The 71,806-nt window shown below is 43.9% G+C and overlaps 1 protein-coding gene and 1 pseudogene across 1 annotated transcript; both read left to right on the top strand.

Annotated features, from left to right (window-relative positions):
• Nucleotides 1-23,328: 23,328 nt before the first annotated feature.
• On the top strand, nucleotides 23,329-29,886 carry KLF10 (Kruppel like factor 10). Its single transcript, XM_036830504.1, has 4 exons — nucleotides 23,329-23,509; nucleotides 26,715-26,948; nucleotides 27,055-27,967; nucleotides 28,274-29,886. Exons 1-4 carry the CDS (start codon nucleotides 23,474-23,476, stop codon nucleotides 28,531-28,533), a joined length of 1,443 nt encoding a protein of 480 aa, XP_036686399.1. The 5' UTR covers nucleotides 23,329-23,473; the 3' UTR covers nucleotides 28,534-29,886.
• A 19,257-nt stretch (nucleotides 29,887-49,143) lies between these two features.
• Nucleotides 49,144-49,520, top strand: LOC118883712 (annotated as a pseudogene).
• Nucleotides 49,521-71,806: the final 22,286 nt, after the last annotated feature.

Consider the following 71,806-nt stretch of genomic DNA (forward strand, 5'->3'; position numbering starts at 1 on the left):
GACTCTGCCCTGTGTGGGTCCCTCCTCCAGGGATCTGCCACCACGCATCTGAGGGAGGGTCTGGGGCTGCTGTCAGGAGGAGCTGGATGTGGAGTGGATGAGAGCGAGGACAAGTGGGACCTGGCACCTCTGTGTCTGCCCGTCACCGAACTTAACCCTGACCGCCTTCCGAGAGTAATGGCCGCCACCTCACGGTCGTCTTCCAGATCTTTTACGAGCTCCTCCTTTGTCCAACTCTAACTCAGGGTTATGGGGAAGAGGAGCTGGGAGAGGTAGTTTCATTTTAGCCAAGTTGCCAGGGTACAAACCACCACGCTTGAAGGAAAGGGTGGGGGAGGGGTGTGCAGAATAAAGACACAAACACTGCAGAGTCCTTAGTTCAAAACACCTGAGGTTCTGAGATGTGTGTGTAGCAGAATTGCTTAGGGAGGTGTTGAAAGACAGATTCCCAAGCTCCAACTGTCAAGATTCTGAGGTCGCATCTGGGCACCTGTTTTAACAAGCTCTATAGATGATACTGATGCACATAAAGCTTGAAAACCACTGTCACCAACCTTACAAGCAAATAAATAGGTTATTAATCATTTCAACTCTAATGGCCTGCTGTTGAAAGCCCTCAATAACCTACCATTTAGGGACCCTGGGACCGTGATCCAGATGTTGACACTACCCCAAAGTCCCTCCTCAGCTGGACTTTGATAGGTTCTCCATCTGCATGCCTGAACTCTTTAAAAAGCAGATGAGATCTACTCCTGAACTCTTCTCTGAGGGAGCTGGGTGTGGTGGATTGGCAGAGGAATCTCACTCTGATACTGCCAAGGTGTTGATGGATTGGGAAAGCTGACGTATGCTCCACCCTGTAAACTGGGTTTACTGGTAACTCACACAATGGATTTATTTCATTCAGATGATTACCATTAAACAGTATGCACCTGACAGCCCAAAGTGTGTGGGCATCTGTGCAGGGCACTATGTGAAGCAAGAGAAAATGGTGGGTACCTGCCTTAGAGGTCAGGGAAGACCAGATTTACAGACCCTCCCACGTTCGTTATTTGCCCTGGGGCTCTCAGACTCTCCCCCCAGCCACCTACATACACACCGCTTCCACTGGCTCCATGGAAACTTTTGACCCAAAGCTATGGGAAATGCCAGCCTCTAGCTCCTTGGGGAGGTAAGGCAGGCAACCCGATAAATCTCCAGGGATGATGGGGCAGGGCCTGGAGTGGCCCAGCTAAGGTGCAAGGCTGAGCTGAGAGATCTCCCTGCAGAGCTCCATAGGGTCAGAGTCAAGGTCAGCATGTACCTCTCCAGACCCTCCCTTTCCCACACCTGTGTCTTCTGACTTTGTGAACAGAATCACAAAGAAACTGAAGCACCTTCAAAATGCCCCTTTCCCCTGTCTTCTCTTCCTAGTATTAGTCAGCAGTACTGACTGAACAAATCGGTGGGCTGGGGATCCTCACACGTTAAACCTGCCTTGACAACCCAGGGACCTTGATGCAGAATCCTGAGTTTTCACCCTCAAAGAACCTGACTCAAAAGGTGAGACCGGGAAGCTGCATTTTAAATGGTGCCACGAGGAAGTCCCATGCAGATGGTCAAGGACAAGATTCTGGAAAACATTGTCTAGGCAGAATGCTTGTGGAGGTGGGGTGGGAAGAGGAAGGGGCAGACCAGAATAAGACTTCACAGTCTAGGTGGGAAGGCAGATGGCACACAAATGAAAGAGACTTAAGGACAGGCAACATGCAGAGCCCCACAAAGACCCTGGGAGAAGGGAGAATTTACTTAGGTGCATTGATCTCTGTCTGTTTTGTTCATGGCTGTATCCCCAGCACCTAGCAGGGCTGGGACTAGGGTGAGACAAGCGAGGCACCTAGGGCACAAAATTTAAGGAGGCGCTCACTCTCAGGGGACAGCCCTGCCCTTGCTGCTCCTAGAGGGAGCTCCTGCTTAAATTCTGCATCCTAGATATCTCGCCAGCTCACCCTCCTCATAGCCCTGAAACCTACAGTTATGCCTAGCGCATAGTAGGCACTCTGTAAATATTTGTTGGGTGAGTGAATGAATCTCTTTAACAGACATTTACTGAGTGCAAATCATAACACTAGGTGTGGGCACTGGGGGTAGGGGCGGGTCCAGGAGAAAATGACAGCCTAGAAATGAATTGGACACAGATCGAGCTCTGAAGGAATTTATAAAACTTGATCTAGTAAGATGAGCAGGCTGGGAAATAAAAAATGCAAGGGAGTGAAGGCTGCTGGAAAGGGAAGGGTCAGGGGCAGGGGTGAGGGGGTCTAATTGATCTCTGCTGGACGACGTGCTCTGTGAGAGCTGAGACCCTGCCTCTTCTGACATACCCCCGTTCCTGGCACAGGGTGGGCACTTAATATACATTCGTCAAATGACTGAATGGCAAGCAACAGCCTGAAAGGCCCAGAGACATGCCCCAGTGTGTTGTGCACCTTTATAGTTGAGTCTAAGTCCAAAAAAAGCAGGCGCCTGGAATTCGCTGAGGTTAATAACAGAGGCTCCCTAACTATCCAGCCCAGCAGATCCCACACTTGGTTGATTATCAAAACCATCTGAGGCGTGTTTGGAAAATACTGACTCCCAGGCCCTACCCTAGAGGCGCCAAATCAGGGTCTTTATGGCGGGGCTCAGGAATCTGTATCTGAAACTCCGCAGTGCAGTTCATGAGCACCTGGCCTGGGGACCATCGCTCTAATCAGGAGACCAGACCCCAGCTTCTCGAGAGCACTTGGTGGGCTCAGCCTCCGGGAGTGGCCACAGCCCTCCCACATACCCCCAAGTTTGTATTGTTGTAACATACACATGACATAAAATTTACCATCTTGACCATGTCAGTGGTATTAGTACATTCATAACATTGTGCAACCATCATCACCATCCGACTCCAGAACTCTTTTCAGCTTGCAGAACTGAAACTCCCGCCCTGCTCCCACAGCTGGCGTACCTGGGAAGTTTAGATGTGTCCCACAGGGGGATGGGACATGTGACTGTGGGAAGGTCTGAAGCTGTGGGCCCGCAGGGGCAACCTCAGCAGGCCTTGATTCCCTTCACTAGAAGAGGGCGCCATGCTTCACGTTGCTCTTTCAGGCCGATTCCTTCCCCCAGATAATGATGAGGAATCAGCTGGGCAAAGAAAACCCTGGAACTCCCAAACTCAGAAGCATCGTTCAACTTAAAAAACAAGGGAACTGATGGGAATTCCCTGGTGGTCCAGAGGTTAGGACTCCGCAGTTTTACTGACGAGCGCGCGCCTTCAATCCCTGGTCGGGGAACTAGGATCCTGCAAGCCACGTGGTATGGCCAAAAAAGCAACAACAAAAAAACAAGGTAACTGAAAGATTACCTCCTCCTTTCTAACACTGTCCACCTGCCTCCCTCATCTTTGCCCAGGGAGATGAAATGAGGCTGCTTCTTCAACTGCATCCAGCTTCTTACACTCCTGAAAGGCAGGAGTTGGCCAGAAGGTGGCTACTGAAACGCAAGGGCCATCTCATAGAGCACCTCTGCTTTAAAAAGAGGTCAGTTGTCAAAATGAACCAATTCAGAAGCATAGCCCCGGGAGGATCTCAAGCTGTAAGCAGTGGTAGGAAGGATGCCTGGGTCAGGCCCTGGAAGTGGATTAACAACTTGTGACCTTTTTTTTCCCCCATCGGCCTTGTGGTTTGCGGGATCTTAGTTCCCCGACCAAGGATCGAACCTGCGCCCTCGAACCTGCTGGACCGCCAGGGAATTCCCCCTTGTGACCTTTCTTTATCACATTCTTGTTAGTGGGTTTAGGCCTCCTTTACACAGTTGTCTGGGGGAAAAAATACCCTTTGTTTTGGAGGATTATGCAAACACTTTTATAAGTGATTTACTGGCCTGTGTTTAACCTTTATTTAATTGGTCCTGATTTACTTTACTAATTGATGCTCAATTCCAGGAAAAGCTCTGGCTCAAGGTTTACAGCCTGCTGAAAAAGTGATTAAGATGTGTAAACACACAGCAGGAAGATTCTCCTCACAGTTCAGGTGATAAGGGGCTTCAAATATATGAATGGCATCCACACAGAAAAGGAATTAGATTTGGTTGGGGTGGAACTCCACAATGGCAGAACTGGGATTAGTGGGGTGGAAGCTATAGGAAGAAGTATCCACGTGGTATGAGGAAAAAACTTTTGAACAATTATAATTATTTTAAAATAAAAATAAAAATGAAGTGCCCCAGGAGGTGGTGAGCAGCTGAACACTGGAACCACTGAATCAGGGGGTGGAGGGGTCACCTGTCAGGATGCTGGGAAGGGTTTGAGCTGATGTCAAAGGAGATCCAACTCAGGTCTAGGATTCTGTGATGAATGTTGGGGCTAGAAAGTTATATACACAGAGTTACTCCCTGTCCAGGGCCAGGGAAATGATTTTCAGACAGGACTAAGGAGAAAGGATTTCCACATGGGAAGATTTGTTACAGAAAACATTATTTCAATGGGTAGTTAACAAAATAGAGCATGTGAACTTATTTACAAAATGGAGATGGTGTTATTCACGTCGGTCACAGGGCTGCTGTAAATACTGAGACAATATGGGGATGTGCTTGGAACAGAGCCTTAGCTCAGTAAGTGTTCGAGATTATTAATAGATTATTTACAGTGCATAAAAGTTAGCTGGTCAATTTCTTTCTGAGGACACAGTCATTAGATGGCTACTGAAATAACTAGGAATCTATAAAAATTGACTGTGGTATATTGCCCATGGTAGAGTAGGAGGAGATAGGTTTTGGGGTTTAGAAACTAAAACTTGGTTAATATACCCACTTCTCCAATCACAGGAGATAGTAACTATCTGTAATGCCATATTCAAATACAGAATACAGTAAGTTGCGTTACCTAGCATACAGTTTACAGTGTACATTTACCTCTTTTGCATATAGATGGGGACATATGGCATAAGTATTTATACGCGTGTTTATAATTACTCTAATTCCTTGAAGTTAGGAAGTTAAGCAGTGAAAATATTCTTATAAAGTTATAAAATTGGTCCCTACTAAAACATCACTTCTCAGCTAATACTACTGCCCCCTACTTCTTCTGTGATAGGGCTTTAAAAGTCCAAGTAAAGTGAAAGATGTTATCATTTATAATTTTGTCAGAAAATGTATGCTGAGAAAAATAACATATAATTCATTCTCTAAGAATTAGTGCACGTTTGGGACTTCCCTGGTAGCGCAGGGGTTAAGGCTCCGCACTCCCAATGCAGGAGGCCTGGGTTCGATCCCTGGTCAGGGAACTAGATCCCACATGCATGCCACAACTAAGGAGCCTGCCTGCCGCAACTAAGACCCGGCACAACCAAATTAATTAATTTATTAATTAAAAAAAAGAATGATGCTTGTAAAAAAAAGAATTAGTGCACATTTGCAGTGATAACCTAGACTTATTAAACCTAAGAAAACATATTTTAATATCATTTAGTTTCATTTTTCAATATGAAGTTCCAATCAAACTTTTCTCCCCACTGATTACAAAACTGTGATTCTCTAAGTGAATTCATATTAAATGTTCTTGCCTGGTAGTAATTATCCTCAGATGTGGGAAGAGAAAGAGAGGGAGCGTGAGCAAGCACCAGCGACCTTTCTCAACTGTTGCCTAATTCTCTAGCTAAGTAGCAATGCGAGACAAACAGATCTACTGTCCTTTCTTCAAAGTCTTGTGAAATAGAAGGAGAATGACATTTCCTTTACTAGAGGAGGCCCTAGAAAGCTACCCGGGTTCTTTTACCAGACTTTTGCTGGAAGAGTTTGTGCGATGAGTTTGAAGTAGACAGCAACATTCAGATCAGATACTTCAAGACACTTCAGAGTTCAAACCTCACCGTGACTTTCGATTGCCACTTGAATGCACTCTTAGAATTTCAGAGCTAGAAAACCATTTTAGAAAATGGTCCCTGGGGATCAAACTTGTGTTGCTTTTGGTCAAATACACTTGGAAGCAATCCTCTCATTTAATAGGTAAGAAAACTGAAGAGAAAGTGGATAAGTGATTTTCCCTAGACAACACTGGAGATTAGTGGCTTGATTGGAACCAAGACCCAAGTCTCCTGGAATCACCTGAGGATCTTCAAAAACTGATACTCCCTGATCCTACTGATGTCTCGGCCCCACCTCCAGAGTTGCTGACTTAATTGGTCCTGGGTGCAGCTGAACTGGGCATTTTGAAGAGCTCCCCAGGTGATTCTAACATGCAAGAGATTCACTGATCTTTCCTAATTTTTGCTCCTACAAAGGGACCTATATCACTTTCCACTACAGTCCTTCTTCCTATCCGTCCACTTTTTCTTCACAGTTAATCCTAGTGTTGCCATATCCCAACAATTATTAAAGCCCACTGCCTGAAAAGGTGAGGCTGTGTGACCTCCAATGGGCAGAAGAGGGTGGGAGGGCTGGGGACAGTGCGGGGGTGATTCGGAATGTGTACGAAACCACAGAACAGCGGGCATGTAGTCCACCCGGCCTTCTTATACTGAACAGATGGTGAATTTCAAAGCCGAATGTACCAGGGAACCAATGCCATACACCCAAATTTAAGTTTAAATATTCTCCATATGCTCGGGTTTTGAATTCTCTCCTGGAGCAGCAGGCAGCAGAAGCTAACCACCCCGAGTCCTAGCAGACAGCAAATGTCTCTTGGAACTGAAAACTGCCAACTGCTGAGGTGATGGGAGCATGAAGCCAGGCCCTGGACCAATCCATTTCACCACCTGCTTGCTTGTCCCTCAGCTGTGAGAGGGTCTTTTCATTGCATTTAGTTGGGTGTGTAACAATGAGTGTTGGACCCTGTCCTAGAAGGGCAGTGGTGAAAAATTAAACTTAGAAATTACTCTTTCCTTTTGAGAAAAGTGATCACTAAAAGGAGAAAAACCTGTTCCAGAAGCCCGTGCCCTTGTGCTGGGCTTGTGTCCTCAGTGATCAAAACGACAAAGAACTTCCCCACCCCACCTTCGGGGCCACCAACTTCAGGCCCTCAGATCTCGCAAGAAGTTCTGACCCCGCCTCCTGGAGAATGCACCAATCAGGACTGGCCGCTGTAGTCCCGGCTATGCTGGAGGATTCCCGGGATGCTCTGTTATGCTGCCGACTTCCTCAGCGGGGAGCTTCGTGTTCTCACCACTTGGGAAACGGAAATGCTGGCTTTCCCATAAACAACCAACCCGGCAAATACCTGACCCTTCTGGTCATGTGCATGCCAGATCTGGCTGCACAGAAGGTAGCTTCCATCTTTCTGAAGGATACGAGGCTCCAGTGATGAATACCCACTCCTTTCTTGTGAAGGCTTTCACCCCAGTGTTTCATACGATACTGCTTTCCTTTTCAAACCATGGGAACCCAAGAGTTCACTTTAACTATGTCCAAACTCTCTTTTTAGTTTTATCCAATCATTTCTGGAACATACATTACACCGTTTCTTGAAGGGAAGGAAAATAGAGATGGTACTTTATACCTTTGGACACAAGAACTGGAGCAGCTCTCTCCTTGTTATCATGTATTAATTTTGTGGCATATTCTAGGACCATAATACAAAGCACTTTGAAACTACTACCAGTTAAAGTTTTGAATTAGATGTAAAATAGTTAGAGGCCAGGTTGCTCCACCGTTTGGCTTAGGGGGCTGGGGAATCCATTTCTAAAACATTATTAGAGAGGGGCGTCTTATGTGATTTAATTCTGGGCAGTGGACACAGGCAAATAAGGTTCCCACACTCTATGAGCTCACAGTCTAATGAAGAATAGAAATACTTGAATTAAAGATGACCATCCTGTGTTGTATGTCCTACAGGAGAGAGATGCACAATTAAGTGACTTCCTTAGATTCTCTATCAAATCAGTAGTGTCACCAAAGCTGGGGAAGCAAACCCCTGATCTAACATATTCTAACGCACCTTTGGACAATGATGTCCACATTACCTTGGAGCCCAGGTTCTGTCTGCTAGGGACCTACTGAAAGTGAGTGTAGCAAGAAACCAAGATGAGAAGACGCTGACTGCAGCCAAAAAGACTTCAAAGAGAGAATGTCCATGATCTGTGGTGAGGCAACAGTGAGGAAGATGGCACCCGAAATGGGGAGTTACATGTGGGGTAGGTCACATAGGGCTGGATTGTGAAGGCCGTTATAGAGGAAAGTTTTAGGGGGTTGTTTTGCTTTTATCTTTTTTTCACCCCAGGTGAAGAAATTTGAATTAAAAACTCAGTTTTTTAAGCACTTCATCATTAATCCATGTAAGGTTCTCTTATTTTGCTTTTTACCTCCAAACCCTAATTATATTCCTTTTGCCCCCATAGTACCTACTCTCATATTTAATATATCTTTAGATGTGCATGCATACCTTCTTCAAAAGGCGTATTACTTTTATGTGAATGTGTCTTTACAGAAATGATAATGTGCTATAAATCCTGTTCTGTTTCCTATGTTTTCCCCTCAACAGTAGGTTTCTAAGATCCATCAGTGTTGCTATGTACATCTGGTTGACATTTCTTAACTGCTATTTAGTTTTTTAAGTGTACATCTGCCAGATTTACTAATAATCCCTTTCTCTAATGATAAGCACCTAGGCTGTCTCCAACATCCAGCTACCCCAAGAAATCCCATGATGAACATCCTTATGGACCTGTGGGGGAATTTCCTTGGAGTATATATTCCAGAATTTGTCCACAGGTCATAGGGCATGTGCATGCTTAATCTCAACAGCTGCCAGATTGCTCTTCTGAGTGATGGTACCAGTTGACACTCCCTCCAAAGTGCCCTAGTGTTCCATCTTCCACATTCTCAGCTGCACCGTTATCACCCTTCTGATATTGGTCATTCTTAGGCATTCTAAGACAGAAGCTTAGAGTAGATACAATAGGTCATAGGGAGCTATCTAAAGCTCTTCACCTGTGAGTACCATGAGAAAGGGGGTGCTTTAGAAGAATTGTGCAGGGATGAATGATCTGACTTGCAAAACCAAAAGATGCAACATGTATTCTCTGGGAAGTTTGGGAGATGTTTAGCATTACAAGTGCAAAACGTTTTCTACATATACTTCTTTCTTTGTACAAATATCCTATTTGGTGTTTGTTCCCACTCCCATGATTGGTTAGTTTGTGCTGATCTGGCCTGAAACATGATTTGACTTGGTCATGGCCATTGTTCACCATGGCTGGTAGTGGAAGGCAGGGAGGGGAGGTGGGGCTGCAGGACCAGAGTATCTTGCTGAGCAGAAGCCTGGCCTCACTTGATGAGCTGTGCCTCCCTCCCTATCTTCAGCTGTCATCCTCCTTGTGTGAGAGAATTAGATGGAATATTAAAGTGACACTAAGTGATAACAAGGAACATTTGTAGAGTACTTGCTACTCAAAGTGTGGTCCTCAGACCAACAGCTTAGGTATCACCTGGGATGCTGCTTGTTAGAAATGCAGAATCTTGGTGCCCACCCCAGACCTGCAGAATTAGAATCTGCCTTTAGCAAGGTCGCCAAGGGATTCTATGCACATTAGAGTTTGACAAGCACTGCTTCAGTCTTTGCCAAACATTTTTTACATAGACTGTCATATTTACACTCTTCCCAACGCCCTGATTTCCTTGGGTATCAGTTATTTAACTCCCATGTTACAGGTGAGAAAACTAGGCTGGGCAGGTTAAAGTGACTATTCCAAGAATACCCAGAAGAGCCAGTGCAGCCAGATTTTCAGACTCTGCAACTGCCTCTCAAGGTCATGCTTTACTTACATCCCCTTCTCCCCATGCCCCATGTTTCTTCATTCCAAAAGAAAGACACCCAGGAAGAGCTCATTTCAGAGCCAAACAAAAATGGATTGGTGGTGAGGCTGCCCAGTCTGGTGGCCCTCTGGGATGCAAATTGCACTTACTGCTATTCAGACTCAATCCTCCTGCTTCACTGCAACTTAGTTAAGAGGGGCAGTCAGATCTTCACTGAGTGTGAGGTGGGTGGAGATACTAGTGGGTCCCTCCCTTGATTGAAGTGTACCAGGGTCCATTTTTCCTTCTTAAAAGCAGGTTAAGCAGGGGTGCTTAATCTGGGGTTCCCCAGGCCCCCAAGACATTTGTGAATAGAGTTCAGGAGTCTTCAGCCTTAGCATTTTCTTAACCATAACTACGTATAGAAAACAAACCACAGTAGCATCAGCAGGACCTGCGACTTTGTCACTAATAGAAATCACAGATATTTCTATACCGAGTTGCAACTATTACACATTTCAAAATCATGTTTATGTTCATCACAACTTCAATATTACTTCAGTTATTAGACCCACTCTAGATCTTGTTTTTGAATGTGTTCATGAACGTGCACTATATTGCTAAATTACAATTTTTTAAATATTTTGATAACTATATCAGTATAATGGTTTCCTTTGTAATCTGACAAATTGCATTTTATGAGCTTAAAAACATTATTCTGAGAAGGAGCTCATAGGCTTCATTAAACTGTAAAAGGACCATGTCAGATTCTGCAAGCTTTATCACATTGTCCAGTCTGTTTTTGGTCAGTTAGGTCACCCCTAGATTTGTTTTATATCTGTTACAGGTAGCAACATAGCACTTAAAACCAAAAGGGCCTATGTGCTTGTCTTCAGGGGTGAAATGAAGGATTTTCTGAGAAGACTGCACACCATTGCAGTCAGGCTTGGTGGGATTGGGGGTTGAAGAACCCCAAGGGAGAACATTTATGACCCTTGCCCTTCTTCTAGAAGATCTTCTCAACATTCAGAAGATTTCAATTAAAATTGCTGTTGCCACATACCGGACAGAGAGACCATTAACCATAGCTTTCTCTATTATTTACCCTGCTTCAGGTGTCTGTTATAATCTCGATTATAATCCACAAAGAAGCTGGAAGATGTTCGGCCTTTGAAAAGGAACATCCCTCCTTTTATTTTTATTTTTTACATCTTTATTGGAGTATAATTGCTTTACAATGGTGTGTTAGTTTCTGCTTATAACAAAGTGAATCAGCTATACGTATACATATATCCCCATATCCCCTCCCTCTTGTGTCTGCCTCCCACCCTCCCTATCCCACCCCTCTAGGTGGTCACAAAGCACCGAGCTGATCTCCCTGTGCTATGCGGCTGCTTCCCACTAGCTATCTATTTTACATTTGGTAGTGTATATATGTCCATGCCACTCTCTCACTTCATCCCAGTTTACCCTTCCCCCTCCCCGTGTCCTCAAGTCCATTCTCTACGTCTGCTTGACGTCTCTACGTCTTTATTCCTGTCCTGCCCCTAGGTTCTTCAGAACATTTTTTTTTTTATTTTTTAGATTCCATATATATGTGTTAGCATACAGTATTTTTCTCTTTCTGACTTACTTCACTCTGTATGACAGACTCTAGGTCCATCCACCTCACTACAAATAACTCAATTCCGTTTCTTTTTATGGCGAGTAATATTCCATTGTATATATGAGCCACATCTTCTTTATCCATTCATCTGTCTATGGACACTTAGGTTGCTTCCATGTCCTGTCTATTGTAAATAGAGCTGCAATGAACATTGTGGTACATGACTCTTTTTGAATTACGGTTTTGTCAGGGTATATGCCCAGTAGTGGGATTGCTGGGTCATATGGTAGTTCTATTTTTAGTTTTTTAAGGAGCCTGCGTACTGTTCTCCATAGTATCTATTTACATTCCCACCAACAGTACAAGAGGGTTCCCTTTTCTCCACACCCTCTCCAGCATTTATTTGTTTGTTTGTTTGTTTTTGGAAGTGTTGGGCCTTCGTTGCTGTGCACAGGCTTTCTCTAGTTGTGGCGAGCAGGGGCTACTCTTCATTGCGGTGTGTGGGCTTCTCATTGCAGTGGGTTCTCTGGTTGCAGAACACAGGCTCTGGGCATGTGGGCTTCAGTAGTTGTGGTACATAGGCTCAATAATTGTAGCTCGCGGGCTCTAGAGTACAGGCTCAGTAGTTGTGACACACAGGCTTAGTTGCTCCACGGCATGTGGGATCTTCCCGGACCAGGGCTTGAACCCGTGTCCCCTGCATTGGCAGGTGGATTCTTAACCACTGCGCCACCAGGGAAGTCCTCCAGCATTTATTGTTTGTAGATTTTTTGATGATGGCCATTCTGACTGCTGTGAGGTGATACCTCATTGTAGTTTTGACTTGCATTTCTCTAATGATTAGTGATGTTGAGCATTCTTTCATGTGTTTGTTGGCAATCTGTATATCTTCTTTGGAGAAATGTTTATTTAGCTCTTCTGCCCATTTTTGGATTGGGTTGTTTGTTTTTTTGATATTGCGCTGCATGAGCTGCTTGTAAATTTTGGAGATTAATCCTTTGTCAGTTGCTTCATTTGCAAATATTTTCTCCCATTCTGAGGGTTGTCTTTTCGTCTTGTTTATGGTTTCCTTTGCTGTGCAAAAGCTTTTAAGTTTCATTAGGTCCCATTTGTTTATTTTTGGTTTTATTTCCATTTCTCTAGGAGGTGGGTCAAAAAGGATCTTGCTGTGATTTATGTCATAGTGTTCTGCCTATGTTTTCCTCTAAGAGTTTTATAGTGTCCAGTCTTACATTTAGGTCTTTAATCCATTTTGAGTTTATTTTTGTGTATGGTGTTAGGGAGTGTTCTAATTTCATTCTTTTACATGTAGCTGTTCAGTATTCACAGCACCACTTATTGAAAAGGCTGTCTTTTCTCCATTGTATATTCTTGCCTCCTTCATCAAAAATAAGGTGACCATATGTACGTGGGTTTATCTCTGGGCTTTCTATCCTATTCCATTGATCTATATTTCTGTTTTTGTGCCAGTACCATACTGACTTGATTACTGTAGCTTAGTAGTATAGTCTGAAGTCAGGGAGCCTGATTCTTCCAGCTCCGTTTTTCTTTCTCAAGATTGCTTTGGCTATTCAGGGTGTTTTGTGTGAAAATTGTGAAATTTTTTGTTCTAGTTCTGTGAAAAATGCCAGTGGTAGTTTGATAGGGATTGCACTGAATCTGTAGACTGCTTTGGGTAGTAGAGTCATTTTCACAATGTTGGTTTTTCCAATCCAAGAACATGATATATCTCTCCATCTGTTTGTATCATCTTTAATTTTTTTCATCAGTGTCTTATAGTTTTCTGCATACAGGTCTTTTGTGTCCTTAGGTAGGTTTATTCCTAGGTATTTTATTCTTTTTGTTGCAGTGGTAAATGGGAGTGTTTCCTTAATTTCTCTTTCAGATTTTTCATCATTAGTGTATAGGAATGCAAGAGATTTTTGTGCATTAATTTTGTATCCTGCTGCTTCACCAAATTCATTGATTAGCTCTAGTAGTCTTCTGGTAAAGTCTTTAGGTTTCTCTATGTATAGTATCATGTCATCTGCAAACAGTGACAGCTTTACTTCTTCTTTTCTGATTTGGATTCCTTTTATTTCTTTTTCTTCTCTGATTGCTGTGGCTAAAACTTCCAAAACTATGTTGAATAATAGTGGTGAGAGTGGGCAACCTTGTCTTGTTCCTGATCTTAGTGGAAATTGTTTCAGTTTTTCACCACTGAGAACGATGTTGCTGTGGGTTTGTCATATATGGTCTTTATTATCTTGAAGTAAGTTCCCTCTATGCCTACTTTCTAGGGGGGGGGGTGGGTTATCATAAATGGGTGTTGAATTTTGTTGAAAGCTTTTTCTGCATCTATTGAGATGACCATATGGCTTTTATCCTTCAATCTGTTAATATGGTGTATCACATTGATTGATTTGTGTATATTGAAGAATCCTTGCATTCCTGGGATAAACCCCACTTGATCATGGTGTATGATCCTTTTAATGTGCTGTTGGATTCTGTTTGCTAGTATTTTGTTGAGGATTTTTGCATCTATGTTCATCAGTGATATTGGCCTGTAGGTTTCTGTCTTTGTGACATCTTTGTCTGGTTTTGGTATCAGGGTGATGGTGGCCTCGTAGAATGATTTTGGGAGTGTTCCTCCCTCTGCTATATTTTGGAAGAGTTTGAGAAGGATAGGTATTAGCTCTTCTCTAAATGTTTGATAGCATTCGCCTGTGAAGCCATCTGGTCCTGGGCTTTTGTTTGTTGGAAGATTTTTAATCACAGTCTCAGTTTCAGTGCTTGTGATTGGTCTGTTTATATTTTCTATTTCTTCTTGGTTCAGTCTTGGAAGGTTGTGCTTTTCTAAGAATTTGTCCATTTCTTCCAGGTTGTCCATTTTATTGGCATATAGTTGCTTGTAGTAATCTCTCAATATCCTTTGTATTTCTGCAGTGTCAGTTGTTACTTCTCCTTTTTCATTTCTAATTCTATTGATTTGAGCCTTCTCCCTTTTTTTCTTGATGAGTCTGGCTAATAGTTTATCAATTTTGTTTATCTTCTCAAAGAACCAGCTTTTAGTTTTATTGATCTTTGCTACTGTTTCCTTCATTTCTTTTTCATTTATTTCTGATCTGATATTTATGATTTCTTCCCTGCTGCTAACTTTGGGGTTTTTTTGTTCTTCTTTCTCTAATTGATTTAGGTGTAAGGTTAGGTTGTTTATTTGAGTTGTTTCTTGTTTCTTGAGGTAGGATTGTATTGCTATAAACTTCCCTCTTAGAACTGCTTTTGCTGCATCCCATAGGTTTTGGGTTGTCCTGTTTTCACTGTCATTTGTTTCTAGGTATTTTTTGATTTCCTCTTTGATTTCTTCAGTCATCTCTTGGTTATTAAGTAGTGTATTGTTTAGCCTCCATGTGTTTGTATTTTTTACAGATTTTTTCCTGTAATTGATATCTAGTCTCATAGTGTTGTGGTCGGAAAAGATACTTGATACGATTTCAATTTTCTTAAATTTACCAAGGCTTGATTTGTGACCCAAGATATGATCTATCCTGGAGAATGTTCCATGAGCACTTGAGAAGAAAGTGTATTCTGTTGTTTTTGGATGGAATGTCCTATAAATGTCAATTAAGTCCATCTTGTTTAATGTATCATTTAAAGCTTGTGTTTCCTTATTTATTTTCATTTTGGATGATCTGTCCATTGGTGAAAGTGGGGTGTTAAAGTCCCATATACTATGGTTGTGTTACTGTCAATTTCTCCTCTTATGGCTGTTAGCATTTGCCTTATGTATTGAGGTGCTCCTATGTTGGGTGCATAAATATTTACAATTGTTATATCGTCTTCTTGGATTGATCCCTTGATCATTATGTAGTGTCCTTCTTTGTCTCTTGTAATAGTCTTTGTTTTAAAGTCATTTTGTCTGACATGAAGATTGCTACTCCAGCTTTCTTTTGATTTCCATTTGCATGGAATATCTTTTTCCATCCCCTCACTTTCAGTCTGTATGTGTCCCTAGGTCTGAAGTGGGTCTAATGTAGACAGCATATATACGAGTCTTGTTTTTGTATCCATTCAGCCAGTCTATGTCTTTTGGTTGAAGCATTTAATCTATTTACATTTAAGGTAGTTATCGATATGTATTTTCCTATTACCATTTTCTTAATTGTTTTGGGTTCGTTATTGTAGATCTTTTCCTTCTCTTGTGTTTCCTGCCTAGAGAAGTTCCTTTAGCATTTGTTGTAAAGCTGGTTTGGTGGTGCTGAATTCTCTTAGCTTTTGCTTGTCTGTAAAGGTTTTAATTTCTCCATCGAATCTGAATGAGATCCTTGCTGGGTAGAGTAATCTTGGTTGTAGGTTTTTCCTTTTCATCACTTTAAATATGTCCTGCCACTCCCTTCTGGCTTGCAGAGTTTCTGCTGAAAGATCAGCTGTTAACCATATGGGGATTCCCTTGTATGTTATTTGTTGTTTTTCCCTTGCTGCTTTTAATATTTTTTCTTTGTATTTAATTTTTGATAGTTTGATTAATATGTGTCTTGGCATGTTTCTCCTTGGATTTATCCTGTATGGGACTCTCTGTGCTTCCTGGACTTGACTATTTCCTTTCCCATATTAGGGAAGTTTTCAACTATAATCTCTTCAAATATTTTCTCAGTCCCTTTCTTTTTCTCTTCTTCTTCTGGGACCCCTATAATTCGAGCGTCAGTGTGTTTAATGTTGTCCCAGAGGTCTCTGAGACTGTCCTCAATTCTTTTCATTCTTTTTTCTTTATTCTGCTCTGCAGTAGGTATTTCCACTATTTTATCTTCCAGGTCACTTATCCGTTCTTCTGCCTCAGTTATTCTGCTATTGATTACTTCTAGAGAATTTTTATTTTCATTTATTGTGTTGTTCATCATTGTTTTTTGCTCTTTAGTTCTTCTAGGTCCTTGTTAAACGTTTCTTGTATTTTCTCCATTCTATTTCCAAGATTTTGGATCATCTTTACTATCATTACTGTGAATTCTTTTTCAGGTAGACTGCCTCTTTCCTCTTCATTTGTTTGGTCTGGTGGGTTTTTACCTTGCTCCTTCATCCGCTGTGTGTTTGTATGTCTTCTCATTTTCCTTAACTTACTGTGTTTGAGGTCTCCTTTTCGCAGGCTGCAGGTTTTTAGTTCCCGTTGTTTTTGGTGTCTGCCCCCAGTGGGTAAAGTTGGTTCAGTGGGTTGTGTAGGCTTCCTGGTGGAGGGGACTGGTGCCTGTGTTCTGGAGGATGAGGCTGGATCTTGTCTTTCTGGTGGGCAGTACCGCATCTGGTGGTGTGTTTTGGGGTGTCTGTGACCTTATTATGATTTTAGGCAGCCTCACTGCTAATGGGTGGGGTTGTGTTCCTGTCTTGCTAGTTGTTTGGCATAGGGTGTCCAGCACTGTAGCTTGCTGGTCGTTAAGTTGAGCTGCGTCTTAGCGTTGAGATGGAGATCTCTGGGAGAGCTTTCGCCATTTGATATTATGTGGAGCCAGGAGGTCTCTGGTGGACCAATGTCCTGAACTCAGCTCTCCCACCCCAGAGGCACAGGCCTGACACCCGGCCGGAGCACCAAGATCCTGTCAGCCACATGGCTCCTGTGGGTTGTCAGCGAGCCAGGAGACACCGGTCATCTGAGCGCATCCAAACCAGAAACCAGACGTTTTTCATCCTTTGTGCTTAGTCTAGTTTCACTTGCTCGTAGGGTACCACATATGGAGGTACTGCACCAGGCACTTCAGACGAGAGTTTCTAGGGCAAAACCATTGCGCCAGTGCCTCAGCTTAGACGCTGCGATGACTCTGTGAAGGAACATCCCTCCTTTCATACCCATGATACTAGACAAGATTTCCAGGATTCTGAAGTCTCAATAGGCAAAAGGTAGTAACTAAGACTCTCCAGAGAAAATGGAAACTCATACTTTTAAATAGGCTGTAAGAACTCTATAATTATTGATGTGCAGAGTGATAGATTAAGTTAATAAACAAAAAAGCAGGTTACAAAGTAGCATATCTTATTATATGGCGGGGGGGGGGGGAGTGAGAAGGCAGTGCAGAGAAAAAGAGTCTGAAAAATGTATATCAAAATGTTAATAGTGGTTAATTCTGGGTAGCAGGATTACAGGAGATTTTCATCTTTTTATTCCTTTTTGTATTTTTTTATGATCAGCATATATTATTTTGTTTAAAAAAAAAACCCAAGGCAATAAGGCTGTTTTCATTTTGTAAGAATCAGAATTTTAAACAACTATATTTTACTGCTAGTTGGAACCTTGCAGTACCACTTAACCACTTAACTAGCTTCACACTTCCTGGGGAGATAAAAAAGAGCGGAATGGAGAATGGAAAAATTTAATTCTTTACCAAAAAAATCCTAAAGTGTTATAATAAACCATGGACTTTATATAATGGGTCAAATTAGGTCCCCCATATTCCTAGTGAACCAGGCAGCAACTGGTGCATAGCAGGCGCTGGATCAAGGTGAACTCCCTTCCTTCCTATTACACGTTTATTTCCATTTCCGAGCCTCAGTAGAGTGCTGGGGGGTGGGAGCGGGAGTGGGGCTGCTGGGGGTAGGGTTCTTCCAGATCTACATACTTCCCCCTTCTCCAAGTTAAAAAAAAGTTTATTTCTTGCTCCAATTTTTCTTCCTTTTCTAATTCATCAGTTTTTTTAGTTCTCCTTCCTGGAACCTTCTTCCAGCCATTTTAGATTATTTAAAAAAAAAAAAAGTATTCTTATAAAATGAGTATTTTGAAAATGGTGGCTGTCTCTCCAGAGCTGAAACAAACACACAGCCACTATTTCAGTTATCCCTTGTGGCGTATCAAACCACCCCAAAACCTAGGGACATCCCTGCAGACAGACGTGGGGGTAAGGGGATATTGGGTAGAGAGGAGGCAGGAAATGCTGCCTGGGTTACTCTTCCATTTATTGTTCATGATTCTGTGGGTCAGAAATTCAAGTAGAGCTTATCTCTTCTCCAGGCTGTGTCAGCTAGGCCTGCTTGACTGGGGCCGGAGGACTTCCGGTGGCCCTGCTCAGGCATCTGGAGTCTTGTTCCTGGCTGGTGGTTGGGATGCCTTGGTCTCCACGTGGCCATTCTCCCTTCAAATGTTCTCTCTTTATTCAGTAAGTTAGCCTAGCCTAAGCTCCTCTGCCTATTGGCTGATTTCCAAGAGGGTAAAAATAGGAAATTCAAAGGCTTCTTAAAACCTAGGCATGAAGTCCCATAGCACCACCCAGGTTTCTACCGGTCAAAGCCAGCCCAGAATCAAGGGTTGGGGGAATTAAACTTCACCTCTTGATGCAGGAATGGCAAAGTCACATTGGAAAAGATTATGCAGAATGGGAGGGGTTTTGTGACCATCTTTAGAAACAATCTACTCAACATATCAATATTTTTAAAAATTTTTTAAAGAGCTTAATAACTATGGTAACTAGTATAATGAAAATAACGAATGATATTCACCAGAGGGGATAATTATTTTTTCTAATTTGTCTGACCCTTTCAATTTCTGAATCATCCTGTTTGCCTTTCATCTCCACTTTATGTCACATTAGGCCAAGAAATCCTAAGTGCTGCATGTATGAAAGAAGTCCTCACCGTGTCACTCTTTGCAAGTGTTTCACCATGTGGCTGTTTCCTCTTAGTCCGTCCTGTGCTTGTAGCTCACCAGAGGACCACCCTCAGTTCTCTTACCTCTCGTTCCTTACTCTTCCTAGAGGATTTCATTCACTCCCTGGTTTCCAATGCCACCTACACCCTGATGACAGCAAATTTTAGTCTCCAGCCCAGATCCTTCTCTTCTGGGCTCCAGACCTGAAATTCCAGCTGCCTCCTGGACATCTCTATTTGGATGTCCCACAGGTAACCTCACCTTTATATGTCCTAAATCAAATTTGGCATTTTCTTCCTCTCCACCCTAACTTACTACCTCCCTACAGTCCCTTCCTTGGGCAATAGTGTCCTGTTTTTGTCCTGTTTCATCCAGTGAATCAAGCCAAAAACTCAGCAGTCCTCCTCCACACCTCCCTCTTCCTCACGCCCACATCCAATCAATTACCAAATCCTCCTGGTTCTTGGTGTCTCGATTCCAGCTTTTCCATGCCTGCCACCATTTCCATAGTTTACGCCACCATCATCTTTGCTGCCTACATTGCTACGAAACCTTCTCACTGGTGTTAGACCCCAGCCTCTCTGGTCCATTATCAAACTGGGCCAGAATGAATTTTCTATACTATCATTGCTAAAACCTGTCAGTAGGTCCCCACTGTCCCCAAGATAAAAGTCCCACATCTACATTTCTTAGCAGGGCACACAAAGGCCCTTTATGTTTGGGGCTGCTTCCCTTAATACCCTAAGCGCCTCATCCTAACTCTCAAATTTGTGATCCAGACAATTTAGAGCATCCTGAATCCCCACCACTCTCTCTACTCTTCACCTCCACCTCTCTTCTCCTCCAGCTTCGAAGTCAACCAGAGGAACCTTCCCTTACCCCTTCCTTCCTCGCCTACCTAGGACACTGTGCATACTCTTTTCTTAGCATTTGCCACACTACAGTAATGGCTGGCTCACTTATTTACTTCTTCCACTGTACTGGAAGCTCCTGAAACACAAGAGCTGTGTCTTTTTTTATGGTTGTTCCTCAGTGTTCAGCTAGTGCCTGGCATATGGCGGGGCAATGAGTGAATGGTGATAATATCCACTGGCTGTAAGGAGCAAAGAGAAGATGGCTGGTGGGTACAATGTGTTTTAATATCCATATAACTGAACTGAGGGATCTTTACATGTCACCCCCCACCCCCCGCCCTACTCCCCTTCCTTCACTGTTCTGATTGAAGGAGAAACCAGCACCATTAGAAGGAGGGGGTCAGCATTTAATTGAAGTACTGCTTACTATTGCCTAGGACTTTCTTTTACTCATGTTTAAGATGACAGTTTTCCATGCCTGGTCCTGTAATGATGCAAGCTCAGGGAAAGGCTTAGAAGGATCCATACTTCTGCCTAGGCACTTGTCCACATTCTGCCTATAACCTCAGTGAATCTTCACAGACAACCTACAATTTTATTTCCTCCATTAAAGAGTCTTGACTGCCTAAAATGTCTGCACTGGACCACAAAGATGATTATGACATGGCTACCATCTTGAAGGAGCTTTTATTTATACATATAGTCTACTTGTCTTTGTCTTGCTGTCCAAGCCTTTTGAGAGCAGGGACCTGGCCTGTCTTATTCATTGCTCTTGTCCCAGTGCCTACAACACATAGTAGGTGCTCAACAAATGTTTGTTGAATGGAGTGGATAAACGAGCAACACAATGTTTATTGAATGAGGATGTAGCCATAGGCAAGGGTATATCTGGGTGGGAGATGAGGTTTATCTCCTAGGCAACAGGAGCAAAGGATCATTTCTTAAGTAGGGATTGGATCATGACTTTCAAAAAACCCACTCTGGTTTCAGTGTGGAGAGTTTGCCACTGGGGTGCCAGCTGGGCTGGGGTTGGGGGTTGGGTGAGGAGAGTGTAAATTGTTTAACCCAAGCAAGAATTGATGACAGACTGACCTAGAGTGACAGTTGAGGGGTACAAATGGAAAGTGAGGGAAGAGAGACATTTCTGAGGCAAAACTGCTCAGACCTGGGGACCAACTGGTTCCAGGGCTTTGGGGGAGATGATGAAGGCTGGATGGGAGACGAGAAGCCCATACGGGAAGAAGTAAAAACAAGGACTTTAGTTTTGGTTACTTTGAGTCTGAGATGCCTGGGTAACATCTTTCTCTGAATCTCTAGGAATTGTGCCACCACCACACTGTTCCTCCTACCCCTTTTCTCTTTTCTTTCCTGTTTTGAATCACTCCCACAAGCCATAAATGCTCCCTGCTTCTCGCCGTGCTGGGGCACCATGCCAGCAGGGGCCCACATTCCTGAGGAAGGGACCAAGTTCAGACCTGGAGGGCCGACTGTGGCCTCTGAGGATGGCAGCTCCCTGACAGGAAGGAAGGCTGGCTTGCTGGCTGGGCACAGACAGGAGCTAGCTTTGCTGCAGCAGGTGCCCAGGGCCAGCTGCTCCAGTACCCTCAGGCTCACATCAACAGGATGGGACAGCCCAGGCGGAAGGAAGCCTGCAGGGAGGGACACCGCTGCAGACAGAAGCCGGGGCAGGGGATGGAGGGGAGACAGGAAGAGCTGCCTGAGCTGTTGAGCTGGCGCCCCTCCAGCAGATTCAGGAGAGGCAGTGACAGGGGGCCACTGAGTCCTCTTTCCCTCTGTCGGTGGGCGTCTCTGGCCCTGGTTGACTGTATTATTATTACTACTACTGTTGTTGGCCAGCCTGGGCCTATTTCTAAAATAGTTAATTGCCTTTCTTTCTTTCTTTTCTTTCTTTCTTTCCTTTGTTTCTTTCTTGTTTTTCTTTTTGGCAGTGCCGCACAGCTTTTGGGGTCTTAGTTCCCCAACCAGGGGTTGAACCCTGGCCATGGCAGTGAAAGCGCCCAGTCCTAACCACTGGACCTTCAGGGAATTCCCTAGCTAATTCCTTGTCTATACTCATTTTGTGATTATTGGGAAAGAAAGGACTTCCATTAGCCTTTCAGTCACACAGAGCTGTGAGACAGCTCGAGGGAGAGGCAGTGGTTTCTGCCCCGTGTTCAGCCTGTCCACAGGAGATAAAATCTCCAGTTTGCTTTAAGCCGCGTTATCACCACCCTCCTCTCCAACAACAGCAGCTGCGAACGGGCACCAAATGGCCAAAAGCGGGCCAATAGGGAGCCATAGCAGAGCCATAGGCTCGCAATCCGGAGGCCGCAGACCGCCTCTGACCGGGGTCGGAGGTCGGGGTTGCGGCGGGGGGGGCTGGTGCTTTCGCGGGGGCGGGGCGTTCCGTGTCGGGCGTGGTGGGCATTCCCACTGCTACCCACTCGCAGGCGGGCCCCGGCTGGCGCCTGGTGACCCCGGGAGACACCGCCCCGCCCCATCCCCACCAGCAGTTTCCTGGCAGGGCGTTTCCGGAGGCCCTGGCCCCGGGTGGGGGCGTGGGGGCGGTAGGGTCTGCCTTTGAGACAGCTTGTAGAGTGCACTTTAAACTTCACACCGAGCTCAAAACTTGATTCTGCAACCGAGCGTCGGCTCCAGGGAAAGATAAAAACTCTGGTCTACGGCCCCCCATCACCCCATTGGTCTAGTTCTCGGGGCTTCCTGCAGTCCCCACACCATTCTCTCCACAGCCTGGGAGGAAGGATGGGCGGGGCGGACGGGGGCGGGCAATGCTGCCGGCGGTGCAGCTGAAGAGGGCGAGCCAGCTCCTGCTGCCCGGGCGTGGGCGGGGGGCGCAGGAGCAGGTGTCCGCTCAATGACAGGATACCCTTCCCTCTCCGCCCCTCCCTCGTGCTACCCACAGCTCAGCGAGGCAAAACCCAGCATATGCTCCAGAAATGCAGCTCAGTCGGTCACCGGGCTCCGCTTTCTCGCCAGACGCGCAAGAGATCGGCGCTTCCAAATGCAAATCTCTTGGCTCCGGACCCTTGGCTTGCAGCCGCCGCCTCCCTCGCTTGGCTACCCCGCGTCCCGCCTACCCCGTAGCGGCCCGAGATGGGACCTCGCGCCGAGGTGACTGGGCGGAGCGGGCATCCCACCCCACCTCCCACGTGGGGCCGGCCCTCCGCAGTGCCTGGGCGCGCCGCCGCTGCCGCGCCTCCGGTCTAGGTCCTCCGCGCCACCCCCCCTAGGCCAGGGAAGGGGACCGCAGGCGGGGGGTGGGTGAGGGGTAGGGGCGGTGTCACTGAGTCAGGTGGCGGCGGGAGTTCCCTCGGGCTGGGCCGAGGGAACACGCTGCCGGAGATTGTGTACACGCTCCACTGACACAAGCTTCACGCTGCCGGGCAGCCGCTGATCACGCGTGGCCCCGCGAGCCCATTGGCCGGCGCCTCACACACCTTTGTCGCTGATTGGCCGGCGGCAGGCTCCGCCCCCACCCCCGCCCGCGGCGTGGGGCAGGCGGAGCGGCTACCTGAATGGGGAGGGGGCAGACGGCGCGGAGCGCGGCGGTGGCGGGAGTGACGTCGAGTGTCTCCGGGCGCCCGTCTGTGGCCAGGCAGCCAAGCAGCCTAGCAGTCAGTCAGCTCGCCGCCGGCGGCCAGGCAGCCAACCATGCTCAACTTCGGCGCTTCTCTCCAGCAGGCTGCAGTAAGTGACCTGGGGATGCCCCTGCCCTACTCTGCCTCCCTGAGTCTGAGGGGACTCCGGGGCGCGAACCCCGAGCCCCTGACATCAGCCTCGCCTGAGGACTGAGGCTGCAGCGGAGTCGTGGGAGAGGAAGGGGCTTCCCGCCTGCAGACTGGGCATTAGTGAGGGCGTGTGCGTCGCGGAGGGGCGCAGGAGAAGCAGGCTGGTATCTAGAGACGAAGAGAGAGAGGGTCTTGCTCAAGGTGTAATGAGGGGAAGGGGCAGCTCCGCTGGGAGACTTGAAGCAGGTGAGGGGGAGGATGACTGGAGGGGCGGGAAGAGTGAGGAGGGGGCTGCTGCCCTGTCAGTGAGAATAGGAGGTGTGGAAGGAGGAGGGGGACAAGGGGCCACCCTGCACCTGGCGCCGGGGAGAGATGCCTCCGTCTGGAGAAGGAATGCGACGCAGGGTGGGAGGGGGCTGCCCATGGGAGGGGGCTGCCCAGGAGCATTTGAGGGGCGGGGTGTCCGCTGGAGAGGAGAGGGGGCTTCCCATCTTAGGGCTCTGAAAGGAGGCTTGCAGGACGGGGCTGCTCAGCAGATAGCGGGGGCTGGGGGAGGGGCGCCCGGCGTGGGTGCGGGGGATGGCACGTGGGCCCGGGACCGCCGAGGGAGACCGGGGCGTTGCCCCCCCCAAGACGGCTGGAGAGGACTCCCCATCTCGGGAGCGGGCAGGTGGCCGCCTTCTGAGGACGCCTTGGAGGGAGGAGGGAGCCGCCTCGGCGACAGGAGATGGGAGGGTGGGAAGCGGGACCCAGCAGCGGGGCGGGGAAGGTGGGCGGGGGGAACCGGGCTGCGAGACGCGGGGGCAGCGTGTCGGGGCGGGAGCCGCAGGCCGTGGAGCCGAGCGTCTGGAGCGGGGCCTGTTGGGGCTGCACGTCTGGGAACTCGTGGAGACGCGCAGCTGGCGGGGGCCGGTGCTGCCGGAAACCGCGGGGAGGGGACGCGCGTCTTCGGGGACAGTCAGGGTGGTCTGAGATCCCGCGGGAGGCGTGGGCGGGAAGCGCCGAGGGCTCGGCCGGGTCCCCGGGGGCTGCGGCCGGAGGAGGGCGGGGGCCGGGTTTCCGCGGGGACCCGGCTCCTCCTCCGGCAGCTGAGGCGGAGGCCGGGGGTGGGCCGGGAGCGGATGCGCCCGGGGAGCTTCTCGTCCCTGAGTGACCCAGCCCCGGCCTCCGCCAGGGGCGGGAGCGAGGGCCGGCCCCGCTGTCGGTTCCTAAGGGAACGGCGGCTCGCGGGGAGCTGGAAGGGGCGGGCGCTCCTGGAGCCCGGCGCCCGCGGCTCCGCCCCTCCCCGCGGGCTCGGGCGCGCACTGCCGGGCGGTTGGCGGCGGCGCCCGCGGCCCCTCCCCCGGGCCGTCGCGAGGGCGGGGGCCCGCGGGCTCAGGAAGTAGGTGAAAGGTGACGGCGCGGCAATTCCCAGTTCAGGTTTCCTGCGCCGCCCGGAGCAGCCGCTGATCACGCTTTGTTCACATGCCTCGCCCCCTCCTTCTCCTCCTCCGCGCCCCCGCCCTTCGCGGCCCAGCCAATCGCAGCCCGGGCCGCCCGGCCTGCTGGCCAATGGCGGGGGCAGGGACGCGGGGACGTGCGAGCGGCGAGGAATGTTCCCAGTGACTCACCCGCGAGCCTCATTGAGGCTAGGGCGGCCCCATCCGTCTGTCCCAGCCAGCGAGGATCTCCCCCGCCGTCCGCCCCCGCCCCTCGTCTGCCTTCCCGGCCCGCGCCTCCGCCCGCGCTTCCCTTTCCTGCCTCTCTCGCGGCCCACTCCCTTTCCTCCCCTCCTGACTTCTCCCTGCCCTTCCCAGCTCACACTCTCCTTCCCTGCTGCCTGCCTTTTCTCTTTTTTCCTTTGCATTGGCGTCTTGAGGCTTTTACACAACATGTGCTGTCCGTTGCAGCTTATATAAAGGGCCCGCGATTATGCAATTGCATTGTTAGCGATGTTTCAAGAGCGATGGCTTCTTAAGGCTTCAACACGAAGGGTTTATGCGTTTTTTTCAACAAGTGTTGAGATTAATATCTTGCCATGTAAAGACTATTCTTCGGTATTTTTACACAATCTCTGCTTTGACCAAAGAATGGGATCACGTTAGTGGAAAATTGGAGAGATGGAGGGTAGTAACTTTTAGTTCAGTTTAAGGAACTTTAATATGAAGCATTAAATACCTGATAGAAGGAGTTGTTCAAATAAATACAAAGCATGTGCTGTTATTTTTATCAAGGAGCAGTTCTTTAAAATATTAAAATAAGGTTCTATTTTGACAACTGAAGATTCCTTACAATCAGAGTTTTTGCAAATTTGAGTCGGATACTAAATTTTCTGATTATCTCTTTTTTGTGCTATTGCATTAGCTGGTCATAGTTACGCATAGCAAACCATTGTGTTAAGTATAAGATCCAGTGAATGAGAACACAAATATGAAGAAGTTGAAATTACTCTTTCCAAAGGTCACACCCAAATCAACAGACCACAGCTCTGTCCACTATACTTTGCCTTTTTAAAAGAAAGTTTTGGCCCTTTTTTTTTTCTAGTAGGAACTCATATCTGAAAAGATCTCATACCATACCTGTAGTATTTCTTTTAATGATTTTTTAAAAATATTTGTTTAATTATTTGGCTGCCCCGGGCCTTAGTTGCCGCAGTTGCCGCACGCAGGATCTTTAGTTGAGGCATGCATGTAGGATCTAGTTCCCTGACCAGAGATCAAACCGGGCCCCCTGCATTGGGAGCCCGTCGCCTTAGCCACTGGACCACCAGGTCCCCATACCTGTAGTATTGAAAAAAGATGACTTTTTTGCAGAGCCTTCCCTTAGTTATTTTGTCTGACTCCTGTTGCAGTTGGCTACTCTGGAAAGAATATAAAATGTTTTTTCTTCTAAGCCAGGCAGTTCTTTTTTGGATTACAAGGGCATGGATACCTTTGGCCTTGGTCCTCATAATGGTAATAAGTTCCTCTTTACCTTGCAAGGGTATCAGTGTTCATTCAGGCCTAAGTGTGAGAGGAAGAATGAGGAAGACTTTTATCACTATTACCATCAGAGTAGGGATGAGAAAAATTATTTCAAGTTTTATTTTGAACAATTGTGCAGATTGTAAAAAGAAAATTGCACATTGCTCTGCGTGTCATGTGGATGACAATACGCTTATAGCATTTAATCTTTTGTACTTATAGGAGGAAAGAATGGAAATGATTTCTGAAAGATCAAAAGAGAGTATGTATTCCTGGAACAAAACTGCAGAGAAAAGTGACTTTGAAGCCGTAGAAGCACTTATGTCAATGAGCTGCAGTTGGAAGTCTGATTTTAAGAAATACATTGAAAGCAGACCCGTTACTCCAGTGTCTGATATGTCAGAGGAAGAGAATCTGCTTCCTGGTACACCTGATTTTCATACAGTCCCAGCATTTGTAAGTATTGTTGCTTTAAAGATGAGTGTAAATGATAGAATTTCTTATAATTTATATAATGAACTCTACTATTCTTCACGCTGTTGCCTGTATTTCTCTTCTCTAGTGTTTGACTCCACCTTACAGTCCCTCTGACTTTGAACCCTCTCAAGTGTCAAATCTGATGGCACCAGCGCCATCTACTGGACACTTCAAATCATTGTCAGATACTGCCAAGCCTCACATTGCTGCTGCACCTTTCAAAGAGGAGAAGAGCCTAGTACCTGCCCCCAAACTCCCCAAGGCTCAGGCAACAAGTGTGATTCGTCATACAGCTGATGCCCAGCTGTGTAACCACCGATCTTGCCCAGTGAAAGCAGCCAGCATCCTTAACTATCAGGACAATTCTTTTCGAAGAAGAACCCACCTAAATGCTGAGGCTGCAAGAAAAAACATACCTTGTGCAGCTGTGTCACCAAACAGATCCAAACGTGAGAGAGACACAGTGGCAGATGTTGAAGAGAAAGCAAGTGCTGCACTTTATGACTTTTCTGTGCCTTCCTCAGAGACAGTAATCTGTAGATCTCAGCCGGTCCCCATGTCCCCACAACAAAAGTCGGTCTTAGTCTCTCCACCTGCAGTATCAACAGGGGGAGTGCCACCTATGCCCGTCATCTGCCAGATGGTTCCCCTCCCTGCAAACAACCCAGTTGTGACAACAGTCGTCCCCAGCACTCCACCCAGTCAGCCGCCAGCCGTCTGCCCACCTGTTGTATTCATGGGCACTCAGGTGCCCAAAGGCGCCGTCATGTTTGTTGTACCCCAGCCCGTTGTTCAGAACCCAAAGCCTCCAGTGGTGAGCCCAAATGGCACCAGACTCTCTCCCATTGCCCCTGCTCCAGGGTTTTCTCCTTCAGCAGCAAAAATCACTCCTCAGATTGACTCATCAAGGATAAGAAGTCACATCTGTAGCCATCCAGGATGTGGCAAGACGTACTTTAAAAGTTCTCATCTGAAGGCCCACATGAGAACGCATACAGGTACCAACCATTTCTTATTTATATTTAAGTTTTAGAAATTTGGATGAAGGTTTTTTGGCAATGATCACAAATGTAAACCAGGCATGTTAAGGAAGAACTTGCCTTATTAGCCAATTCAGTGGATGGTATTTACCAGTGCAAGTTCTTCTAAAAGATTTCATCAAGGTGTTTTTGTTTTAATTTCTCAAAGGATGATTCTTTAAATGTCTAGGTAGTTACTTTAATAGTCTTAAATGTGATTTAATATGTAACTTACAGTGACTTAATAAATGCATAATAATAATAATATGACTTTTTTTGTTTCAGGAGAAAAACCTTTTAGCTGTAGCTGGAAAGGTTGTGAAAGGAGGTTTGCCCGTTCAGATGAACTGTCCAGACACCGACGAACCCACACAGGTGAGAAGAAATTCGCCTGTCCCATGTGTGACCGGCGGTTCATGAGGAGCGACCATTTGACCAAACATGCCCGGCGCCATCTGTCAGCCAAGAAGCTACCAAACTGGCAGATGGAAGTGAGCAAGTTAAATGACATTACCCTACCTCCAACCCCTGCTCCCACACAGTGACAGACGGATGGCGAAGAATCAGACTAACTTTGGTCACAGCCAGAAGCCAGTGGTGATACAAAAATGCTTCCACTGCAAGTCTGTGGCCCTCCAGTGCGGGCTGCAAGCAGAAGCCCCACGGCCTGGGGAGAAGGCCCAGCCTGGGTTAGATGGTAAGAAGTGCTACGGCCACAGGCAGCTCACAGAGTGGCAGGACTCATTTCTTACCACGTAAGAGAGATGAGAAAGTTTTTATTCCTTTCAATATTTTTTGAAGGTTTCAGGTGAGGTCAGCTCAACCACAGGTAGCACAGATTTTGAATTTGTGTGCACATTTGTTACTTTACTTTCACCATTTATACTTGAGACCAACTTTTCAATGTGATTCTTCAAAAGCACTGGTTTCAAGAGTGTAGAGACTGAAAGTAAACATTACGGTACAGAGATGGAGATGTAAAATTGATTTGTATTATCGCGAATATTATTATCCTTTCCTAGAGTTATCTTGTTTACTATTCTTAGTCTTTCCATTCAACTTCGTGGACATAGTTGTTAAATATATCTAGAACTAGCATTTTTACACTAGTTGCTGACGTTTGGAATTGAGCAACTGTATATTGCTGAAGAGGTCCCAAAGAATTGGAATCCTCATTAATTTAATTGCTTTGAAGTGTAGCTTCAGGGGTTTTTTTGCGTTTTTGTTTTAAAAGTTTAACAAATGACTATAACTAGGCATTTTATTATGCTTTGAACCTTAGTTGGCTGCAGTTCCCTGTGTAGATTTGAAAATTGTATACCAATGTGTTTTCCGTAGACTCTAAAATACACTGCACTTTGTTTCGAAAAAAAATTGAAGATGAAAACACATATTGTAAAGAAGGGATATTAAGGATTTTAGATAACTCCTTCAAAAAGATGGCTTAGGTCATCAGTAAAGTACCCTTATGTTATGAGGATGTAACATGTGCTTTATTGAATTAGAAAGTGAATGAACATTATTCACAAGTGGACAAATGTCCTGTTAATTTATAGGAGTTTTTTTAGGGGGGAATGTGGAAGTAGATAGAAAAATAATTAGAACATTCACTTTTGTTAACAGTATTTCTGTTATATTCTGTTTTGTATAGTGGATGATATATACAGTGGTAAAACAAAAGTCAGTTGTTTAAAATATATAGTGAAAAATGTCACTATGTCTTTCCATTTAACATTTTTCTCTATATTGGGTGTAGATTTCTGCCATCAAAACTTTGGACCCTTGGAAAACAAAAAATTTTCTTTTAATAAAAAAAATCCTTGTGATTTACAATTTGCACAATATTTCTTTTGTTGTACTTTATATCTTGTTTACAATAAAGAATTTCCTTTGGTATATATGTAATTGGTTGATTGTATTTGTTGAAAACCATTCTCACTCTGACCTTGACAGTGATCACTGTGGTGCTATCCAAAGACTTATGGTCTGAATTTCTCTAAGGGCCTCATTCAAATTTAGAACTGTAGGAGTATATCTTTAACATGAGTAATCAATTTAGAGAGTATGCAAAGCAAGGCCAGGGAATTCCCTGGTGGTCCAGTGGTTAGGACTTGGCACTCTCATTGACAGGGGCCCAGATTTGATCCCTGGTCCAGGAACTAATACCCTGCAAGCCATGTGGCACAGCCAAAAAAAAAAATAATAAAATAAAATCTAAAGCACACACACACACACACACACACAAAGCAAGGCCAGATATCTACCTATATATTCACTGATAATGTGTTAGCCTGCCTGTTCTAAGAAAGCAATACATTTTAATTTTTAAACATTTTTGTATGTTGTGATGATGTGGGGTTGAAATATAGCTCTGGCTCTCAGCAAAACCTTAAGTAGCACTGAGTTAAAGGGAACACCACATGAGTAATTACAGTAATGACTGCTGTGAAATGAAAAGAAGCCTGACCTATTAAAGAGTAAATTACTTCTAGAAGTTAGATTAACTCAGACCATTCAGTGATACCTTAAATGCAATAAACATACTAGTACTTAAGCTGCATGAAAGCTAATCCACCTCTGAAGAGAAATACTTGCTAGTCACTTGCCAGTAGAACTAGGAGCTGTAAATGCTACTTAGTGTATGGCATATAATTTTGGAGATTAGTATTTTAATTTGCTCTGAGATTACCTTGTCATGAGAGAACATCTTCCATGGTGCCCAGCTTATTAGTTGACCTGGTCTGGCTCGCTGTTGAGCGCCATGGTAAGGGGCAGTGTGCTCACTTGGCACCAGCTGTAGGACAGGCATCCTGAGCCATCCATGTACCTGCTGATCTTTTTCTTGGAAACTTACACCACCTAAGCACAGCACAGCTGCTGGAGGGGACCTTGCCATTCTGTAGTTTCTGTGTTGGGACCTGGACCATCCTAACCCCTAGAGTTCCTCATGGTGGCAGGTCTTCAGAAGTGGGAATAAAGGAAGGTGGCTGAAGTAATCTCTGCCTGTTCTAAAGCCCAGTCCCTTGTAATGACAAAGCCAGTGGAACTGTGCCACCCATTGCTATGTTCTTCCCAGTCCTAGTTGACACCTGACACTTTTCCTTAGAAATCTTGTAAATCATTTGAGTAGAGTATTATATATGAGTTGAATGTTGATGCAGGCTCTGATCTTGATGCAAAAGTTGTCCCCCAAACAAGTACATTTGTAGCATGTTATGATAATGTGGTTTTAGTGTAGCTTTAGCATGTCAGTTTTGGTTGTTGTCTGATTTATATATTAAGTTGAACTATATGAAATTGCTGATATTCAGCTCTCAACAGTTAATTCTTTTTAGATAATTGTAGACTTAGAGAAAGTTGCAAAAATAATTACCATATACCCTTCATCTAGCTTCCCCTTTTGATAACATCTTCCATAGCCATAGAACATTTATGAAAATGAAGAAATTAACTTCAGTACGATATTACTAGCTAAAGTACAGACCTTATTTGGGTTTCACTGGTTTTTCTACTAATGTCTTCTTGCTATTACAGGACCTAATCCAGGGTCTCAAATTGCATTTAGTTGTCAATCTCCACAGTCTCCTCCAATCTGTGGTTATGCCTCAGTCTTCTCTCATCTCTTTGGAAGAGTACTTGTCAGTTATTTCTGCACCTCAGTTTGGGTTTGTCTGATGTTTTTTCATGATTAGATTGAGGTTGTGCATTAATTGGGAAGATACCACAGAGTGATAATGTCCTCAGTGCATGATATCAAGGAATATGGGATGTCATTCTGTATTATGGGAGATGTTAACTTTCATCACATGGCTACGGTGGTGATATCTGCTGGAATTTTCACTGTAAATTGACTATTTCTTGCTTTATTAAATATTTGGATGGAGATACTTTAAGACTACACAAATAACCTATTTCAACTTTTTCCCAATCATTTTAGTATCCTTAAGTGGATCTTGCCTGAGGCAGTTATTACTGTGATATACTAATGGTGATTTCCTATTTCCTCCATTATTTATTAATTGGAATTTTCTATAAGAAAGAGTTGTTACTTCTCCATTTATTTATTTTTTCCATTTTTTATGTCAGTATGGACTCATGGACATTTATGTCATTATTTGGGCTATAATACAGTACTATTCTTATTTCGTGACTCAGCTATTCCAACTTTAGCCCTTATTAGCTCCTTCAATATTCAACCATTTTTGATTGACAAAGATGGAAATTTCATACAGTTCAACCTATCATTTCTCACTGGAATGAGAGCTGTTTCGTATTAGTAATCAGACTTTTAAAACGTTGTCTCTACCTGCGTTGCTACTACCCTGTCTTATCCACCCTCTCCCACTTGGACAACTGCAGCAGCCCCTATAACTGGTCTCTCTGCCTCGGGTCTTATCTCCCCACCATCCTCTCTCCTTACCACAGAGTCTTTTGAAAATGCAGATCTGACCATGTCACTTCCCTGTTTAAAACGCTTCAGACCCTTCCCAATGCTCTCAAGGTGAAGTCTAGATTTCCTAACATGGTCTAGAACAGTGCTGTCGGAGAGAAATAGAATGTGAGCCACGTAAGGAATTTGAAATTTTCTAGGAGCTACATCAGAAAAGTAAAAACAAAAAAACAATTTAAATGTTTTTATTTAACCCATAATATTATCATTTCAGCATATAATCAATATAAAACTGTTAATGAGATACATCACATCTTTTTTTCGTACTAATCTTTGAAATCCAGTATATATCCTATGCTTATAACACCTTTCAATTGGGACTTACCACATTTCAGGTGTGGCCAGTGGCTGCTGAATTGTCCCAAGCAGACCTAGAAGACCCTGCACCATTCAGCTGCTCCCAATCTCCCAACCCACCCCCACCTTACTCTCTCCATCCTGTCCAAGCTCTGAGCTGTCACATATGCTGTTTTGTCTGCTGGAAATGTTTCCCTGCCCTTTTACCTTGACATTTCTGCTATCATAATAATCATTACCCTTTACTGAATTGCTTAATGTCTGTAAAACTCCCCAAGGATAAGGACCCTGTGCATCTTGCTCACTGCTCTATCTTCTGGAGATGTCCAACTGATTTTTTTCCCCCCAGTGGAAGGAATAAAACTAAATAGGGCCACATAAATGAGGTCTGCTGTTTTAAGCTTCCCCTGCCAGTTGGCATCCTAATCTTGACAGAGATTTAGAAATTCATGGCGCTCTACTCAATGGATGCCAACAATCCCAGTTTGAACTTGCTTGACCAGCTTGGCAGTGGGATGCTAAAAGGGGAGGAGTACCCCAAAATATAAGAAAGTGACACCTTATCTTTCTTTGATTTCCTTGAAATAATTTAATTTTTAATTCTAAGTTTAGCCACTAGTCACTGGAGGCACTGCTTGGGTTGGGAAAATCTGAATGAGATTCAAGGAAGAAAATGAAAAGCTAAGAAATAACATGAAGTGTAGGGTAGGCTGGGGTAGAAGCAGTTTTCTATTTCTATGATTAGATTATCTGGACCTTGAATATCAGTTTCCAAAAGGCATCCTTTTAGTTTGAACAGATAAGTATTGAGTGTTTTTTGTTTTGTTCTGTTTTTTATTTATTTATTTATTTATTTATTTATTTATTTAGGCTGTGCCCGGTCTTAGTTGCTGCATGTGGACTCCTAGTTGTGGCGTGCATGCGGGATCTAGTTCCCCGACCAGGGATCAAACCCGGGCCCCCTGCATTGGGAGAGTGGAGTCTTACCCACTGGACCACCAGGGAAGTCCCAGTGTTGAGTGTTTACTGGGGAATTCCCTGGTGATTCAGTGGTTAGGACTCTGAGCTTCCACTGCAGGGGGCCCGGGTTCAATCCCTGGTCGGGCAACTAAGATCCCGCATGCCTGGCAGCGCGGCCACACACACACAAAAAAAGTATTGAGTGTTTATTACCCAGGGACAAAGTAAAACAGTGTGGCCTTGGGAAAGGAAACTTCTGGGGTCATGGAGCCTGTGCACTGAACTGACTGTAATTATGAGCTAAACAATTTGACTATTTCATGGTTCAATTTCATTATCTATAAAGTGGGGATTATAATGCTTATCTGACTTGCTGCCCAAGGTAGAATTAGATCTGAAAACTGAGAAAAACAAGCATACAAATGCTCGGTGGACCACTCCAATACCAGTGATGTGGATTGCACTATCACGCTCAGATCAGTCATTAAGACAGAAAAGGCCCCTAGAGGTGGGGCTAGCAATCTGATGTCAGTTACAAATGGTCATAATGTGGTTCCTGTTAGGGACGAAGGTCAAACTGCAAACGTTCACAAAATTGTTCACAGTTCTGGAGGCTAGAGGTCCGAGATCAACGTGTTGGCAGGGTTGATTTCTTCTGAGGTCCTGCTCCTTGGCTTGTAGATGGCCCCCTTCTCCTTGTGTCTTCACATGGTCTTCCCTCTATGTCTGTCTGTGTCCTAATCTCCTCTCCTTTTAAGGACACCAGTCATATTAGATGAGGGCCCACTCCAATGACCTCATTTAACCTTAATTAACTCTTTAAAGATTCTGTTTTCAAGTACAGTCACATTCTGAGGAGGTACTGGGAATTAGGACTTCAATGTATGAATTTTGAAGGGACACAATAATATGGCCTATGTATTATATATATATACAAATAGTATTGCCCATACTATTGGTCAACATATGTCAGTCTATATTGGTCCATCTTAATACACTTATAGCAGTACTTTCTAAACTAGTCTTAAGTTTCTATTTCTAGTATCTGGTAAATTTCCTATGAGAGCTAAATACTTTTAAGGCCTACCGCATGTCACACAGTGCAGTGACATCATGCCCAGTGCAGTGTGTGATTCCTAGCCATTCAGGAGACATATTTTTCAATTGTGCACTCAAGTATTTCTTAGTCATGGAATACCCTTTATCCTAAAGAAAGTTTTCCTTCATTACATACCTGCAAGCATTATTTGTGACAATGGACGTAGATCAGATTCAGAATCCTCTCTCTGATCCCAACAATAATGTGAACAGAATAGGCATCATGATGGTCTTTTGTTATCCATGTTTAGATTTGTTCAATTTGATTTTTTCTAAGGGATTCTATATTCTCATCTCCAATTTAAATTTAGTTCAACCAGGAAAATTTAGTCAAGGCTGTAGTCAGCCTTGCCGGTTGTGGATATAACCTAGCCATGAGGCCTCCTTATGCTATTCATCACATCCATTCTATTCGTTGTCAGTGTGGTTCAAATCACAATGATTTTCAAACAGAAAGGGAACCTGGTCCCCATCCCTGTAGTTCATCCAATATTTCAGGCTCTCTGCTTTTCAGACACACAGTAGCATTGGACTTCTGCCTTGTGGCAGGGTGGGGTCCAGCCTGGTCAGTGGCTTGGAATGGAAATGACATGTGTCGCTTCTGGTCCAGAGTATTTAACTGACAGTGTTCAGTCCTCTAGAGCTCTCTTTCCCTCTACTGTGGGGACCAGCAATATTTCAGCTAGTCAACCTTAGCTCTGGAAAGAGTATGGCAAGGAGCATGAGTAAGAACTAAACCTCTGTAGTTTTAAGACATTGTGATTTGGGGGATTGTTTGTTGCTGCGGCATAACCTTGACTTATAAAGGTATACTGGCTGATACTATCACTTTTGTTTCCTGAGGCTGCTTTGCTCCAGGTGAATTTATTCACCTCCCTCCAGGGACCACTTCTACATATCATGTTAAGGGGGATGACTTTAAAGGACCGAAAGACCTGAGACACTTCTTCCCCCATAACAATGAGTGTCTTATATTTGCATAACTAAGAGCAGCCAAGTCCCAGGTCCTGGATCCTGAACAAGAAGGCATTGCTGCAAGGTGCTTGGTGGTGTCTACTTGTCTACCTGGACAGAGTAGCAAGCCCCTCAGCCCTCTCCCTTCACATACCACCATCATCCTGGTTGCACTGGTGGAAAACAAGCAAAGGTGATGAGCCACTGTGATGATGCTGTCTTAGATAACTCACTAGACCTTCTGGAAGTAATTCCTTAATTTTGAGATTCACAAGTGTTTAATGGGGGTAAACTACTCCTTTCACCTGAAGCATCATGTGTGTAGGAAGGAAGACTGAGGCTAGAATCCTCTGGGAGAATCTGAAGGAATCCTTCTCTGAAGGAATCAGGGAAGGGTGGGCAGGTATCTCCCAGCATTTTGTCCTTAGCGGCTCTAAGGAGTAGGAAAGAAAGAGCATGGGGCTGGCAACAGCTGCCTTATGCCTGGTTTTGATGGTGAGGATATCACAAATGCTCAAAGGGTAAAATGTTGATCTCCTTCCCTAAATATTTTCAGAAGGCAGTGTGGTATGGTGGTTAAAAGCATGAGCTCTGGACTGTTGGTTTTCAGATCCTAGTTCCACCATTTACTGGCTATGTGGTTTAAAGCAAGTTAGGATTAAGTATGGGGATGAAATGAATTGGCATATATAAAGCACTAGGAATGCCTGGCACATCATGAACATGACATTTAAGTGTTTATGAGAGTGATGTTGTCTGCATTTCAAATGCCCCAGCCACAAGGATCCTGTCTGGGTATAAGATTAACCTATTTGGGAATTCTGCCTTAAGGGACCAAAAAGGGGGTTCTAATGAAGGATGTCATAGGCAGTTTTTGGAGTGACACCTGTGCTGTTTGATCATAAAGACTTCAAGGTTTGACAAGACAGCTGAGTCCCTGACCATCGCATACGATGAGCTAAACCTGGCCGACTTCTTCTCCCTAGGCCTGTGGGTTGGGTAAAGAGGTCTTTGACCGTTTTTTCTGAACATGAATGTTTTGGATTGTTTGGGTTTGTTTTCAGGCTTTCTTTGGCAGCTGTGAAGTAAATCCTTTTCAACGGGTGTCAGTGTGGCCATGCTCAAACCACCCTGCGTTTCTTGGCCAGTGTTGCAGGCACTCTGGGTGGCCTCTGCAGCAACCACCAGTCACTGCAGGAGAGACATGGTGTAAGAACTTGGCCCTGGCCCTGGATCCTCTCTTCCGGTTTGGCTGGTTTAACACTGAATCTGCCCAGTGGCCATGTGTGGGATGGGGCTCACAGGCAGGAGCTGCTTCAGGTCAGACTGGTCCTAGGAGGCTCAGCCCAGCCCCCGGCTAAACTACCAGAGGGATCCCAGGCCAACTAGAAGATCAGGGTGAGCCTTAAGGTATCAATTCCTCTTGCCTCTGCTTGGAAAACTTACAAACAAGCTATTCTGATTCTAGGTTCAAATCATGGCTTCCCCTTCTTACCAGATCTTGGGCATACTGTTTAACTTCTCTGAGCCACAATTTTCTCACGTGTAAGCTGAGCATGATACTAATACTTACCTCAAACCAACTTGTTTTAAGGATGTTTGACACAGGAGGTGCTGGAGAAAAGTTAGTTATCATTATTTTCTTAACTGCCACCTCCCTCCGCATTGCAATAGCCTCCTGTCAATGCCTGTTTCTGCTCACATTACTTCTCTTGTCTAGAAATATCTCTTTCCTCTCCACTGAACATAGACCATCTTGTTCACTTTTAAAGTCCATTTCAGGGCAGGAAAGGGGAAGGGCCCATCCCAGAACTACTTGGGATTAGTCTGTATTTGTTTGCCAGGGCTGCTGTAACAAAGTACCATGGACTGGGTAGCTGAAACAACAGAAGTGTATTGTCTCACAGTTCTGGAGACCAGATGTCTGAGGTCAAGGTGTTGGCAGGACTGGTTCCTAACGAAGGCTGTGAAGGAGACTCAGTTCCAGGCCTCTCCCCTCGCTTCTGGTGGTTTGCTGGCCATCTTTGGCGTTCCTTGGGTTATGGAAGCATCTCCCCATTTCTGCCTTCATCATCACATGGCATTCTCCCTGTGTGTGTGTCTCTGTGTCCAAATTTCCCCCTTTTATAAGTACATCAGTCATATTGGAATAGGGCCTACCGGAATGACCTATCTTAACTATTACCTCTCCGACAACCCTATTTCCAAATAAGGTCACGTTCACAAGTACTAGGGGTTAGGACATGTGAACTGGGTTTGTGTAGGGGAGGGTTACAATTCAACCCAGAACAGGGTCCGATTACCAAACCTGGGTTTCCTCCCCAGGATTCCCAGTGCTAGCCTCTGGGCGCTGGGGACTCCACCTACTTTCCTCTCCTGCACGTCCCACACCCCTCTATCCCTGCTCGTTTTGGTCTGACCGCTGCCTGGGACTCCTGGTCTTTGCTGTCTCCTGAGACAGACTCAAAGGACAGGCTTTCCATTCAATTGACTAGTGAGCAGCCGATGGATGCCCACATAAGGAAAGACCTGAGCCCACGGAGCAGTCAGGGATCCAAGGAAGGCTGCTGGATCCCTGCATTCCTGACATCCATGCTCTCTTCCCCAGGGAGGAGGTAACACATAGGGAGGGTGTGTCGGCCACCCTGAAAACCATACTTTCTTTAACCTTAAGATTCTTTTGGAAGAGTGAGTCCAGGGTCTCAAACCCAAATGTCTACACGAAGAGTTGCGCAGAACCTATAAAGGAAACAAGTCTCATGTACAGGAAATGAGCAGAGTTGGTCAAGGTGCTAATGTTGCTGTGTGGGAAGAAAATTTTGTGGAATAGTTTTTTGGGTTTTTTTTACATTTTTTAATCGAAATGTTTCTTGAGATAATTATAGATTCACATACAATTCTAAGAAATAATACAAAGAGATTCCTCATGTACTTTGCCCAGTATTCTAATTTTTCAAAGAAGCCGGAAATCTAGATCTTTTATACATTTTTTTATTGTGGTAAAATATACATAAAATTTTACCATTTAACCATTTTAAGTATACAATTCAGTGGCATTAAGTACATTCACAATGTGATATAATATCATCACTCTCCATGGAAATCTAGATTTCTGTAACCAATGTCCTGATTTTTAACTTTCGACATCTAATTCACAGGACTATAAACCCTTTATGTTGGCTGGTTGCCAGTATGGAACTTCTAAGCCCATTAAGTGATGATGTGCTATTTTGTCTTGGGATGGTCGAGGTTGTGGGATTGCTGGGAAAGACAGGCCCCAAACTGGAGTTTTGATGCTTGAGGCCAATGGGCCAAAGTTTCTAGGGTGTGTGGGGGGGTGTCCCCTTGGAGGAACTGGGACCCTCCAGGAGCAACTGCTGAGTTCGCTGACCAGCACTCAGCATAGGCATCACATAGATGGCTCATCTGTTTTCGTCTGAACTAAGTGCCAAGGTTTCTTGAACAGAATGAGTGAAGGGAGCCTCCAAAAGCATTGACTTCAGGCTTTTCCCCACCTCGGTAAGAAGCTTGATAGATTGGATTTGATTGATAAAACGTGACCTCCTGGGACTTCCCTGGCGGTCCAGTGGTTAAGACTTCGCCTTCCAATACAGGGGGAGTGAGTTCGATCCCTGGTCAGGGAGCTAAGATCCCACATGCCTCTTGGCCAAAAAATCAAAACATAAAACAGAAGCAATATTGCAACAAATTCAATAAAGACTTTAAAAATGGTCCGCATCAAAAAAATCTTAAAAAAAAAAAAATTACCTCCTGGCATGCTTAGTATCCTGGAGTGGTTTGTGGCAGTTACCAGTGAGATCTGTTACTGGTTTTCCTGCCCCATGCTCCTGACTCCAGCCCCGTGTCCGCTCCCAGGGTAGTCCCTGGGGGCCGTTTGAATCCCTGTCCTCCGTGTTTATTTCCAGGAACCGGGCTCATCAAAGTCCCCTTCTCCTTTTGATCTGCCTGGAGAAAAGGCCCTGAAGAACTGCTCACCTGAGGATGGACTGCCTTAGGAGCGGAAGTTGAGGTGTGGACACTGCTGGCACACACTTAGTCTGAAGGCCCAGCCAGGCGGCGGGAGAGGGTCCCTCCCAGAGGGTGTCAGAGGATGGAGGGGAGCCAGCAGAGCAACCGAGGCAGAGCAGAGGTAGGAATGAGGCCTGTAAGGCCTGCAGAGAGGGCGGCAGAAGGTCGGGAAAGGTGGATGGGGCCAGAGTCTGAGCCTCGGCCAGGGGAAGGAGTTGGAATTTGAGGCATTCTGGGTTTCTGTTGGGTGGATCTTTGTCCCCACTTGGCCCATTCTGACCCCTCCTCTAGTTGGACCATGGGCAGCTTGGCTGCCACCCGTTCTTAAGATGCTTACCTGGAGCCCCATCCTTTCCATTACGTTTTCTCAGGCTTCTCTGCCCTCCCGGCCAGTCTCTCTATTTCCTGATGGTCCACTGTCCTAAGTTTCTCAGGCCCTACCTAAATCCTGTCCTGACCTGTTGTCGCGTTGACCCATAACCCATTGTCACCTTCTCTGGGAACTCTCACCTCTCTGGGCAGGGACAGTATCTGATGCTATTTTTGTCTCACTCCCTGGGCAGATCTTTGGGCTGGGCCAGTAGGAATGGGCTCAACCCAGTGAACTACCCAGGATTCTCCCTCGACTTCCCTGCATGAACAGAGGGATTTATTGCTGGCACAAATGACCCTCCAAGACTTCTCTGGACCACAGGCTTCCAAGAACATTCTCAGGGCCAGAAAAGAGAAGGAAGGAAAGGAAGTAAAATAGATAGCAGGCTTGGGGGGTGGGAGCCCCACACCTGGATTCCAGGGAAACGTCACTGGGCTGAAACCTCCCCCACATTAGCTGGTAGGCAGTGCCCCTGGCTGGCACCCCTGCCCACAGGCGGGTACCTACATTCATGGAGCACAAACTGAGGATGATGTGGCCTTATCTGTGTGGTTGCAGTAACCTTTTTCCGGCAGCAGAGGGGGCACTTCAATCCTTACCTGTGAGCTCTGTCTTCACTGGCGGATTCTCCGGCAGCAGAACGCTGCATCCAGCCCGCTGTCTAGGGAGCCCATTGGAAACCAGACATCCATATAATGTCCTGGCTTTTAGGGTCGGACAGGGGCGGGGACACGTGTGTGTGTAAGAGAGAGAGACTGAAACATGTTACGTGATAAGCATTAATATTGAATTTTGCTTTCCTTTGGCTACACACAAGTGTTTATTGTGGTCTTACTCTGTGCAGGCACCGTTCCCAGGGATAATATTCTAAAATGCAGATCTTAAAACCCACTACTGAGAGTCACCCCACTGTCCACAGGGCGGGGCCCAAACGTCTCATGGCATCCAGGGCATTTCACAATCTGACCTTAGCCTCCTGTTCCAGAATCATCCACCACCACAGCTCCCACGATCTACAGAGGCCAGGGGCAGAGTGTCCACAGAATGCATTCCTGCCTCCAAGGAGCTCAGTGCTGGGATGGGCTGGGGCCTTGTCACACCACCACAGATCAAGTCTACCTGGCCAGTCTCCCTAGAGAGGGCCACTTATGCTGTGCATGGTGACAAGAGCTGAGGCAGCTGGAGCCCTGGGCAGTGGAGACCAGCCTGCCTCTCGGATACTCCAGCTCCGGGCCCATCCTCCCTGGCTTCATGCTTCCTCTCCTGCCCTCCGGGCCAGCCTGCCGCCACTTTCCCTACCCAGCCCCACAGCGGGCAAGGGGTCTCCTCTTGGAGTGGAGGACGCCTCCCAGCCACACGTTGTGTGCTTCCGCCCAGGAGGGGCAGAAATGGGGAGCTCGCCCTGGGTTTACGTATCCTTCCTGCTCCAGGCCTCTACTGGTGCAACCAGGAGAGACAGCGCTGATGGGGGTACCCGCAAGGTGCTGGCAGAGTGCAGGCTGGGCCCCTGGCCCCCAGTTTTGTTTTGTTTTGTTTATCTGGAGGGACAGGGTCTGATTCTCAGCTTCCCAGTTCTGACAACAGGACTTATCAGCGTGTTCAGTGAGAGACTAGAATGATAAATTCCGCAGGACTGCTGTGCAAACCAGCATGTCAATTTATTGTTTTATGCGTGGTGGTGATGGTGGCGATGGACAGGGGGTATTGAAGATCGTTTTGGCCAGCCGCTGTAACAGTTAAACCCAGAAAACAGAGGTTTACCACAGTTAACGTGGCCTCTGCCCCACAGGTGTTCCCTCTCCTTCTGAGCAGCGATTCAGGAATCTAGGCTCATTCCATCTTGAGGCTCCTTTGGCCTCAGCCAGATGACCCGAGCAATTGTCTTCACGCCAGCCAGCCTGACGGGGAAAGAGCAGGAAAATTGTACGTGGGAGGAGCTTATCCTAGAGCTGCTGTAACAAATTACCACAACCTGGGCGGCTTAAAAGAACAAAAATGTATTCTCTCACAGTTCTGGAGACCTGAAATCCAAAATCAGGGTGTCAGCAGAGCTGATTCCTTCCGGAAGCTCTGCAGAAAAATCTTTTCCACGCCCCTCTCCTAGTTTCGGGGGGCGTCTACCGATCCTTAGCATTCCTTGACTTACAGAGGCATCACTTCAATCTCTGCCTGTGTTCACACACCCTTCTCCCCTGTGTGTCTGTCTGTCTTCTCCTGTGCTTACAAGGATACTTGTCATTAGATTTAGGACTCACTCTAATCCAGGAGGATCTCATCTCAAGATCCTTGCCTTAATTACATCTGTAAAGATGTTTCTTCCAAATAAGGTCACTGTGACATAAGAAATATATATATTTGGTCTCTGCCCCCAGTTCCTGACACAGAGCTCCCAAATCTCTAGGAATTTCCTGGGTGACAGGAGCATCGTTTGTTCTAATGAGGTGACTCTTGTTGGGCAACTGGATGACTCAGAATGGGGGCTGGTCACCAGAAAGTCCAAGTCATGATTAGAAGCTTGGAGTTTTCAGTCCCATCCCCATTCCTCTGGGTAGGGGAGAGGCACTGGAGATGAGGTGATAATGGACCATGCCTACATGACGAAGTCTCCATAAAAATCCCTAAAATACAGGGTTTGGAGAGCTCCCGGGTTGGTGAACACATCCGTGTGCTGGGAGGGTGTTGCACTCCAGCTCCATGGGGGCAAAAGCTCCTGCACTTGGGACCATCCAGACCTCAACCTATGTACCACTTCATCTGGCTGTTCACCTGTATCCTTTATTACATCCTTTACAGTAAACCAGTAAATATAAGTAAGTTCTGTGAGCAGTTCTAACAAATTCTCAAACCTGAGGAGGGGGTCATGGAAACTCCCAATTTATAGCTGATTGGTCAGAAGTACAGGTGACAACCTGGGACTTGCAACTGGTATCTGAAGTGGGGGACAGTCTTGTGGGACTGAGCCCTTAAGCTGTGGCGTCTGTGCTCATTCCAGGTAGTTAGTATTAGAATTGAGTTAACTTGGAGGACACCCAGTTGGTGTCCACTGAGAACTGGAGAATCTGTTGGTTTGAGAACCACCATCCCACACACATTTGGTATCAAAAGTATTCTGTGGGCATAGAAAAAGTTTTCTTTTAATTACATTCTGAGGTTCTGGATGGACATGAATTCTGGGGACACTGCATTCCACTACAGGGACATACCTGGGTATGGTACCCTTCTCATGCCCACTTTCCAGAAAGTAGTCACATGGCCTAATTACGCTGGAAAATGTCATCTGGTTGTGCCCAGGATGACTAGAAAACTGGTTTGGGGAAGAGCTACCAGTTTCTCCCCCATGGGGAAGGGTCCTTGTCCAGGACCAGGAAGCTCAGGCTTCGAGGGGGAGGAATGACTCTCCCTTTGGCAGAACCAAATATATACTTACTAATCCTTCCAGGTCCCACCACACCTGCCATGGCCTTGCAAGCCCAGCTTCTGCTCCCAGAACTTGCCAGGCTCTGGGAAGAATCTGGGCTGCAGTGATGGTCCCTGGGGGCTCTTAAGAAGTGCTGCCCCCTGGGGTTCCAGGAGGGAGGAAGGGTGAATGGTGTAGTAGGGTGGAGCAGAGAGAGGTGAGTGCCCTGGGAGACTTTGAGAGAGAAATACCCCTCACACCCCCCGCTCCCCTCTCTCCCTGCAACTGACCCATTGATGCCCTAGGATTTCAGTGCCTTTGGGGAGAAGATGCCTCTGCTTCATTATCGTGTCTCCAAAACTATGCAAAACCAACTCTTTATCCTCTTGCTGCTTTGCCAGGATTTTTTTAAAGAAATGTTGTTCTTGGCTCACTTGGTTTTCAGTTCCCTAAACAGCACTTTTGAGCTGTCCAAGCTTTTTAAAAGTGTTCTTAAACTGAGACTAAACCCTACTTTTTTGGAAAAGCTACCTTAACTTCAGAGGAGATATTCTTTTCTCCTCATTCCTTTTTTCTACTGCCCTCTTAACAATCCCTGTTCTCAAAGACGTTTGTGTTTTACTTTTTGCTTTCTGTCAAGACAAACTTCCCCCTGCACACCCCTGCCCCCTGCCAAAAAGAACTTTCCCAGAACATAGGTGTTTCAAACCCATGCCAATGTTTTGTAGTTAGTATACACGGGTTAAACTACATAGAAATCCCCTCAAGAGCCAGAGGTAAGCAACAACTTTACTTATTTGATTGGATGCCCTTCAAGTTTAGGAACATCCCATTTTTATTACCCAGCAGATAAGACAGAGCCCTGAATGGCTGTGGCTGTGATTAGATAACTTCTGATGTTTTCATTTCCCTTGCTGATCTGCTGCTTCTAGGTTAAATTCATTTTGTTGCCTGTCCATTTTTAAAGAAAGACTGACAGAGTCACTCTAACAGATCAGGGGTCTGAGCTCAGAGTAGGTCAAAGGTGCTCACATGTAGGGAGATGGATACAAATAGAAGGCGGGTTGGCAAGTACAGCCAGGACACCTGTGTTCATCACGCATACCAATAAAGGCCAGAATCTCCTCATTTGTCTCTGATGGGAAGTTCTGATGGTTTCACAGGATCAGACTCAAACCGCATCAGAACCAGGTGATTTCCTCTGAGCATTCCATAAAAGGAAGCATCTGTCCATGGTAGGAGTGGCTGTTGAATCCTGGGCAGTTTTTGTTTTTGTTTTAATTATTAGCACCTTTAATTATTATTTATTTATTTGTTTATTTATTTTTGGCTGTGTTGGGTCTTCGTTTCTGTGCGAGAGCTTTCTCTAGTTGCGGCGAGCGGGGGCCACTCTTCATCGCGGTGCGCGGGCCTCTCACTATCGCCGCCTCTCTTGTTGCGGAGCACAGGCTCCAGATGCGCAGGCTCAGTAGTTGTGGCTCACGGGCCCAGTTGCTCCGCGGCATGTGGGATCTTCCCAGACCAGGGCTCGAACCCATGTCCCCTGCATTAGCAGGCAGATTCTCAACCACTGCGCCACCAGGGAAGCCCTCCTGGGCAGTTTTGAATGGTCTGATGAGAAGAGTTTGCGTAGAATGGAACCAAATGTCTGCTCACTCACGTGTTACTGTGTGAAAACACTCAGACATCAAACCTATACCGTTCCTGTGAGCGCTCAGTCTCATGTTTATTCTTCCAGACACAATCCCAGCATTATTTATTTGGAGCAGGAGCTGATGGGGTCCAGTGAGCTTCCCAGCAGGAGACAAGCGCTTTCCTAGAGCTTCTAAATATTTCTTTAAAATAGTTGCTCTGAGGTTTGTGAGTTGTTTTTTCATTGTACTTAAAAGACTTCCTGTTTCTCTCCAGGTCTCTGGTAGCAACATGGTATTTTGCTTGAACCCTTGGTTTGTCTTAAGGAGATCCTGCTTTTACAGGTTTGGATTAAAAATTGTCTTGTATGATAAGGTTTCTTGATATGCATGTGGACTTCTGACTTTAAAATACCACATTCCAGTTAGTAGGAAGCAGAGATATTATGTTTCCAGAGAAGTTTTATGTAGTATTCCAGGAAATAGAGGCTTTGATTCTTCCCATCATCAGATGATTGGAGTCCACCATAATGAGTGAAAACCTTTAGATTATACTGACTATAAGGAATAATCGCAGAGAAAAAAATAGGTTAATGGTGGAATATTTATTCTCATCTGCATCTGAATCTTTTGGAATCAAACCGAATGTATGGTTTGCACCATGCGTTTCTCTGTCTTCTCTTCACAAGTTTCCTGAAAGAGAACACTCTGGGCCTCCATGGTCACCTTTATTCACATAAAGAAAGGATTTTTCCATTTGGAAGTAAACATGTTGGAGGTGAGTAGTTAAAATTGCGTATATTCGTTTCCACTGCAGGGGGCACAGGTTCAATCCCTGGTCTGGGAACTAACATGCCTCATGGCATGGGAAAGAAGAAGAAAAAGAAAGAAAGAGAGAAAGAGAGAAAGAGAGAGAGAGAGAAAGAAAGAAAGAAAGAAAGAAAGAAAAAGAAAGAAAGAAAGAAAGAAAGAAAGAAAGAAAGAAAGAAAGAAAGAAAGAGAAAGAAAAGAAAGGAAGGAAGGAAGGAAGGAAGAAACATAAGTAGAGTGAGATGCCTCACAATGAGGGGCATCATAAACAGAAGTGACAGGAGTCACAGGTACTTGTTATTAATAATAAAGTATCAACACCTGCCAATGATTTGCAATACTTGCAGTGATATTAATAAATCAGAGCAGAATCAAGGTTATCTTCATAATAACGTCCTTGCATTCTCTAGAATTCTCTGGAGTTTTAAGCTGCTTCCCTCAGTAGGAGAGAAAGAGGTGGCTTTACTTCTAGCCTTCCCAGCACTATTTTTACCTTTTAAACACTATGTACACATACGTGAGGTGACATGATCTCTTAAGTGTGCCTCGTCAGGACAAAAAGGCAGAGAGTGGTGGGTTTGTGTTGGAGCTTAGTAAATCCAGGAGGCCCTGAGATGTTTGATTTCTCCAAACACTGTCTCTTAGGTACCTCTTGAGTGTTCTCCTTGGAGTTTTCCAGGAATTGTCTACATGTATCCAGACCTCTATCTGGCTGGGGCCCCATGGGTGGGTCCTGGAGTGCTTTACACCTTCTTCTTGTTCACAAAATGCATGTAGGCTCCCGTCACCACTAGCTTTTCACACAGTTCATGACAAAAAGGCCCTTCACCTGTTGTCTTCCTCTCTTTTTTCCAGTGGATTGGCTTTCACTTTCAGGATAAAAATCTGTCTCAGAAGATACTGTGTCTCACTTGTTATAAAGAGCTGTTTATTCAAGGCATTTCTTCTCTCCTAAATTACTGTCGTTGTCCCCTGGTTAGTCTCCCTGCCTCCAGGCCAAATCCCTTCATTCTTTATAGGAATAAAACATACCCATGAGATGTCTGGATATGCTGGTCACAGACTTACTCATTCTCTTGGGTGTATAATGATACAATGGAGAAGTAAAGTCTTTGAAACCATGTAGACTTGGGTTTAAACCCAGCTCCATCCCCTATGACCTTGTGATTTTCATCACCTTTGGGTATCAGGCTCTTCATTAATGAAAAGGAATAACAATCTCTACCTTGCAGAGTTTTCATGAAAATGAAATAACACAATGCCTATAAAGCAGTCAGCACAGGTGTCTGACACATAGTAGGGTTTTAACAGAGGTTACCCCTCCCTTCTTCCCTTTGTTGTCCAAAGTAAGAGCATCTAAGAGTTGGGGAAATACTGTACAATTTTTCTTCACATGACCTTTCCTTTTGAAACACTTAGTACTAGCATTTTATCAGTTTGTACTACCTTGTTGAAAACATCTGGAGATTCTGAAAATAGAATGTGAATCCTGCTTAAATTTATTTTCAACATAGTCCTGTGGAGGGGTAAGGACGAAAAGGGAGAAAACTCAGTGATGAGAAAAAAAACTTTATGAAAGGAAAAAAGAGAGGTTGTAAGTGAATTACTGTTAGCCTATTGTTTTTTCTCTTCTAGTTACTTTGGTTTGATTGCAGGCTTACAATATAAGACATGGTGGCATTTTATTCCATCAACGTTGCTCTTAGCATCGGCTCCCTCAGAAGCAGACACAGAGCACGTAGCCCCTTTCCACTGTCCTTCCAGAGCTAACATGCCACCTTAAGTCCAATGGGATATTCCAGTTATTTGTTATAATGGAATTTTGCGAAAAATTATACAAAATAATGTTTCGCATTCAAAAGATCTTAAGAGAAAATAGAGCTCTTCTGTCATCAGTCAGCCAGTGAATGGATTCTGCTGGGCTGGATGCACCATGAACACTCCTTTCTTTCTCTACAATTCCTTTCATTTTAATCCCTCTCTCCCCACTCTCCACCCCCAAGCTTAAGCATTTCTTTGGAGAGGTGTTTGCTGGGCTAACTTTCATTGAAATGGTGATGATGTTAGAAATCAGAAGAAATGCACCTTCCCGGTTTAGCCCAACCCCCCAGGCTTAATCATTTTGTTGTTGTTGTTGTTAAGAAGTGTTGGGTGAACTATGGAAAACAATATGGAGTTTCCTCAAAAAACTAAAAATAGAGTTGCCACACGATCCAGCAATCCCACACTTAGGCATTTACCCAGACAAAACTATAATTTGAAAAGATACATGCACCTCTATGCTCACAGCAGCACGATTCACAATAGCCAAGACATGGAAACAACCTAAATGTCCATTGACAGAGGAATGGATAAAGAAGATGGGGTGCATATGTACAATGGAATACTACTCAGCCATAAAAAAAGAATGAAATAATGCCATTTGCAGCAACATGGATGGACCTAGAGATTTTCATACTAAGTGAAGTAAGTCAGAAAGAGAAAGACAAATACCATATGATAGCACGTATATGTGGAATCTAAAATACAATGCAAATCAATGTATCTACGAAAAAAAACAGACTCACAGACATAGAGAACAGACTTGTGGTTGCCAAGGTAGTGGGGAGGGGAGGAAAGGAATGGGAGTTTGGGATTAACAGAGGCAAACTATTGTGTGTAGAATGGATAAACAACAAGATCCTACTGTATAGCACAGGGAACTATATTCAATATTCTGTGACAAATCATAATGGAAAAGAATATGAAAAAGAATATATATATATATATATGTTAAAAAAAAGAAGTGTTGGGTGAGTCAACTTTTATTTAGATGATGATGATGTTGGGGGTCAGAAAAAATTTAGGAAGTTCAAAGATAATGAAAACTTGGTGACCTCTGTCTGCAGAGGTTTCTCTTCTCCACTTGTCGCTGACAACGCCATAGCATTCAGGCATCTTCTCTGGCGTGGGCAGGAGTTTTCACATGAATGGAGCCTTACACAGAGCGTCTTCTGGCAGAAATTTTATTATAACCAATGCAACGCATCTCTTTGCAGCTTGCCACTCATGAAAGTAACAATGGCTTTGAGGCTTCATCTCAGCCGAGGACCGAAGAGCCGCTGGTGGCCTTGGATCTCGCAGCTGCTCAGGGTTGTTAGAACTTCAACTATAAAAATGGGCAGGATTTTCCTTGATCATATCGGTGGTACCCGTCTGTTTTCCTATGCAAACTGCGATACAATCCCGACCAACCACTCAGAACTCATCTCCACTTGATTCACAGGCGCCACTGGCAGAGCATTTCTTTTTAACTAACTTTTAACAAGGTAGTTAACCTGCAGTACAGTGAAGTTCAAGACTGGGTCATGCTCACTGGCCGCCACATGGTTCGAGATGTGAGCTGCAAAAACTGCAATAGCAAACTGGGATGGATCTATGAGTTTGCCACTGAAGACACCCAGTGTTACAAGGAAGGCCGTGTGATCCTAGAAAGTGCTCTAGTTCGAGAAAGTGAGGGCTTTGGGGAGCATGTACCATCTGATAACTCTTGAAGAAAAAGAGATAAATCCATCTTTTTCCCAGGTCTTCTTCACTGAAAACAAAAGTCTGCTTACATACATTGTCACCTTAGCATCAGTGTAAGATTCATGAACTGTGGAACAAGAGGTTGTGAGAATCTATAATGGAACCTTTCTTCCTTCCTTTCTATCTTTCTTTCTTTCTTTCTTCCTTCCTTCCTCCTTCCTTCCTTCCTTTCTTTCTTTCTTTCTTTCTTTCTTTCTTTCTTTCTTTCTTTCTTTCTTTCTTTCTTTCTTTCTTTCTTTCTTTCTTTTTCTTCCATCCTTCCTTCCATCCTTCCTTCCTTCCTTCCTTCCTTCCTTCCTTCCTTCCTTCCTTCCTTCCTTCCTTCCTTTCTTTCTTTCTTTTTTAAATTTTCTATTTTCCATCCAACAGCAGTGTGTAGAGAGAATATTATGCAGATGCCGTTAATTTTTTTTTCCCTATGTTTACATCTTGAGGCAGAACAGTCTCTCTGCAGCTACATGGTGGGCTATGTGAGGAAAAAAACCTGGGCTATTAGAGTGAAAAAGTGTTTTATGTAAATTCTGAAAGGAAAATGTGTCAAGAGCATGGTTCTTAAATTAATTCAGGCTTCATTTTAAAACTTTTTTAAAACCCAGTTATTTCAGTTGATTTGCTAGCTTCAGAGAAGAGATCCGAATTTGTGACCAGCGCTAAAGGTTCAGTATGGTTTGTGCTGGCCATTGTGCCATATTCTTGTCAGAGATGAACCGTAGCATCAGAGCCCATTCTTCCTTGTCAGTCATGATCCAAAGATGTCACCATTCCTAGTTATTTGTCACCACATAATTGGTGTTGATTGGAAACTTTTCCTGATATGGGGCAGAACTGCTTGGTTGTCTTTTCCATGTAAATTAAGCCTAGTAACATAAACAAAGTAATAGTTGGATGTTAAAAAAAACAAAAAAAAACAACAATGGCTTTGATATACAGACCGCATCTTTAACATCTTTAGTTTTAAGGGAGTTTACCTAGGCCTCAGACATGGAATCATCCTGCCTGGAGAGCACAGAAGACTTTTCTTAGTGAATTATGATATTCCACCCTTGACCCTGCTGCCTGGTGACGTCGTGGATTAGAGCGGCTGGGCTTTCTGACCTGTACATCAATCTCAAATTCCATTTTGGACACAGAGAAGAGAGGGCATGAGGGAGAGGGAGACTGAAGACTACAGAAATGGCCTCAACCAAGTTAATAACTAGTTTTTAAAGCTAATGAATTTTTTTCTCTAACTCTACTTATCAGCAGGGTGTGTAACGTACTGCTTTCCTCCCCCTCAGTCCATGTCTCTCTCAGGGCTGATCACGATTCTTACGAGATGTGTTCACTTTATTTTTTTAAATATTTATTTATTTAATTTATTTATTTAATTTATTTTCTTGGCTGTGTCGGGTCTTCGTCGAGGCATGCGGGATCTTTCGTTGCAGCGCGCGGTCTCTTCATTGCGGCATTTGGGCTTCTCTCTAGTTGTGGTGCACGGGTTCCAGGGCGCGTGGGCTCTATAGTTTGTGGCACGCGGGCTCTCCTTGAGACACGAGCTCAGTAGTTGTGGAGTGCGGATTTAGTTGCCCTGTGGCATGTGGGATCTTCGTTCCCTGACCAGGGATTGAACTCGCATCCCTTGCATTGGAAGGTGGATTCTTTACCACTGGACCACCAGGGAAGTCCTGAAATGTGTTCACTTTAAATTCACCCATTCGCTTATCTTCTCTTCCAGGTATCTATAGATTCCACGGCCTCGAACGGGGACCCCAGGAACAGCTGTTCCTTGACTACATCCACTCCTACCAACCCAACAAGCACCTGAAGGCCTTCGTGGCTGTGGTGGAGATTTGCCAAGACTCTGACAGGTATGAGACTCCCCATCTCTGTGGGTTCCCGTGGCCCCTGGCTGGCCCTGGGCAGAAGAATGGAAATGAAGTTATGCTGAGGCTCATGAGGGGACAGAATAAAGCCTGGCCCCAAATGTGTTACCCTCTCCACACCTAGAGAAACTGAGTTCATGCCAAGCTCACGTTGGGCACCAAAAAAAATCCTTTATTAGCTTTCTTCTCTTACTTGGCTGGCAGGACCACCGGATAGTGATTTTAGTTTCCCTTTTGTAAAATTTGAGTATGTGCTTCTCTACGCAAAGTTTGGTCCGTGGACCAGCAGTGTAACGTCACCTAGGAACTTAGAACGTCGAGCCCCACTGAAGAATCTGAATCAGCATCTGCACTGTAACAAGATTTCCAGGTGATTCAGGTGCACTTTGGAGTTTGAGAAGCACCGGTTTATTAGGCACTATTCTGTCTGATCCTCACATTAACCCTTCTGTAGTGGGTGTTGTTTAATAGAAGAGGAAAACTGTGCAGGGAGGTGAAGTGATCTGTGCCCTGTCCTACAGCCAGAGGCAGGATTTAAACCCAGAGCCAGCTCATTCCACAGAGTAAACTTGTAAAATTGTGGGGTTTCACTGACGTCAAAAGCTATTGGTAACTTTAGCAGAGGGTGTGTGTCTGCCCGTGTGCACGTGTGTGTGTGCCCACGTCATTGTGTGTGTGTTTGTATGTGCATGTAGAGTAAGTCCCCTACATAAGAACGAGTTCTGTTCCAAGAGTGTGTTTGTAAGTCCAATTTGTTTGTAAGTCCAGCTAAGTTAGCCTAGGTACCCAACTAACACAATCAGCTATATAGTACTGCACTGTAATAGGTTTATAATACTTTCACACAAATAATACATAACAAGCACAAAAAATAAAGAAAACATTTTTAATCTTGCAGTAGAGTACCTTGAAAAGTACAGTAGTACCAGCTACGTCACCACTGCTTTTATGCTCGCTTCTGGACATCCTGGGCTTGAAATAAAGATACTATACTACTGTATTCTATACAGTACTGTACAGTAACGTACACAAAAGCATAGCCACTTGTAGAGGCTACATGCACGTGACAATGTACGCCAGACACATGAACTAACTTACGTGATTGGACATGTGAACACACGTATCGGTATTATATTTATTTTTATTTGATGGTAAATATTGACGTTTACCACTAAGGGAATTCCCTGTAATAAATTATTTACATAAATTACATTAAACTGGATTTATTCTACCTTTCCAGTATTTCCAGATTGAGGTGAATTCATTCACATGTTTGATCAACAAGGCTCTTTGAGGTAGAACCAGTGTAAATATAAATATGGGTAAATCTCAGTTGACTGACTGGTGTGATGGTAAAACAGGGCTAGGTGGTAATGAGCAGCAACTAATTGACCTGTTAAACCAGGAAAATAAAGAAAGTGACTCTGTCCTCCAGTTTCAGAGAGATTTCATGGAATGGCCTGATTTCTGTTCTTTCTAGTCTCATAATTGGTGAAAATCATATTAAAAACCTGATACCCAGGCACCATAGGAAGTGACACAGCCTAGTGACCAGAAAGTGCAGAGAAACCAACAAGACAGGTAATAGGAAAGTTGCCATCAGTGTTCTTCTCGCTAGCGAGTCTCTGGATTCGGCTTGGTCATTGCCAGTAACTCATATGGGTGTGAGGCCAGTTGGGATGAATGAACAGGTCCAGTCAAATCAGATAGCTCTAAACACTAGGCCTCTACCAACACTTCCCCTCTTACACGTTTGGAACAAAGGGCAAAAATAGCATTTTAAATTACCTTGTTGAAATGATACTTACACTCAACCTTGAGATACTGTCTGTGAAGACAACTTGAATCTCAGCTCTGATGTCTTCAGGCCCCAATTCAGAGAGGATTCTTAGAGAGGCTCAGGTCATATGGAGATTTCTACCAAGGAGGGTAAAGACAGACAGATTGCATCCCCCCTGTCAGAAACTCCTCCAAATGTCCCCAAGGCACCAACACAGTAATTCTCTCCCTTCTCTTTATAACACACACAATTTATGGAGGGGATTGTCCTTTCCCTGGTGTATGTTCTTGACAGCTTTGTCATAAATTAACTGACCACATATGTATGGGCTTATTCCTGGGCTCTCTGGTCTATTCCTCTGGCCCATGTGCCTCTTTTAGTGCCATTTCTATACTGTTTGGTTCCTGTAGCTCTGTAATATGGTTTCAAGTCAGTGAGTGAGTTTCCTCCAGCTGCTGTTCTCCTTTCTCAGGATCCCCTTGGCTGTTCAGGGTCCTTTGTGGTTCCATACACATGTCAGGGTTGTTCAGTTTCTGTGAAAAATGCCTTTGGAATTTTGGTAGGAATGTCATTGAAGTGCATACTGTTTTGGGTAGAATGGACATTTTAGCACTACTAATTCTTTCCATCCAAAAGCACCGGATATCTTTCCATTTATTTGTGTCTTCAGTTTCTTCGTCGATGTCTTAGGGTTTTCAGTGTGCAACTCTTTCACACTCTTGGGTTAAATTTATTCCCAGTTATTTGGTTCTTTTGACGTTATTGTAAATAGGATTGTTTTCTTAATTTCTCTCTCTGATGGTTCATTATTTGTGTATAGAAACACAACTGATTTTAGTGTATTGATTTTGTATCCTGCAGCTTTACTGAATTCATTTATTAGTTCTAATAGTTTTTTGGTGATTTGATGTATAAAACTGGAATTAGAAATCCCACTATTTCTACCACATCCAGGTCATCCACAACACCCAAGACATAGTGGCTACTATTATAATCTTCCCACAGTGCCCCTTAAAAACATGTGAAATCTTATAAGGGCGAATTGCATCATCACTTTGGGTGAGCAGGATCTGGGTAAAGCTTGGCCTCTATACAAAGTTTCTTGTCTTCTCTACTTTTCTGTCCTTTTATTGACGTGATTGTTTGAAATATAATTTATTTTCCAGTAATTTCAAATGTATAGAAAATTTTCAATAGCAGCATAAAGTACTCACATTTGGCACTTCACACAAAACACTCCAGTGTGTTTTACCCAAAACACTCCCAGGGAACAAGCACTTAATTACCAAATGAGAATCATTACAATTTCTTATAATAATCCAATCCACAGGTCCACTTCAAATTTCACCATCTGCTCCAACTCTATGAAAATGTCTTTTTTCATTGTGATCCAGTTTTCTTTCTTTTTTTTCCCCTCTGGAACCCTAACTGAGACTTTCCCTCATATTCAAAATCTTGATGGATTTGAAGTACAAGATGGGTATGTGACCTGGTGGCCTTTCCTGTATGGCTTCTTTCACTTAGGATTATCCATGTTGTAGCATGTATCAGTACTTCATTTTTTCCTTTGTGATTAAAAACTCATAACATAACATTTACCATTTAAACCATTTTTCATATACAGTTCTGTGACATTCATTGCATCTACATTGTTACAAAAATATCCTCACCATTCATCTCTCAAACTTTTTCATTTTCCCCAAGTGAAACTGTATCCATTAAACACTAACTCTTCTCAGCTCCTGCAACCACATTCTTTCTGTCTTTGAATTTGACTCCTCTGGATGCCTTGTGTAAGTGGAATCAAATAATTTGTCCTTCTGTAACTAACTTATTTCACTTAGCATAGTAACTTCAAGGTTCATCCATGTTATAGCATGTGTCAGAATTTCCTTAGTTTTCAAGGAAATAATATTTCCTTGAATAATATTTCCTTATGAATATACCACATTCCATTTACCCATTTATCCATCAATGGACACTTGGGTTGCTTACACCTTTTGTTATTGTGAATGATGCTGCTATGAATATGAGTGTACAAATATCTGTTCCAGTCCCTGCTTTCAAATATTTTGAGTAAATACCCTGAAATGGAATTGACAGATCATATGTTAACTCTGTGTTTAACTTTTTGAGGAGTTGCCATATTGTTTTCACAGTGGTTGCACCATTTTACTCTATTCATTTGTGTGTTAGAATAATATGGCAGTTCATGGATGTGCTGCATTTTGTTTATCTGTTCACCTGTTGATTGACATTTTAATTGTTTCTACCTCTTAGCTATTGTGAACAGTGCTGCTGTTCACAGCACTATGAATATTCGTGTACAACTTTTTGTTTGAACAGCTGTTTTTAATTCTCACTAGGAGTGGAGTTGTTGAATCCTATCATACTGTACATTTATCTTTTTGAGGAAATGTCAAAGTATTGTGCACATAGGTTGCATCATTTTATATTTCCACAAGCCATGTTTACAGTTCCACTTGCTCTACATTGTTGCCAGTACTAGTTATTTTTTATTTTTCTTGACAATAACAATTCTAGTGTGGTTGAAGGGGTAATGAATTATGGTACGAATTTGCATTTCCATCATGACTACCGATGTTTGACATCTTTTCCATTGTATGTTGACCACTTGTATGTCTGGTCTGGAGAAGAGTCTGGTCAAGTCCTTTGTGCATTTTAAAAATTGAGTTGTGTTTTTGTTGTTGAGTTTCTCGATATGTTCTGGTTAACAGACTCATTAGATATATCATGTGCAAATATTTTCTTCTGTTCTGTGGGCTGTCTTTTTACTTTCTGGATAGCAGTTTTGATGCAATAAATTTTTTAACTTTGAGGAAATCCAATCTATCTATTTTTTCTTTCATTTCTTGTGCTTTGATGTCAGATCTAAGAAACCACTGCTAAATGCAAGGTCATGAAGATTTATTCCCTTGGTTTATTTGAGAGATTATAGAGTCATTCCTTGGTATCCACTTTGCTAGGATTAAGGTCTGCTGTCAGAGTCAGTGTCAGGGCTTAGGTATCAGGGTTTAGGGTTATGGTCAGGGTTGGATAGTCAGGGTAGAGGGTAATGGTCAGGGTCAGGGATTAGAGCCGAGGTGTCAGGATCAAGGGTCTAGGGTTGTTAGGTTTAGGGCTATAGGTTAGGGTGTTAGGGTTATAGGTTAGAGTTAGAGTTAGGTTAAAGCATAACCTTCCCTCACTCCCCTTGTCCCTCTCCATCTTTCTGAGGCCTCCAGGAAGGACAGGACTAGTCCAGGGTCACACATGGCTCAGAGACTTGAGCTGGACCAATGTTTCTCTGTCCCTCAATCCTGGGCATAGTTTTGTATACTATCTATGTACCTTCTTTGACCAGGTGTTTGTTCAGAGCTTTTCCTATTTTTAATGGGGTTGTTTGTGTTAGAGCTTTTTGTATGTTTTGATACGAATCCTTTGTTAGACATGTGTCTGCAAATATTTTTCTCTCAGTTTGTGACTTGTCTTTTGATTTTCTGAGTAAGGCCTTCCACAGAGTAGAAATCTTTAATTTTACAAAGTCCGTGGTATTCCTTGTTTTTCTTTGTGGATTGCCTTTTTGTGTTGTGTCTTAAAACTCAGAGCTCATGATGTACATAACCAAACCCAACCTCCTGTCAATTTTCCTCTATGTCTTCTTCTATAATTTTGAATAGTTTTGCATTTAAGATTTGTCTATGAATAATTTTGGGTGAATTTGGTGTAAGTTATAAACATTCATTTCATTCCATATGGTTTCCAACTAATTGTTCCTTAAGTATTTTGGGAGAAATTATGGGATGCTGTCTCCATTTAGGTTTGAATTTCCACAGTTTAACAGATTCAGCAGTTCCGCCAGTAGGGGGCGCTGCCTCCAGTGAACTGTGAGGTGGGCACGGCCTGCACTTCCTGCACTGACCACAGGGGGGCCGAGACCGCCTCTCTGACCCACAGAGCATGCGCATTCCACTGAGGACTTGGCTCCGCGCAGCCGAGAGGAGTTATGTCTCCTCAGGCACCGACTGGGCTTTGCCTTCGGATGCCCCGGGTCAGCATCTCTGCCGACAGGAGCTCAGTCTCCTTAGGACTCACCAGGGTTTCGGCTTCAGGACAACTTGGGGCTGCGTCCATACTGACAGGAGCTGAGTTTCCTGACGACCCAGGTGAAGCCGAGAGGAAAAGGTGAGGAGAAGTGAGGAAAAGTGGGGAGAAGCTTCCTGTGTGCGACTGACTGTTGAGGGAGGTCCGTCTTCATGCGACCCAGGACGGGCTTGATGTGGAAAACTGGGTTTTTAGTCAGTTTTGTGTGCCGTGTAGATGGTGTCCAGTGTCGTTATGTGGCGTGTGGCATCCAGTTTTCCCAGCGCTGTTTATTGTGGGCACTGTCCTTCCCCTTGGTGTGTTCTTGGCCCCTTTGTCATAAGTTAACTGACCCCAGCCATGTGGGTTGAATACTGAGCTCTCTGTTCTGTTCCTCTGATCCATGAGCCTGTTTTTGTGCCAATTCCACACTTTTTTGGTGACTGTAGCTTCATAATGTAGTGTAAAGTCGGGAGGAAGATGCCTCCAGCCTGTTCTCCTTTCTCAGGGTTGCTTTGGCTATTTGGGATCCTTTGTGGTTCCACACAAATATTAGGATGATTTGCTCTATTTCTGTGAAAAATACCATTGGAATTTTGGTAGGGATCGCATTCACTGTGTACATTGCTTTGAGTAGAATGGACATTTTAGCAATATTCTTCCATTCCACGAGAACGAGATATCGTTCCATTTATTTGTGTCTTTCAATTTATTCTTCAATATCTTTAAGTTTTCAGTGTGCAGGCCTTTCACGCCCTTGGTTAAATTTATTCCTAAGTATTTTGTTCTTTTTGGTGCAATTGTAAATAGGGTTGGGTTTTTTTTCATTTTCGGATTGGTGTTTAGAAAAGCAATTGATTTCTGTGTACTGATTTTGTAACTTTACTGAACTCATTTATTATTTCTAATAGTTTTTTGGTGGAATGATGTGGAAAACTGGAATTCAAAAATCCCACCGTTTCTTGCTGTTTTTCTCATGATTAGACTGGGTTTATGGGTTTTGAGGAGGCAGGTCACAGAGGTCAAGTGCATTCTCATCATTTTATGTCAAGGGAACAGGCTCTCAAGGCAACTTATCACTGTTTATGTTAACTTTGGTCACGTGACTGAGGTCATGTTTGTCAGTTTTCCCTGCTGTGAAGTTATTTTTCTCATGTCCATACCGTACGTCTTATTTAGGAAGAAGTCACTATGCGGAACCCACACTTCAGAAGAGGGTTAGGGTTACTTCCTCGATGGATGCCTATGTGTCTACATCGATTATTTGGAATTCTTCTGCATAGGACATTTCTATTTAACCCAACTCATAAAAAGTGTTTGTAATTATTTATTTTACTAGTGTGGACACCTGAATAGTCATTTTATACTTGTGGTTATAATTCAACAGTACAGTACTTGGGTGCTTAGTTCATTCTTGCTTTGGCTGTTTTAGAGCTTTTTCCATTGTCTCATGGGATTATGTCGAATGAAAACATCTTGGGAATTCCCTGGCAGTCCAGTGGTTAGGACTCTGTGCTTTCACTGCTGAGGGCACAGGTTCAATCCCTGGTTGGGGAGCTAAGATCCCACAAGCCTTGCAGCACGCCCCCCGCCCCCCAAAAAAAAGAAAAAAGAAAAAAAAAGGAAAACATCTTGTGGGTTTTTTTGTTCCCTTGGTGCTTCTTTACTCTCTGATACTTCAAGATTATCCTGGCTCATGTATTTACTCTCTGAGTCCTAGTAGCAGCCATTTCTTCAAAGGTCCCTGATTCATTTTATTAGGGGATGGTATTAAAAACTTACATTTGGAAGCTAGATGTACTCAGCTGACAATGCACTGAAATATATGCATGTATTCCAACCTATGCATATACACCTAATTATAAAGATTTCTATGTAGAACTCTCTGTATCCATGTTAAGCTAAAGATGAGTTTATATAGATGTCACCAACCTGATCCATTATTACATGGATATTGTAACCTTCTCCCTTTGCTTATCTGTAACTTCCTACTCCAATGGTAGGAAACTTGGCTTCTACCATCTGTCATTTTTTGAATTCATCGCTTGCTTCATTCTAGATTACAGATACAGTGGTTTCAGCATTCTTAGCTCCTACCACCAGGGGAAGAACTTTATAAAATAGAGTCTAGTGTTTAGGTACAGTACATTTCGCCTTTGGTCTACAGATTCCATTTATTTCCAAAGTTACTGAGGTCAGCAACTTTTGTCCCACCACCAACAGTGAGTTTTTTTTTTTTTTTTTTTTTTTTTTTTTTTAAATTTATTTATTTATTTATTTATTTTTGGCTGTGTTGGGTCTTCGTTGCTGCATGCGGGCTTTCTCTAGTTGCGGCGAGTGGGGGCTACTCTTCCTTGCAGTGCACGGGCTTCTCATTGCAGTGGCTTCTCTTGTTGTGGAGCACGGGCTCTAGGCACACGGGCTTCAGTAGTTGTGGCACGCGGGCTCAGTAGTTGTGGCTCGTGGGCTCTAGAGTGCAGGCTCAGTAGTTGTGGCACATGGGCTTAATTGCTCCACGGCATGTGGGATCTTCCCGGGCCAGGGCTCGAACCTGTGTCTCCTGCATTGGCAGGCGGATTCTTAACCACTGTGCCACCAGGGAAGCCCAACAGTGAGTTTTTTTCATACATTTCTAAATCAGTTTTTGTTAAATTCTGTAATTAATCCTGTGGTACTCCCATATCCTAAATAACTAAGATTGAATATATTATGATTTATTTGTTGGGTTGTAAAAATTTATGGGTTTAGATAAATGCATAGTGGCAGGTATTCGTTACTAAAGTATCATATGGAATATTTCAATTCCCCACCCATAACCTGTTTACCATCTCTGTTTTACCTGTTCCAGAGTGTCATAAATGGGGTCATGCAGTGTGTAACACGTCAGACTGGATTCTTTCACTTTACAATATACATGTAAGATTCATCCATGTTTTTTGCATGGGTTGATGGTTCATTCCTTTATATTTCTGAATGCTATTCCACTGCATGTGTATGGGAGGAAAATAAATTTTTCCTCTACCTTTCTTTGTTCTTCATTGAAGTAATGAAGATGAAAGGCAGATGAACTGGAGAAAAATAATCAGAAGTTTAATAACATGTGTACTTCCTACATGCAAGGGAGATATTCAGGAAAACTCAGTAATGCCCTGAAATGGCCCAAACCATCATCTTAAATACCATCTTCATCTAAAAACAAAAGAAAGGAAGAGTTTGATTGTTGTGCAGATTTAAGTCTTTGCTTTCTCCACTGATATGAGTTTCTTGAGATTTAGTCATCCTTCCATTCCTGGTATGGGGAGGGAGATAACCTTTCAAATGGAGACTTCCCTTATAAATGTAAATTTTCCTCACAAAAGGGCAGTCTTGACTTGGTTTTCAGAGATTCTCATGCGTCTTCTTTCTTTAAAAAAGCAATCAGCTCAAAATAATCCTTATGCATGCATATTTTGGGGTGGCATATTCTGCTCCACTTGTAATGGGTATACCCCAATCTGTTTATGCATTCTTCTACTGATGGACATCCCGGTTTCTTTAAGTTTACAGCCATTATGAATAGAGGCACTGTGCTTAATTATATCCTTGTTTGTATTTGGACATAGTTTTTTTCTTTTGAAGTTCATCCATGATGTAGCATGTTTTGTTACTTTGTTCTTTTTGATTGCTGAATAGTATTCCAAGTAGTGGGTTCTTTTTTAAAAAATATTTATTTATTTATTGGGCTGCGTCAGGTCTTAGTTGTGGCATGCAGGATCTTAGTTGTGGTGCGCGGGCTCTCTAGTTGCGGTGCACGGGCTTAGTTGCCCTGCAGCATGTGGGATCTTAGTTCCCCAACCAGGAATCGAACCCGCGTCCCCTGCATTGGAAGGCGGGTTCGTAACCACTGGACCACCAGGGAAGTCCCCTGGACATAGTTCTTAAAAGCAGTTGTCTAACTACTGGAGGCATAATGTTGGATCCCCAGGTGAACCTTATTTAGCTTTGGAAAAAACTTACAAGATATCTTTTAAAGTAGCTGTATATGCATTTCATCAGCAGTGAAGGAGAGTCCTGTTTTTCCTCACCCTCCATCAATCAGTAGTGTCATTTTTTTGGAGTTTATTAGTCATAGTAGGTGCGCAGTGCTATCTCATTGTTGTTTTAATTTGTAATTCCCTAATAGTATACAATGTTGAGCATATTCCTGTATGCCTTATTTACTATCTGTATATCTTCTTTGACCAAGTCTCTGTTCCAATCTTTACCATTTTTTTTAAAGGTGAAGAAAGTTCTTTTTTTTAATATATATAAATTTATTTATTTATTTATTTATTTATAGCTGCATTGGGTCTTTGTTGCTGCACGCGGGCTTTCTCTAGTTGTAGTGAGTGGGGGCTACTCTTTGAGGCAGTGTACGGGCTTTTCATTACAGTAGCTTCTCTTGTTGTGGAGCACGGGCTCTAGGTGCATGGGCTTCAGTAGTTGTGGCACACGGGCCTTGTAGTTGTGGCTCGTGGGCTCTAGAGCGCAGGCTTGGTAGTTGTGGCGCACAGGCTTAGTTGCTCTGCAGCATGTGGGATCTTCCCGGACCAGGGCTTGAACCCGTGTCCCCTGCATTGGCAGGCGGATTCTTAACCACTGCGCCCCTAGGGAAGCCCTTGTTTTTGAATTTTTGAATTTTATTTTATTTATTTTTTTATAAAGCAGGTTCTTATTAGTTATCCATTTTATACATATTAGTGCATATATGTCAATCCCAATCTCCCAATTCATCACACCACCACCCTCCCCTCCCCGCTCCGCTTTCCCCCCTTGGTGTCCATACCTTTGTTCTCTACATCTGTGTCTCAATTTCTGCCCTGCAAACCGGTTCATCTGTACCATTTTCCTAGGTTCCACATATATGCGTTAATATACAATATTTGTTTTTCTCTTTCTGACTTCACTCTGTATGACAGACTCTAGGTCCATCCACCTCACTACAAATAACTCAATTTCATTTCTTTTTATGGCTGAGTAATATTCCATTGTATATATGTGCCACATCTTCTTTATCCATTCATCTGTCGATGGGCATTTGGGTTGCTTCCATGACCTGGCTATTGTAAATAGTGCTGCAATGAACACTGGGGTGCATGTGTCTTTTTGAATTATGGTTTTCTCTGGGTATATGCCCAGTAGTGGGATTTCTGGGTCATATGGTAACTCTATTTTTAGTTTTTTAAGGAACCTCCATACTGTTCTCCATAGTGGCTGTATCAATTTACATTCCCACCAACAGTGCAAGAGGGTTCCCTTTTCTCCACACCCTCTCCAGCATTTGTGGTTTGTAGATTTTCTGATGATGCCCATTCTAACTGCTGTGAGGTGATACCTCATTGTAGTATTGATTTGCATGTCTCTAATAATTAGTGATGTTGAGCAGCTTTTCATGTGCTTCTTGGCCATCTGTATGTCTTCTTTGGAGAAATGTCTATTTAGGTCTTCTGCCCATTTTTCAATTGGGTTGTTTGTTTTTTTAATATTGAGCTGCATGAGCTGTTTATATATTTTGGAGATTAATCCTTTGTCCATTGATTCGTTTGCAAATATTTTCTCCCATTCTGAGGGTTGTCTTTTCGTCTTGTTTATAGTTTCCTTTGCTGTGCAAAAGCTTTTAAGTTTCATTAGGTCCCATTTGTTTATTTTTGTTTTTATTTCCATTACTCTAGGAGGTGGATCAAAAAAGATCTTGCTGTGATTTATGTCAGAGTGTTCTTCCTATGTTTTCCTCTAAGAGTTTTATTGTGTCCAGTCTTACATTTAGATCTCTAATCCATTTTGAGTTTATTTTGGTGTATGGTGTTAAGGAGTTGTTCTAATTTCATTCTTTAACATGTAGCTGTCCAGTTTTCCCAGCACCACTTATTGAAGAGACTGTCTTTTCTCCATTGTATATCCTTGCCTCCTTTGTCATAGATTAGTTGACCATAGGTGTGTGGGTTTATCTCTGGGCTTTCTATCCTGTTCCATTGATCTATATTTCTGTTTTTGTGCCAGTACCATATTGTCTTGATTACTGTAGCTTTGTAGTATAGTCTGAAGTCAGGGAGTCTGATTTCTCCAGCTCCGTTTTTTTCCCTCAAGACTGCTTTGGCTATTCAGGGTCTTTTGTGTCTCCATACAAATTTTAAGATTTTTTGTTTTAGTTCTGTAAAAAATGCCATTGGTAATTTGATAGGGATTGCATTGCATCTGTAGATTGCTTTGGGTAGTATAGTCATTTTCACAATATTGATTCTTCCAATCCAAGAACATGGTATATCTCTCCATCTGTTTGTATCATCTTTAATTTCTTTCATCAGTGTCTTATAGTTTTCTGCATACAGGTCTTCTGTCTCCTTAGGTAGGTTTATTCCTAGGTATTTTGTTCTTTTTGTTGCAATGGTAAACGGGAATGTTTCCTTAATTTCTGTTTCAGATTTTGCATCATTAGTGTATAGGAATGTGAGAGATTTCTGTGCATTAATTTTGTATCCTGCAACTTTACCAAATTCATTGATTAGCTCTAGTAGTTTTCTACTAGTGGCATCTTTAAGATTCTCTGTGTATAGGATCATGCCATCTGCAAATGGTGACAGCTTTACTTCTTCTTTTCCGATTTGTATTCCTTTTATTTCTTTTTCTTCTCTGATTGCTGTGACTAGGACTTCCAAAACTATGTTGAATAATAGTGGTGAGAGTGGACATCCTTGTCTTGTTCCTGATCTTAGAGGAAATGCTTTCAGTTTTCCCCATTGAGAATGATGTTTGCTGTGGGTTTGTCATATATGGCTTTTATTATGTTGAAGTAGGTTCCCTCTGTGCCCACTTTCTGGAAAGTTTTTTATCATAAATGGGTGTTGAATTTTGTCAGAAGCCTTTTCTGCATCTATTGAGATGATCATATGGTTTTTATTCTTCAATTTGTTACTATGGTGTATCACATTGATTGATTTGTGTATATTGAAGAATCCTTGCATCCCTGGGATAAATCCCACTTGATCATGGTGTATGATCCTTTTAATGTGTTGTTGGATTCTGTTTGCTAGTATTTTGTTGAGGATTTTTGCATCTATATTCATCAATGATATTGGTCTGTAATTTTCTTTTTTTGTAGTATCTTTGTCTGGTTTTGGTATCAAGGTGATGGTGGCCTCATAGAATGAGTTTGGGAGTGTTCCTTCTTCTGCAGTTTTTTGGAAGAGTTTGAGAAGGATGGGTGTTAGCTCTTCTCTAAATGTTTGATAGAATTCACCTGTGAAGCCATCTGGTCCTGGACTTTTGTTTGTTGGAAGATTTTTAATCACAGTTTCAATTTCATTACTTGTGACTGGTCTGTTCATGTTTTCTATTTCTTCCTGATTCAGTCTTGGAAGGTTATACCTTTCTAAGAATTTGTCCATTTCTTCCAGGTTTCCATTTTATTGGCATAGAGTTGCTTGTAGTAGTCTCTTAGGATGCTTTGTATTTCTGCAGTTTCTGTTGTAACTTCTCCTTTTTCATTTCTCATTTTATCAATTTGAGTCCTCTCCCTCTTTTTCTTGATGAGTCTGGCTAATGGTTTATCAATTTTGTTTATCTTCTCAAAGAACCAGCTTTTAGTTTTATTGGGTTTTGCTATTGTTTTCTTTGTTTCTATTTCATTTATTTCTGCTCTGATCTTTATGATTTCTTTCCTTCTGCTAACTTTGGGTTTTGTTTGTTCTTCTTTCTCTAGTTCCTTTAGGTGTAAGGTTAGATTGTTTATTTGAGATTTTTCTTGTTTCTTGAGGTAGGCTTGTATAGCTATAAACTTCCCTCTTAGAACTACTTTTGCTGCATCCCATAGGTTTTGGATCACCGTGTTTTCATTGTCATTTGTCTCTAGGTATTTTTTGATTTCCTCTTTGATTTTTTCAGTCATTTCTTGGTTATTTAGCAATGTATTGTTTAGCCTCCATGTGTTTGTGTTTTTTATGTTTTTTTCCCTGTAATTCATTTCTAATCTCATAGCGTTGTGGTCAGAAAAGATGCTTGATATGATTTCAATTTTCTTAAATTTACTGAGGCTTGATTTGTTACCCAAGATGTGATCTTTCCTGGAGAATATTCCTTGCACACTTGAGAAGAAAGTGTAATCTTCTGTTTTTGAATGGAATGGCCTATAAATGTCATTAACTCTATCTGGTCTATTGTGTCATTTAAAGCTTGTGTTTCCTTATTAATTTTCTGTTTGGATGATCTGTCCATTGGTGTAAGTGAGGTGTTAAAGTCCCCCACTATTATTGTGTTACTGTCGATTTCCTCTTTTATAGCTGTTAGCAGTTGCCTTATGTATTGAGGTGCTCCTATGTTGGGTGCATATATACTTATAATTGTTATATCTTCTACTTGGATTCATCCCTTGATCATTATGTAGTGTCTTTCCTTGTCTCTTGTAACATTCTTTATTTTAAAATCTATTTTATCTGATATGAGTATTGCTACTCCAGCTTTCTTTTGATTTCCATTTGCATGGAATATCTTTTTCCATCCCCCCACTTTCAGTCTGTATGTGTCCCTAGGTCTGAAGTGGGTCTCTTGTTGACAGCATGTATATGGGTCTTGTTTTTGTATCCATTCAGCAAGACTGTGTCTTTTGGTTGGAGCATTTAATCCATTCCCGTTTAAGGTAATTATCAATATGTATGTTCCTATTACCATTTCTTAATTGTTTCGGGTTTGTTTTTGTAGGTCTTTTTCTTCTCTTGTGTTTCACACTTAAGGAAGTTCCTTTAGCATTTGTTGTAAAGCTGGTTTGGTAGTGCTGAATTCTCTTAGCTTTCGTTTGTCTTTAAAGCTTTTGATTTCTCCATCGAATCTGAATGAGATCCTTGCCAGGTAGAGTAATCTTGGTTGTAGGTTCTTCCCTTTCATCACTTTATTTTATTTTTTTAAATTTGTTTTAATCATTAAACAATTATTTCAATTTTAAAAAAATTATTTTATTTTATTTATTTTATTTTTGGCTGTGTTGGGTCTTTGTTGTTGCACGTGGACCTTTCTCTAGTTGTGGTGAGCGGGGGCTACTCTTCCTTGTGCACGGGCTTCTCATTGCGGTGGCTTCTCTTGTTGTGGAGCATGGGCTCTAGGCACGCAGACTTCAGTAGTTGCAGCATGCAGGCTCAGTAGTTGTGGCGCACGGGCTTAGTTGCTCCGTGGCATGTGGGATCTTCCTGGATCTGGGCTCGAACTGGTGTCCCCTGCTTTGGCAGGCGGATTCTTAACCACTGTACCACCAGGGAAACCCCCTTTCATCAATTTAAATATGTCATGCCACTCCCTTCTGGCTTGTAGAGTTTCTGCTGAGCAGTAAGCTTTTAACCTTATGGAAGTTCCCTTGTATGTTATTTGTCGTTTTTCTCTTGCTGCTTTCAATAATTTTTCTTTGTCTTTAATTTTTGCCAATTTGATTACTATGTGTCTCGGCGTGTTTCTCCTTGGGTTTATCCCGTATGGGACTCTCTGTGCTTCCAGGACTTGGGCGGCTATTTCCTTTCCCATGTTAGGGAAGTTTTCGACTGTAATCTCTTCAAGTATTTTCTCGGGTCCTTTCTCTCTCTCCTCTCCTTCTGGGACCCCTGTAATGCAAATGTTGTTGCATTTAATGTTGTCCCAGAGGTCTCAGGCTGTCTTCACTTCTTTTCATTCTTTTTTCTTATTCTGTTCCACAGCAGTGAATTCCACCATTCTGTCTTCCAGGTCACTTATCCGTTCTTCTGCATCAGTTATTCTGCTATTGATTCCTTCTAGTGTATTTTTCATTTCAGTTATTGTATTGTTCATCTCTGTTTGTTTGTTCTTTAATTCTTCTAGGTCTTTGTTAAACATTTCTTGCTTCTTCTCGATCTTTGCCTCCATTCTTTTTCCGAGGTCCTGGATCATCTTCACTATCATTATTCTGAATTCTTTTTCTGGAAGGTTGCCTATCTCCACTTCATTTAGTTGTTTTTCTGGGGTTGTATCTTGTTACTTCATCTGGTCCATAGCCCTCTGCCTTTTCATCTTGTCTGTCTTTCTGTGAATGTTGTTTTTGTTCCACAGCCTGCAGGATTGTAGTTCTTCTTGCTTCTGCTGTCTGCCCTCTGGTGGATGAGGCTATCTAAGAGGCTTGTGCATGTTTCCTGATGGGAGGGACTGGTGGTGGGTAGAGCTGGCGGTTGCTCTGGTGGGCAGAGCTCAGTAAAACTTTAATCCGCTTCTCTGCTGATGGGTGGGGCTGGGTTCCCTCCCTGTTGGTTGTTTGGCCTGAGGCGACCCAATACTGCAGCCTACCTGACCCAACACTGCAGCCTACCTGGGCTCTTTTGTGGGACTAATGGCAGACTCTGGGAGGGCTCACACCAAGGAGTACTTCCCAGAACTTCTGTTGCCAGTGTCCTTGTCCTCATGGTGAGACAGAGCCACCCCCTGCCTCTGCAGGAGACTCTCCAACACTAGCAGGTAGGTCTGGTTCAGTCTCCTACGGGGTCACTGCTCCTTCCCCTGGGTCCCGATGTGCACACTACTTTGTGTGTGCCCTCCAATAGTGAAGTCTCTGTTTCCCCCAGTCCTGTTGAAGTCCTGCAATCAAATCCCGCTAGCCTTCAAAGTCTGATTCTCTAGGAATTCCTCCTCCCATTGCCAGACCCTCAGGTTGGGAAGCCTGACGTGGGACTCAGAACCCTCACTCCAGTGTGTGGACTTCTGTGGTATAAGTGTTCTCCAGTTTGTGAGTCACCCACCCAGCAGTTATGGGATTTGATTTTATTGTGATTGCGCCCCTCCTACCATCTCATTGTGGCTTCTCCTTTGTCTTTGGATGTGGGGTATCTTTTTTGGTGATTCCAGTGTCTTCCTGTCAATGACTGTTCAGCAGTTAATTGTGATTCCTCTTTACCCATTTTTAATGGGGTTTGTTCTAGAGTTCTTTGTGTAATTTGAGTACAGATCTTTTATCAGATGTGTATTTTGCAGATATTTTTCTTTCAGTTTATGGCTTGTCTTTCAGTTTTCTGAATAAGACATTTCATAGAGTTTAAAGTTTTAAATTTTTCAAAGTCCATGTTCAAAATTTTATTTCTTTTGTTGATAGGCTTTTGAGCTGTTGTTTTAAAATTTACCAAACCCAAGGTTATGTAGATTTCCTTCTATGTTTTCATCTACAGTTTTTAGTTTTAGAATTTAAATTTTTCTATGGACAATTTTGAGTGAATTTTGGTGTAAGTTGTAAAGTTTGTATCTACAGTCTTTTCATTGCATATGGTTTCCAATTATTCTATAACTATTTTTGGAAAAGTCATGAGATATTTGGCTCCATTTCAGCTTGAATTTCCACACTCAGTGGTTTCTGCAGGCTTGCTAGCTGGGAGCATGGGCTCCACTGAACTGAGAGGTTATGACCTGCACTTCCCAACTGGCCAGCAGGTGGCACCAAGCCTGCCTCTCTGACCTTTGAGGTTCATATGTGTTCCACTGGTGGACTTGGCTTGTGAAGGAACTTGGCTCCTCCTGCCACTGATAGAAGCTCTGTGTCTTCAGGATCTGCCATGGTTTCAGCTTTGAGACTATGCTCAGCTGAGTCCATGCATGCAGGAACCAGATGTCTTCAGGAACTGCCAAGAGACACAGACATGAGAGTAAAAGGTGAAGAAAAAGGGGGGAGAAGCTTCCTGTGTGTGGGGGTCCCTTTTCAGAGGACCCAGCAGAGGACAGGCTTGAGGTGGAAAATTGTGAATTTTAGTTAGTTTTGTGTGTGGTGTTGATGGTGTCTAGTGTTCTTTGATGTGTGGTGTCCAGTTTTCCTGGCACCATTTATTGAGAGAACTGTCCTTTCCCCATTTTTTGTTCTTGGCTCCTTTGTCATGAATTAACTGATGACATGCAAATGTGTTTATTTCTGTGCTCTCTGTTCTGTTCCTCTGGCCCATGTGCCTGTTTTTGTGCCAATACCACACTGCTTTGATTACTGTAGCTTTGTAATATAGTGTGAAGTCGGGGAGGGAGATGCTACCAGCTGTGTTCTCAGGATTGCTTAGGCTAGTCAGGGTTCTTTGTTGTTCCATACAAGTGGTAGGATTGTTTGTTCTGTTTCCATGAAGAATGCCATTTGAATATTGGCGGGATTGCATTGAATGTGTACACTGCTTTTGTTGCTGAATTAACTCACATGGACCCCTCTCTGGGGGTACATATGACTTAATTCTGTGACAAATTTTGGTGAGCCAGCCAGGAGGGTGGCCTTGGATCCACCATTCTGCCCAGTAACTCAGCCAGGACTTGCTTGCTGACCTAGGGTTGACAAAGATGGCTAAATAACTGGGTAGTCTGCCCCAATCTTTGACCTCTGGAGCCAGCGAAGACTACTGAATTCAGTCTGAGATAAAAAAGCAGCCAAGGGTTAGGTGGAGTGCTCTCCCCACCCTGGCATATCTACAGCAAGGACACTTGCTACAGATTGGGGCAGTGTCCAACGGAAAACTGACATGGGGGTGCTGACTCCACTTCAGCCGTTAAGGCTGAGGTTAGTTGTAGGGGTTGGCTGGTTAAGGGAAAGGATCCTGGCCTGGTTGGAGCCAGACCTCTGTCTAGAGGACTGGATTGGGCAACTTGTTGTCTAAATATAACCGATCCTCTACTAGTGGGTGAGATTGAACATTTGGCTGTCTGGTTGGACCAGTTCCCGGCAAGGGGATTGGACTGGACGAGAAGCCCTCCAGAGGCCACCGCATGGTAAGAACATCTCTTTGTTTTCTGTTTTTGTCGTAAGTCCTAGTTTCTTTTCTTGATATGATTGAAGCTTCTATCTCTGTTGTATGTGGTCTTGTCTGTCCTAATGCTCTTGGGAATCCTTGCTGCAAATGTGGGCACAGGTTGAGCACTTAAAGGGCACTAGGGCACTCACTGCTGGAAGACCCCCATGAAAGGATAAGTCAGTCACAGACCAGGGTAGATGAGCACTAGGCACCCTGCCACCTGGAAGCAAATGTCTGTGTAAGTAGGCACACTGTAAAATGCTCACCACCACCACCCCAACCGTGTGACTGATTTAAAGCCAGGTCACATGACTTAAAGCTGTGTCACATGACCAAAAGTCAGGTCATGTGACTTGAAGGGGAATGGTGGCCCCGACTTTAATTGGGGTTAAGCCACCAAGAGTTCCAGTCGCCTCCCTAGGGCTGACCCCAGCACCACACTCCTGTTGCAGGGTGGCGTGACTGTCTGCAAGTTTGAGGCTGGTTCCTATTCTGTCAGATTCCAATCATGAGAGGCCAACTTGGTTGGTCTGGCAGTTCGTTGAAGAGGGAAGCATCTGACTGCAGGGTGGCATTGCTGGGCTGTGGGCCAGGGCTGGGGCTGCTCAGATGTGGCTGAGCCACAGGGCAGGGCAAAGGGAGGCAAAGGGGGCAAACAAGAGATGCCAGACCCCAAGCCAGAGTCCAGGAGGTCTTGGCCTGAGCCCTCCAGGAGACCCTTCCTCTGGTTGCTGACCCCCACCCCAAATGAAGTAGGCCCTGGTATCCATTCATCCATCCACTAAGTAACTGCTGATTACTTGCCAGTCACAGACCCTGTACCAGGCTCCAGGAAGACATCATTCCTGTTTTCAAATTGCTTACAGTCTAGTGGTTCTTAACTCTTTTGCTTGGATCGAAATCCCTGCAGAGCTTAAAAGGCCAATTCCTGAGCCCCAGCCCCAAGATTCTGATTCTACAGGGCTGGGAGGAGGATGGAGCATCTCTGGTGATTATGCTGTGGGAGCGGGGGCGGGGGGGTCTTCCCTCCAGGCTTGGAGAAGCCTTGCTCTGGCCTAAACCCTTTGGAGAAGAACCAAGTGAGATGCAGCCCTTGAGAATGTCGCCTGCTTCGGGGTGGCCACTGGAGAGTCAGCTCTGAAGGGAGGAGAGGGTGCCCTTGGTGAATGAAGCAGATTGTTGGGAGTTGGAGATGCTCTTTCTCTGGGCTGGGTCCCCCACTTTCTACCAGGGGAACTTCTTTGCCAGCCAGCCTCCTTCTTCCTTGGGTGTGCTGATTTTCAGCATCAAGTGAACATGTTTTGCCTGCCAGGATGGCTCAGTTGGGCTGGATTCCCCATGCTTTGTAATTGTCTGCAGCTGGCCTGGCTGTCGACTTTTGGGTTATTTTCTGGACACCTTGTCAGTTGATTATTTTTCCTCCTGGTTTTCTAGCAAAAGAAACCAGTACCCAGTGAGTCTGGGTAACTTTGTACTTCTTATTCATCCTAGAATCTTAAACAATATCTCTTTTCAGACTCAAAAAGCTATTGTAATTAACCCTACTCATCCTCAAACACATTTTAATGCAGAATCTAGATTAGGAAGCCTGTTAAATGCACACAATGAAATCAGGACTCTCTTCCTTGCCCCCTCACCTCCCCACACAAAAGTTTTAAAATTCTATATCAAACTACCAGAACATTTTTTTTTTAAGTTTTAAATTAATTAATTATTTATTTATTTTTGCTTTGTTGGGTCTTCGTTTCTGTGCGAGGGCTTTCTCTAGTTGCGGC

Source organism: Balaenoptera musculus, chromosome 17 (assembly GCF_009873245.2).
Source record: "Balaenoptera musculus isolate JJ_BM4_2016_0621 chromosome 17, mBalMus1.pri.v3, whole genome shotgun sequence".
Lineage (NCBI taxonomy): Eukaryota > Metazoa > Chordata > Mammalia > Artiodactyla > Balaenopteridae > Balaenoptera > Balaenoptera musculus.

Bases quoted from the DNA above. Each gene is read 5' to 3' on its own strand.
- KLF10 (XM_036830504.1), top strand. From the start codon at position 23,474: ATGCTCAACTTCGGCGCTTCTCTCCAGCAGGCTGCA. The intron at 23,510-26,714 runs GTAAGTGACCTG...TTGTACTTATAG, and splicing joins CTTCTCTCCAGCAGGCTGCA to GAGGAAAGAATGGAAATGAT. The intron at 27,968-28,273 runs GTACCAACCATT...TTTTTGTTTCAG, and splicing joins CCACATGAGAACGCATACAG to GAGAAAAACCTTTTAGCTGT.